Source organism: Schistocerca gregaria, chromosome X, assembly GCF_023897955.1.
Source record: "Schistocerca gregaria isolate iqSchGreg1 chromosome X, iqSchGreg1.2, whole genome shotgun sequence".
Classification (NCBI taxonomy): Eukaryota; Metazoa; Arthropoda; class Insecta; order Orthoptera; family Acrididae; genus Schistocerca; species Schistocerca gregaria.
This window is the reverse complement of record NC_064931.1, coordinates 419,631,462-419,703,550: the sequence shown is the minus strand read 5'-3', so window position 1 is coordinate 419,703,550 and position 72,089 is coordinate 419,631,462.

Below are 72,089 nucleotides of genomic sequence, written 5' to 3'. Positions count from 1 at the left end.
TCTTTTAAGCTGCAGGGGTCGTTTCACAAATTGGTGGCAGTCGTTTCCTTTATTTGGTGTATCAAATGGCAGCCATCTTTACTTTTGACACTTGTAGCCACCAAATCAATGTAGCCTAGGTGTTACGAGCTGATTTAGTGGTTAAATCTGGATAAAGTCTCCAAAACAGTAGCGGTACAAAGTGGAGGCGGGTGCCGCATCTTCTTCGCCGGACTAAGCTGAAGAACCCCTACCACTGCTGTCCCGTACCTCGCCCTCATGCCGTCGTGACCCTCCACGTCTGGCAACCTTTCGCCTGCTTCGGCCACAGAGGACTCACTCTCGCATCTCTGCCACCATTCTTGTCTCCACCAATACACGCTGTCATTGTATGTCTTTCACTCTACTTGTTCACGGTAACACTTCTGATCCTTGCGTGGTTCAGAATAGCACAAAAAGGTTATATTTGCTTACTTTGTATACAATAAAGAATTAAAATCTTATTTAGTAATGAATATACCAACGTCACAGTTTATCTAATAACATAAAGGTTTTCTCGAGAATGAGATTTTCACTCTGCAGCGGAGTGTGTGACAGGAAGTTTCATAAAGGTTTTCTGTTTGAACTTCCCTCCTAAATTTCCCGCCAGTGAGAGGCTTTTGGTCTGATCCCACTCGCCCTATTGTCTGTATTTGCTGCATAAAGGACTCGAAGGCACACACCTTTGTACCTTTCAAAAGGATTGCGCCATATTTGATGACTGTGAGGAAAAAAATATTATGTCAAAATATAGTACAACCGTTACAATCTGACATCTTTTATACCTAGTGTGAAGAAATCTATTGCCAAATAATCTTCATTCGTTCACACGAAAACGCCATGCAAAAGACTTGCACATTCAACAAGAAAATGTATGACCTCTTCGTTTATGAACTGTGTCACAACGGTTTGAGGGTATCTATAGAGACATGTAGCTGTTGTCTCTCTCCGTCAACAGTGTCACCTGACCTCAGTCCTATCGCGCAGAAGGAACGTGCCTTGGACCCACTTCGACCTATTTGCGTGAACAGGGGCGGCTATCAAGATACGAAGGATCAGCATAGCTTCCCGCTGCTATCTCCCCATTGCTCCCATCGTGGAACCCAGGCTATGACTCGGTGCTGCAATCAAGGCGAAAGTGACTGGTGTATTGTATTAGGTAGCTGTCTAATACAGTTACACATGAGGGTTTTGTGTAGGACCATCTGCAATAAATATTCTTTATTTTATAAGAGAATTTACTTTCTTTCAAAATACTCTTACAAAGGAAACGATATTCACTCCTTCGATTCTTCTTTCTCGAAATTTTGTCGAGAAAGAAATCAAATGAAGATCGCGTGTAATCGAACTGCTCCTATAAAAAAATTCTTTTAAATATTCCTGTAATGTTCTTGTCATTTGTTTACTATACGTATAAATCATCGCTCATTGTACTATATGGAGGTCTCAGAAGCCAATCAGTGTAAGTCGTCGTTTTTCTACAAGTGACTTATATGACATAACATATGCCTCGGTATTCAGTCTTTCAGATGCCGAGACGGATAAGTCACAATTTGACATTTCTTACGCTAGATGGCAGCACATGCACTGTAATGTTCCGAAGTCATTTTGTGTAAGTCAGTTTGAAACACCAGTTTCTTTCTATTGGCGTACTGTGAGACATAGCAATCTGCTACTGTTACACAATACGTGATTTTTATATCAGAACGCCCTCTCCACTCGTTAAAAATACGCCGCTTGCACATAGCGGTTCTGAATATGTACCAGACAATGATGATAATTTGTCCGATTCAGGTATGTACATTTGGACCTCTAAAATGTGTCGTAATTTCATGTAACCACTCAGAAAAGTCCTCTTTCCCAAAACTAGTGTATTGTTTATCCCTTTATTGACATTGTAACCTTCCAACCGGAACGTTACATTACAATCATTGCTGAACACGTGTTTTGGATCTTTTTTTTAAATTGTGTACTGTTTGATGAGTTACATCGGATGAGTTCCTAAATATTTTACTTATTTATAGATGTCACTGAAGAGATACTCGCAAGTTAGACAACCATTATAAAAGCACTGAAAACGAAAATATGTTGAAACTGAAAGAAATAAAACGGAAGAGGAAACAATATTCATGGAAAAGGCTAGTCAGTTGTGCCAAAAGAAGTTCTGGGAAAGCTTATGTGAACAGAAGTGGAAAAAATATTCCCGCAAAATACTTTAAAAATGTGAACTGTAAATGTTCAAGAAAGTGTTTTGATTTAGTAAATCCTGCAGAACGGCGATCATTGTTCGAATTCTTTTATAAATTGGGCGATAATGCAAAGCAGAACGTCTATCTTCGCAGACTGATCCACAACACGAAGGTAAAGCAAAGTCGTCCCAGAACCTCATCGAAGGCACCAAAATCGGAAACTCTGACAGATTATTTGACAACAGTGATGTCAGTTCGTGTGTATAAAAAGTTTATTATGGACACATTTCAAGTTAGTGATGCTCGTCTTTATAAAATATTGAGCAGTACAGGACCATCCGCGTGTACTGATAAAAGAGGCCGTAGGCGGCCAACAAAAAAAAATGGATGTGACAAAAGTGAAAGAACACATTGAATCGTTTCCCTCTTATAAAAGCAATTATACCCTCTCTGTGAAGCGCCAAATCGGAGATATTTGGAGTCTGATCTGAATATCAGAAAGACGTACAACCTTTTTCGTGAAGAAATGCGCAGTATGGTACCGAACGTGTCAAAGAAGAGATGTATTTCACGTGTTTTCTACTAATTTTAATTTACATTTTAAGCCCCCGTCCCAAGATACATGCCAGCAATGCGATGCCCTGCAGAAAATTCTTACTTTTGAGAATGATGATGCAAAAAAGGACGAGGCAAAAATGACAAAAGAACTTCATCTTCGGCTAGCACAACGAGCAAGAGATTCTTTGAATTCAGACAAGTTGCTTGCAGGAGAAGATGTTTGCGTTTTTACTTTTGATCTGGAAAAAGCTTTACCTTTCCCAAAACTTCCCACATCTATTGCCTATTACAAACCAAAATACGTATGTATATAATCTAAGAGTGCACAGTTTTAATGACTCTAAAGGACACATGTACATGTGGAATGAGACAGAAGGATCATGAGGATCACAGGAAATTGGAGCATGTCTTGTTGAACATCTTAAACAACATGCCTCATCTCATCGCCATGTTATCATGTATTCAGATTCTTACACAGGTCAAAACAAAAAATCACACTATGCTTATCGTTGCAAAAACTTTCCAAAATCCAGGGATGCAGGCTGATTACATTGATCACAGATATATGCTATCGGGACACAGTTACCTCCCAAATGATGCAGATTTTGGCGTTATCGAATCCAAATCAACAAAAGAAAGAATTTATATTTGGTCCAAGAGATTCGATTGATTTGGTAACAATTGCCAAACGCAAAAATCCATTTCTGCTAACAAAGATGAAGCGAGAAGAGTTTCTTTCAACCAAAAACTTGGAAGCTCCAGTTTTCAATGGGAAAACCAGTACTGAAGGAGGTAAAAATGGTTCAAATGGCTCTGAGCACTATGGGACTTCTGAGGTCATCAGTCCCCTATAACTTATAACTACTTAAACCTAACTAACCTAAGGACATCACACACATCCATGCCCGAGGCAGAATTCGAACCTGCGACCGTAGTGGTCGGGCGGTTCCAGACTGTAGTGCCTAGAACCGCTCGCCACTCCGGCCGGCCTGAACAAGGTAAAGTAAACGTTGAAAATGAAATGGCTAAGATACTGCAAAGACCAGGAAAATTCAATTTTCTACAGAGAAACATTTCTGAAAGATATTACATTTTATGAGATCACCATTACATCAAATTCAAAAGGAAGGCGTCCACTTTTGATCCATATTGTTCAAGGTCTCATGTATCCAGATCGTCGACCTGTTAAAGAACAGAAAAAAGCATATGTTGGAACTTTTGCAATATATTCCTCCACCTTACCACTCATTTTATCGATGTGTACCTTCAATAAACCAAAGCACACGTGCATCATCCTCAAAAACAAAAGGAATCAAAAACCCTGCAGAGTATGGCAGCGATAATGATGAATACATAGATTAAATTCATCAAAAAGTACAGTGGACAGTGACAAAAAGTCACAGTTTTTGGTGATAAATTATAGTTATGCTGTTATTTATTTAAGTTACGTTCTTCTGTATCCTCACAATAAGTGAGTCTTATTATTGTTCGGATCACCTGTATTGTTCAGTGTTAATTTGAGAAACATCTAATTATCTTCAGTTTCATTGTGGACTGACTTACACTGATTGGCATCTGAACCCTCCAAATGTCTTTTGATATTTAATTTTCCCTGCAATTGGTTACAATTTTGATGATGAAATCTTTAGACAGAAATCATTTATTAATTTGGATACAAGTGTATGTGTGGAGAGCTAGTATTCTCAACACGTCGCCATTGCTCATCGTACGAAACCAATGAACTGATTTGTGGCACCAAATTAATTATTCATTTCCCTAATCCGGTTCCTGTAAACAGGGTAGCGGCAACGTTCCATAATAATATGGGCTGGCCCTCTGTGTTCTAGAAGAGCTTCATATCAACAGGTATTCTTATAATTAGAAGGATTTCCTACGACGCGGATACGGCATTCCACATTCCCAAGTTGGGTTTTCGTCTCCAGTTAACTAGAAATGTTTCTTATCATGTTGACCGTTCTCTTCTCAAATCAGTAACTTGTATCTTGTCGTGTAACTTACAAATTTACTTATGAACTTATTAAAATAAGTGGGACACTTCTGTAGTATCATTGCATTTATTCCTGAACATGTGAGTGCTTTTTCTGGATGGCTATTGGAGCCCTAATATAAGATAAATACCAGTAAGACGTTTCAACATAATTTCACCGGTGCTGGTTGGGATGAAGGTATATGAACGTTCTTCGTCCTATTTTACGAGTAATTGGCTTATTCAGTTTATTTAAAAATTTTCTTGTCACAAGATTAATATGGTTTTTAATCCGCGGCTAGTCAAATTTCCTTGACAGTGGTGATCAGTAAATGATCTGTTGCTACAGCAACCCAGAAATCAATTGTTCATTGTTTCCAGCACAAGATTTCCTCCATACAAATACTGGACTTCATAAAACTGCGAAAGCAGGAGGAGACATTTCTAAACCTACATCCGTTGCGTGGGTCTTCGAGATGAATATTACTGCCTTTTACGTCTGTTTGAGATTTATTTCGAGATTTTAGTAGTAGTGCTGCTGAAATTCTGTGCTATACGCATGAGTGAACAGATGGACCACTGATTTCCGTGTAGGCAATCTGCAACGTACACCTGTGGGTTTTGCACTTAAAAAGTTTCTGATCGCTTGTATCTCGTTCTCCTCTTCCTCGTGTCGGCTTTCCCCAAAAATGTACTCAGGTGCCTTCCAAACTCTATTCGTCTCAACAACTCATGGAAGGCATTTAAGTGGTAATACTGCTGAAGGAATCGCTTCAGACTATGACATGACAGGGGAAGACAGCAGGAGAGGATGTGAGAAGCTGTTACCTATTCTTGAAAGCTACATAACTTAATCGTAAACTCCCGTGAAGAAGATTTTCAGGTTTTCTCGGACAACTGCATGACTCGAAATGCAATATGTTCACATTAGCTAAAACTTTTAAGTATCTACCACAATGAACACCACAAAATCGTAAAATTTTAATTAAAAGAAAACTGCATGGCGGAAAGATAGGAGAAGAAAAAACATTTATTTCGAAATATGATATCATTCCTTCTGTCTTTGTAAAGTTTTTGGAAAAAATCTCTGACACTTCCATTGTGCTTGCCCACAGAATCACAGACCCTGCAAGGCAAGAAGGAATCTTAGTTCTTGTACGTCCATCTTTTTAGAAGATGGTGGTTGGGACGTCGGTTGGTCAATTCGGTTTTAGTTTCGTTTCAGAATACTAACATCTGATGAGTATAATATGTCTTGTATTCGATTGACCAGCTTACATTTTTAGTACCGTAACTCAAATTATTTGTTACAACAGCCATCGGCATAGGTGTTGCCAGTCTTCCCCACTCATATTTGGTTAAAAATCGTTATGCTTTTAAACCGGTCTCAGCTAAAAGCATTTGATAGGGAAAAATCATTTCGTCAACATTAGATATGGGCAATGAGTGTTTGTGGCCACGAAGCTTCACATTCCGCTTTCAGTACAGGCGACCATTTTTTACGTACTTCGAATTTAAAAAAAGATCTGCGTCCTCTCCTCCAGCCCTTCCATACGCTAATCAAATTCGCTTTCTTTAGCGATGGCTTCTTCTGGCATAAAAACTAAATTTCTTCTTATTTCTGCCCCATAACTAAGTATTTGTTTTTTATATGTTCGTCAGTTTCCAGTATTGGCATAATATTACAGTCTGAACTTATAAGTATACGTGTAATATTACGTGAATTTTCCTGATGATAAGTTACTTACACGTATAAAAGAAAGAGAAGTACTACTTCTTTAAAAATATATATGTATTTAAAAATGCATATACATGTAAAAGAAAATGAATGGCTCCTTCAGTTACTTATTTTTTTAACTGTAAAATAACTTGAAGTGTCATTGATAAGTGACAACGCTATTTTTAGATTCTCATATTCTCTGTCACTCTGTTCTTAGACCGCTATATTTTTTCTTATCTGATGGACAGAACTTTCTGTTCTGGATTGCCCTTTTTATGCAGAATGAACAATTATTTATTTTGCAAAGTTTAATTGAGGTAATTTTTTTCATTTCTTTTCTATTGTTTCATACGCTAACTGACACCTCCTTTATTTCACTCCAAGAATTAAGTACGTTTTGGATCTGTTTACTCATATTCCTGTCGAGTTTCTGTCCGTTTAATTCCTTTGCTTCCTGTTATCCTCGTAGTTTAAGAGCGAAATAATTGCGATTTTGTGGTTACCAGCCACTACTGGCATAATTCCGTGTAAAGACTGCATGCCGGTCCGTAGTGTGTAGTGAGGTCTTTTTTTTAATTTTCTATGCGTGAAGTTTGAAGCAGAATGGATACGGCAGTACAGTACACAGTCGGAGGGCCACTCATGTCAGTTGTTTGTGGAGTATCAGTTGTGTTCTACGATAGTTGGTAGTAACATGGAACAAGGCACCCCAAGAGTCGAACGTTTACAACGGTGCTTCTACGCATCCGAGAAACTAGGAGCTTTGCAAATGCTGCGGTAGCGACTAGGCTTTTATTTTTTTAAATTTCTATTTACTCGCCGAGTTCCCTAGGACCAAATTGAGGAGCAAAACTCCAAGGTCATGGAACGTGTCAGTACATGAACTTACAACATAAAAGTAAGAACACGTAAAAATAAATGTTCATGAACCTGAAAAAAAGTATGTCCACAAGTTTAAGTAAACACTATCAGCAATACAATAAGAATTACCTTAATTTTTCAAGGAACTCCTCGACAGAATAGAAGGAGTGTCCCATGAGAAAACTCTTCAGTTTCGATTTGAAAGTGCGTGGCTTACTGCTAAGATTTTTGAATTGGAGTGGCAGTTTATTGAAAATGGATGTAGCAGTATACTGCACACTTTTTTGCACAAGAGTTAAGGAAGTCCGATTCAAATGGAGTTTTGATTTCTGTCGAGTATTAACAGAGTGAAAGCTGCTTATTCTTGGGAATAAACTAATATTGGTAACAAGAAACGACAATAAGGAATACACATATTGAGAGGCCAATGTCAAAATACCCAGACTCCTGAACAGAGGTCGACAAGAGGTTCGTGAACTCACATCACTTATTGCCCGAACCGCCTGTTTCTCAGAAAAAATACCCTTCTAGAATGGGAAGAGTTACCCCAAAACATAATACCATACGACATAAGTAAATGAAAACGAGCAAAGTAGACTAATTTACTTGTCGAAGTATCACTCACTTTTGATACCGTTCGAATAGTAAAAATGGCAGTATTAAGTCTTTGAACAAGATCCTGAACGTGGGCTTTCAACGACAGCTTACTATCTCTATGAACACCTAGAAATTTGAACTGTTCAGTTTCACTAATCATATGCCCGTTCTGTGAGATTAAAACGTCAGGTTTTGTTGAATTGTGTGTTAGAAACTGTAAAAACTGAGTCTTACTGTGATTTAACGTTAGTTTATTTTCTACAAACCATGAACTGAGGTCATCTACTGCACTATTTGAAACTGAGTCAACGTTGCACACAACATCCTTTACTACCAAGCTAGTGTCATCAGCAAACAGAAATATTTTAGAGTTACCCGTAATACTAGAGGGCATATCATTTATGTAAATAAGGCTGGGGCACCCCCCACTTGACAGTACCCCACTCAGATCCCACATCACAGCCGTTATCAACATTGTTAATAATGACCTTTTGCTGCCTGTTGCTAAAGTAAGAGGAGAACCAATTGTGAGCTACTCCCCTTATTCCGTAACGGTCCAGCTTCTGGAGCAATATTGTGAGATCAACACAGCTCAAATGCTTTAGTTAAATCAAAAAATACGTCAAGCGTTCGAAACTTTTTGTTTAGCCCATCCAGAACCTCAAATGGTTCAAATGGCTCTGAGCACTATGGGACTTAACATCTATGGTCATCAGTCCCCTAGAACTTAAAACTACTTAAACCTAACTAACCTAAGGACATCACACAACACCCAGTCATCACGAGGCAGTGAAAATCCCTGACCCCGCCGGAAATCGAACCCGGAAACCCGAGCGCGGGAAGCGAGAACGCTACCGCACGACCACGACCTGCCGACTCCAGTACCTCACAGAGAAAAGAGAATGTAGCATTTTCAGTTGTTTAATTACATCTAAAGACGAACTGTACATTTGATAGCAAATCGTGTCATATAAAATGATCAATTAACCTTATATACACAGCGTTTTCGATAACTTTTGCAGACACTGATGGCATAGAAATAAGTCTAAAATTATCTACTTATCCCTTTCTCCCTTTTTATAAAGCGGCTGTACTACTGAGTACTTTAATCGCTCGGGAAACTGCCTGTTCCTAAAGAAAAAATTAATAATATGGATAAGTACAGGGCTAACATGTGCAGCACAGTACTTTAATATTCTGCTAGACACTCCATCATAACCATGAGAGTCCTTAGAGTCTTCAGTGAATTAATTATTGACTCAATATCCCTCTTGTCTGTATCACAGAGGAGTACTTGAGACATCAATCTCGGAAAGTTATTTGCTATGAAATTTATATGATTTCCTGTAGAAACTAAATTCTTATTTAATTCAACAGCAATGCTCAGAAAATGATTATTAAATACTGTATATATATCTGATTTATCAGTAACATAAATATTATTACTGCGAACTGACTTCATATCATCGACCTTGTGCTGCTGAATAGACACTTCCTTCACAATTGAGCATATGGCTTAATTTTATCATGTGAATTAGCTATTCTATTTGCATACCACATACTCTTTGCCTTGCTAATAACATTTTAAGACCCTTAAAATACTGTTTGTAATGGGCTACTGTAGCTGGATTGTGACTACTTCTAACATTTTGATATAATTCCCGCTTTGTTCTACATGATATCCTTATCCCACCAGTCAGCCAACCGGGCAGTCCATTACTGCTAGTACCCCGTTTAGAATGTTCTAATGGAAAGAAACTCTCAAAGAGTATGTATGAACAATACCTGTCCTTGAAGAATGGGTTCTGCAAACAGTAAAACACTCTGACAAGGAGACTTTCAGCACAAATTCCTATAAAAGCCACAGCGATGTTTGGAGAATAATGCATCGCAATACAATGTACCAGTACCATCAGCCTCCGCGGCTAGCCGTTAGGTTTAACGCACTGCTTTCCGAGCGGCAAGGCGTGCCGGGCCCCGGCACGAATCCGCGCTTCAGATTAATGTCGAGGTCCGGTGTGCCGGCCAGCCTGTGGATGGTTTTTACGGCGGCTTTCCATCTGCCTCGCCGAATGCGCGCTGGTTCCCCTTATTCTGCCTCAGTTACACTATGTCTGCGATTGCTGGCCAAACACTGTCTCCACCTACGCGTACACCATAATTACCCTACCACGCAAACATTGTGGTTACACTTGTCTGGAATGAGACGTTCCCGGGGTTCCACTAGGGTCCGAACCGCACAATAACCCTAGGTTCGGTGTGGGGTGGCGGTGGGGTCAGTGGACTGCTGTAGCCTGTTGTGGGGTTATGTACCACTGAGGGCTACGGCGGGGACGAAGCCTCTCCGTCGTTTCTAGGTCCCCAGTTCAATACATACATACATACCAGTACCAGCTCCAACGAGTTGAGAGTCATGGTGAGGAGAAATCTGGTCCTAGACTATCGTTCTGTTGGTGGATGCAACAAGCAGCTATAGGCAACCCTGCGTTTGAAAATAACATCTATTTACAGATGAAGTAGGGTTTGCTCGTGATACTGTGTTTAATTATCACAGTTCTTAGTTTGGAGTTACCTACGCTCTGACACACGTGTATCAGTATTTACGTCCCCGACGTTTCTCATTGAATGTGTGGTTAGGGGTACTTGGCGTTCGTCTTATTGGATCGGACGTGATATCAACCAAACTCAGTGGACGGAATTACCTTCGTTTTCTGTGATCTCATTTTGCAGGATTACTTGAGGATGTTCCTCTAGAGACCGCCAGAGGACGTGCTACGTTCATAATGGAGCACCGTCACATTTTGCTGCTATGGCGAGACGACATCTAACTCGCCAGTATAACCAAAGAAAGTTCACCGTGTCTGAACACCATGGATTTCTGTGTACGGTGTGTGTAAGGTGTAGTGTACGCCACTCCGGTTAACACGGTTGAAGTATTGGAGCAGGAACTTGCAGCGCTTGTCACGAGTTTCGAAATGATCTAAGAGTGTTTGAAAGCATTCGAAACTCACTGCGGCGACACGTACAGGGCTATATCCGGATATAAGACACTTCGAAAACCTCCCTTAACTTCGAGTACAGGCATATAACTGTTGCAGTGTTCGTTCAGATCACCTCCACTTCTACCAAACTACCCATAAACTTTTCTTAACTCTGTATACTATTGTTACCTTTTCGTAACTAGGAATTAAATCAGTGGTGGCTGATAATCACGCTGTCGCAGCTATCTCGCAAAAGGTTCGTTTGCGGACCTATGTTTGATGTGGTGTCGTGTATTTTCAAATGTATGCATTTACGTCATTACTTATGATTCCCTGTATAACTGCACGCCATGGAATGTAGCCTAACCTAGTCCAAGACGTGACGCTGTATTCACTGGTGGGCTCAGGTTATGTGGTCGTGGCTGTTTCGGAATCACAGCTGTTAGATCATTCTGGAGCTATTTTATTTCCTCCCACAATTTACAAAAAAGTAAGACATCTCATCACCTTTTAACATACGACAATCGTATTTCTTCTTCGTTCTGGTGTTAAGCTAAAGTTGAGATTTTAACCTTGAAGTTATTATATCGTGAAATAAACCAGACTGTTCCAGACTTAATCACATTTGTGATTTGTTTTAGTAGAGTTACTAGCTGTGTCACATACCATATTGCAGCAAAGCATAAGTGTTGTCTGTGTCACATACCATATTGCAGCAAAGCATAAGTGTTGTCTATTTTTACCTATTCAAGGAATGAAAGGTTGCTGTCAGTATTTTCCTTCAGTTTCCTTCTCACAACTTCTAACTTCTTTCTCCAGTAACTCGCAGTCATTTTGGGGGTTATAGCACATGTCTGTGCCAAGTATGTATATTGTGGATCACTGTATAATGAAATTCATAACTGTTGGTTAATCCTACACTCTTCTTAAAACAAGAAACACTTTGTATTGTGGGTATTAACTTTAGCACCTAACGCTGTCTTGTACTTTTTGGTATTTTCATAACTTTTGTCAGATATTGGTGCTTTACTCCTATTCCAACAACATTTACGTAAGCTTTAAACGTACAATCTGCACCAAGGACTTTTCTGCTGCTAACAAAAGCGGAACCAGTGTTATCACGAATATCATTATGGATAAGAGGCATCCTTGTTTTACAATCGACTTAGGGTTGTTAAATCCGTCATTGGAACATGAATTACAATCCTTGAGCTTAAGTGACAGTATGTGCTTTTAATAACGGTTTTGACTTCTTGACTAAACTCTCTAAACTCTCTCGCGATCACTACGCTTTCAACAGGTCCACTGTAATTACGAATGCTCTCACTTTTCTTCTGTACCTTGCCCACAAGTAGTCTTTTTTCTTTATTGGTCTATCAGTCAATCAATTTTTCCCTTTCAGTCAGCGAAATGCGACAAAATGCGGTATGTAATCGATTCACAAACCGCTGTTCAGTACTGTTAAGGAGATTTAACGTTCGTCGTAAGTGAAGCAATCTAGTCTCCTCTGAAAACTTCGTTAGTAACAACGTTCACGTATTTCTCTAATTAGAAAACGCTCATTGTCCTTATTATAAGGTGTTTAAGAACAAAGTCCACAAGTCTGGACCAGGTCGATCGTTTCATCTGATAACACTGCATAAATACTGGTGTGTTGCTGTATCTGTAGAAATCATTAACTCAAACCGTGATAAACACCTAAGGGTGCGGTACTGCTAAACAACATGGCTATTGTCAACCGAAGACCGAGCTCATTCTCAAACTGAGTAGTATTTACAATATGGAAGATAGATGATACTCTTTGTCCTTGCCTTCCTCAAGCGAGCATTTGAAGCCAAATACTCAAATATATATAACACTATGAATACTTTGAACGCCGCAATTACGTTCTCCTCCAAAACTAATAATTAATAGTTTAGAACGAATAAAAGTTAGTAGAGATGGCAGGTTTAGAACCCCTCAACTGTAGGTTACAAGCTTGAAGCGTAAACTACTACTCCATCCGTCCATTTGTGTCCGGTGCTGCTGAAGAGCTGTAGGCTGCGTGGTACGTGGGGCAGCACACTTCACTAAAAACATGCGATAGCGGTAGCAACATGACCTGAATAAATAAATTTTACTTTTAACCTCGGAGAACGCTGTCTTTATTACTAAGTATGAAGAAAATACATTTCATCGTCATTTTAAATAATACTTTCGAGGAACTTATTTGCGAAATCTTTTCAAAGCATACAGTCAGCAATGAACTGGAATTCTGCGGCGAGGGAAGCGCTCTCCATCTTGTATGGCACTTCGCTTCCTCTTGTGGAGTCAGTACGTCCTTACTTACGTCAAGGCGATGTGTGACAGCTGAAGGAATTTGCTAAAAAATCATTCTCGCTCTTTATAAAGATGGATGCCGTATCAGCGCCATTAGGAGTGCTCGTGGATATATCAAATGTACGACTCTTCTCTGGTTGAAGAGGATAGATGATGAAGGCCACGTTAACCATCGTCCTCACTCTGGATGTCCACGGGCTACCTCTGAGAATCAAGACGTAAGTGTACTCCATTGCAGTGATGACCCTTTCAGGACCAGCGCAGAAATAAGGAACACTTCAGCCAAGCATGAACAGGTCGACAATGTGTCGTCTCAACCAGAAAGGGAGGTATGGATGGAAATCGGCCGCTAAGGAAATACTGACAGATAAACATAAGACTGCCAGATTAAACTTTGTATTAGCTTAAAGAAAGAAGTCGGTTGCGTTCTGGATCCAAGTGATATTTATGGGCGGGAATGTATTTTATACTGCTCCAAATGGTTTAGTCCATGAGTATCGTCCTAGTGGAGAGAGATTCGACGGAAAGTATGTCCAGCAGAGTCAAATGTGTGTCCCAACGTCTGTCATATTATGAGAATTAATATCAATAAACAGTTGCGGTGTCTTGTGGGAACTGCTCCGTGTGATTTCTAGCGATTACTACCGCTAAATACGTGAGAGCATAATGCTTTCTTCTGTTCTTCACAGATTTTGGGAGGTAGAATAGTCCTCCAACATCATCTTTTCCGTCAACACCGCGAAACGTGTAAAACAATGGTTTGCAATGAATGAGACGTGGATCTTGTAGACTGGCCTCCAAAAGGTGCTGAGCCAACTCTTATACGGCACGTATGGGCAAAGATGGAGAAAATTATTTATTAGTAGTGGAAGACATGCATCAACAACTGAGGGAGCACTGTCCGAAGCAGTCCATGATGCGCGGGATGAGATGTCACAGAGTAAGAGATTGATCTGGAAACTTGTTGTCTCTATTTTTCGGCGGATAAGTGCTGGAGGTGCACTGTTGGAAGGAATTCCGTATTACTAATTTGGTAAGCGCTCGCGGCAATGTTAACATAGCAGCTACTTTTGTAAGTAGGCTGTACAGGTTTTTTTATTGGTAACGCCGCCGCCACGTAGCGCTCTGTATAAAAATCACTGGCTGTGCCGTGTGCAGTCTGTGGCTGGTTTGCATTGTTGTCTGCCATTGTAGTGTTGGGCAGCGGCAGCTGGATGCTAACAGCGCGTAGCGTTGCGCAGTTGGAGGTGAGCCGCCAGCAGTGGTGGACGTGGGTAGAGAGATGGCGGAGTTTTGAAATTTGTAAGAATTGGTGTCATGAAGTGATATACATATGATGACTACTAAGGTAAATACATTGTTTGTTCTCTATTAAAATCTTTCATTTGCTAACTGTGCCTATCAGTAGTTAGTGACTTCCTTAGTTTGAATCTTTTAGTTAGCTGGCAGTAGTGGCGCTCGCTGTATTGCAGTAGTTCGAGTAACGAAGATTTTTGTGAGGTAAGTGATTTGTGAAACATATAGGTTAACGTTAGTCAGGGCCATTCTTTTGTAGGGATTATTGGAAGTCAGATTGCGTTGCGCTAAAAACTATTGTGTGTCAGTTTAAGCACAGTCTTGTATAATTTTTCAAAGGGGACGTTTCATATAGACCATTCGTGTATAAATTTTTCTAAGGGGACGTTTCATATGGCGACCACATTTCTAGTATGCTTTGTCACACTGTTAACATGCAACAATGTTTTGAAGTTAACTATCCAGTCTAGAACTTATTTAGACAGTATTTACGAGTGCATTGTTATAGTGAACAAACGTCACAGTGTTATTGTGTGTGTACATTCTTGCTTGTTAGTTGCACGATTACGTAACGACTATAAGGCTTACATACTTAGAACATTTACCAGTACTGCTAATGAGATTTTAATGCAACATTTTGGTTTACTTGAAAATACATTCTGGATTTAAAGTACTTTCTGTGAGATACCAGATGATACAGTGGTTAGTTTATGTGACAGCTACACGATTTTATCACGACGCTACTAATGAGTGACAATTTACAATGTTGCTTTTGCAGTTTATCTGTTTTATATCTGCACAGTTTTTCTGTATTATTCTGGAAAGTAAAACATGTTTTAGTAGTAACGTTTGTGGTATAGCTACAATGAGACAGCCTTTTCTGTAGCACAACAATATGTACAGTACAGTACTTACTTCATCACGGCAATAAGCGTAATAACTAAGATATCTATACCCAAAGTATTTCACTTTTGTTTATCATGATGTCAGTACATTGACTTCTGCAGAACTTAGCTATCGGAGGACGATAACTACGACACTTCCACAGAGATTATCTTACAACATGACGCACAGTTTAGCGCTACAGTACACGTGTTTGAGTGATTAATTTTGTACTTAAAACATTTATTTTTAAATATATTTGAAATACAATGATACAAAGGTTTTCTGTCATACATTTCATTCCATTGCTGTAACCTGTAACATCTGAGGATATAATTACATTAATCCAAGGAGCCCTAGCTAATATGGTATTTGCTTATACAACTTTACACATCGGTAGCGTATTTCTCTAACACATTAATTACACAGCTATCTGATAATTACCTGGGAGAGACAAACTTTCATTTTACTACAACAGTGACACATGTTTACGTAATTACACTGTTGGATAACTTCACACTTACGAAATTGTATTTTGTCTGTACTTTGTGAACTGTTCACATTTTTTCGGAACCATTCTGATACTATGAGAGCTTTGAATGACATATTTGGTATGGGATCATGATTTTTAAAGTACGTTTGAGGTAGATGACACTTTTGACATGAGCAGAGAATTTTTTTAGGTTTTGAAATTATTGGAGAAAGCTACGACGATTTTGAGAATTTGACTGAGGTGTTATGATGTCATTATTACGATGACTATGTGTATTATGCTGTTGCGGTATGTTTATGATCAATAAGCTGATGCTATATGAGTTATTTGATTATGCTACGTATCTGTTATGATGAAATATTGAAGAAGTGTCGACGAATAAAGTAAGGAATAATGAGTAGTGGTTAGGGACTCTGGTTTGTGAAAAAGGTGGTTGGAAACCAAGAATCGTACTTTAAGAGTTATGAAATGTATGTAAATGCGTGAATGTATTACAATGCCGACAGAACTTTTTTGGACACTGTTATATCAATAGGATTTTGTTTCTACAGATTTGTAGCGCAAGTTCTTGATCTGTGAAATTTTTTATATGAGACTGCCACTGTAGCGGAAACTGGTGTTGTAAATATTTTGGTAAGAAAGTTAAGTGACCACCTGCATGTAATGCGTCGTGGGCACCCAGCTGCGCGACAGCCACCTGGAAACAAGCCATTTGTGTGTGTCTTTCAGAGGCACATGTGAAAAAAAAGAGGCCATTATCCTCGCTATTGACATTCCTTTGTAGAAAGCACCGCAAATACGACACGCTCATTACTTGGAAACATTCTTACATCTGCACACCTGATAATGACAAGCGTCTTTCTACGAGAGTTGAGAGAATTCTACTAACTTATGAAATGTCACATGACTATTGAATTTATTTTTATGCTTTGTCCATAGTTGCTTATTTCATTTGATATCTGTTTTCCAGCTGTGTTGCAGCATTGGTTTTATAAAATTAAATGCATTTGCTAATGTGAACACTTTCTGTCGACAGATCTATTAAATAATTATTTTATGATCCACATTCTGCGAAAAAGGAGCTCTTGGAATGGAAAGAGCAATAAGAAGCGACTAATAACAGTAACTGTATATATAATTTTCTTTTCAAGTACTTGGTAATTTGTTGTAGCATTAGTTTTTGTGGTGCACCACTTTAATTGCATAGACATTAAGATGTGAATAGACATTGTCCTTATCTGCATTGTTGTCTTTAGTGTAACATTTTTTCTGATTGAGCTTTGTCATGTTTAGGTATAAGTTATAGCATTTTCTGCGGCTGTTTGCCATTCATAGTGCTACTGAATGTCACTTTGTATTACTAGGTTAAGCCAATTTTATTACTGATTTATTTTTCTTGTTTGCTGCGCATTGCCTTATATTAGTTGTAATATTGCTGCCTTTTTTTGCCAATTTCCATTTTTTAACATTGCTGTTTGTGTAAATTGTTTTCTGCTGCTGCATTGCCTCATCCCTTAGTTAAGCATCTGAGCTCAGTAGATTTAAGTTAGCTTAAGAGGGGGTAGACTATATAAGAAACTAACTATGATGAATTGGAAGAAAAGCATTGAGAAGCTATATGAAAATGATTTGGCCAAAAAAGTAGTGTACAGTGGAGAAAAACTATTTTTGAAAGAGGATGTGAGCAAAATACAGAAAGCATGCTTGGATAGGATATTTTTGGTGGAAACAAATGTTGAGATATGACGAAAGATCTACAGAATGAAGTTTTGGGTTATATTGCAGTACCAAACGTTACACTGAAAACAAACCCTGTCCTTTCCTTTTGTGTTATCCCACTATGTGTTTGTGTACCCTTGTGTATTTATGTTCTTCCTGTCTTTATATGTTAATCTGATAAGACTTATGTTGTAGAATTTTCTAATATTCAGCTACATTCACTATGATGAGGAATACTGTTATCCTCAAATATAATTTGCATTAATAATATGTCGTTTTCTTTGTAAATATGTTTAGAAATTATTTATTCTGTTCTGTTTTAATGCTCATGTGAGAAGTTGATGTTTCAAAAGTTATTCTGATCTTTTATGTATGTACTTATGTCGTAATTTTGTAACACTGGTGTATTTGCTATTTCGATTCTTTTGTAAAGCCTGTACTACTGCTAATGTTATCTGTATTGTTATGTTCTTTAATGATGTATTTTGTACCTTTGTTATTGTATTCTTATGTTATAAAATTGTAATTGACACCAGTTCATCAAATTAAGTAACTTATAAATTACATTTCACTGCACACATTTTTGTTGTTCATAGTATATGGACAATATGTGTAAGTAGGGACTGATAGTGTTTGCACGTGTGTTAATAATTCAGTAAGGGACTGGATAACAGCATTGCTGGTTCTAAGGACATTTCAAAAACAATTTTTCTGAGTGCACAATTGGTTGTTATGGACTTGTTATATTATCCGCAAGACTCTTCAATGGTGATTGTGCGCCTGCACAGTCAAACAGATGGCTGCTGGCCATCTCTACAAGGACTACAGTGGGTCTACACCTTTGATGATCCACCAATACCATTATTTCTACAAGGACTGCAGTGGGTCTGCACCTCTGGTGGCCCACCAATAGTAATCTCTACCAGGACTACAGTAGGTCTGCTCTGCGATGACCTACCTACCGATAGTCTTCAACGTCGACTGACTCTGCTGTGGCCTATTACCTGTCTGCATGTCAAGAGTCAGCACTGTCTTTCGTTGGAAGGACAACACTACTTCTTCAAGACTGCATGGAAATCCACTACTTCTGTGTGCATTTTCTTTTACTACTCAGACTTTGAGAAAAACACTGCAATTTTACTTTGATGAATGATCAGGACTGTCTTTATGGACTGTGACAAAATTTTAGCTTTTGACCAACATTGTATCGATAAGTGTGTGCATTTCATTTCTTTGTTATTGTAATTATGAAAAAAATTTTCAAATCTGTATTGGCCACTGCCCAAAACAATTTGTAAATTTTTTTTGTGGGGAGCATGGGGGCTATGTAAGTAGGCTGTTTAGGTTTTTTTATTGGTAACGCCGCCGCCACGTAGCGCTCTGTATAAAAATCACTGGCTGTGCCGTGTGCAGTCTGTGGCTGGTTTGCATTGTTGTCTGCCATTGTAGTGTTGGGCAGCGGCAGCTGGATGCTAACAGCGCGTAGCGTTGCGCAGTTGGAGGTGAGCCGCCAGCAGTGGTGGACGTGGGTAGAGAGATGGCGGAGTTTTGAAATTTGTAAGAATTGGTGTCATGAAGTGATATACATATTATGACTACTAAGGTAAATACATTGTTTGTTCTCTATTAAAATCTTTCATTTGCTAACTGTGCCTATCAGTAGTTAGTGACTTCCTTAGTTTGAATCTTTTAGTTAGCTGGCAGTAGTGGCGCTCGCTGTATTGCAGTAGTTCGAGTAACGAAGATTTTTGTGAGGTAAGTGATTTGTGAAACATATAGGTTAACGTTAGTCAGGGCCATTCTTTTGTAGGGATTATTGGAAGTCAGATTGCGTTGCGCTAAAAACTATTGTGTGTCAGTTTAAGCACAGTCTTGTATAATTTTTCAAAGGGGACGTTTCATATAGACCAGTCGTGTATATATTTTTCTAAAGGGATGTTTCACTTTTTGCTACTGCGAAGAAAACTGGCTGGATTCCGTGAGTGGATAAATAATTTACGAACTGTACAAAAAATCAGAGAATGAAAAGTACTGAAAATGTAATTGAACACGAGTGTAAAATCGGGAAAGAAGTATAGCAAGGACGTTCTTCCCTCCATAATTGTTTAATACATACATTGCAGAAGCCACAAAAGCCATGAAGGAGACAATCGAAAAGAATTAAATTCGTTTGTAAACGGGTAAGTGAATCATATTTTCTGATGAAATATCTCAATTCACAGTTGCACAAAAAGGAAATGAATAAATTGTTATTAATTTGCTAATGGATTCAAGGAGGAGCTCAGAAACATAAAAGAAGAGAATTAAATATTGGCAATCAAAATGGGTAATTTTAGCACTAAATATAAACAAATAAGCAACCTGACTATCTTGACAGTACAATTACGGAAGGTAATAACTATTTAATAGAAGCGTGTTGATGAATGGCTTTAGCGACGAAATTTTGTTATACTTTGTTGATTGAGTATATGAACCTTTTTCCAATTACGTTACTGCACTAGTATTGCTATAGAATTTTCCGTCAGGGTGATTTATTGATTAAATTTTTAAGTCAAGAAAGTTTAAAATTTCTTAGACTTGAGGGTCAAAGTAAAGAAGTAGATTGTAGGTTAAGAGTATAAGTAAGATTTGTCCAGGTTCTGACGGGTATAAAGCAGTAAAACTGGTCAGTAATAAGCAGAAGAAGAGGCAGCCTGTGAGTAGCGTCAGTGTCGTCAGCAGCGGAATTGCATCGGCTTCAGCAGCGACATCGGCTTCGGTTATGGCTCCGGCAACTCACCGAGCGACATAAAATGCAGAGGAGGTGATACACATCAAAAACTTTAAGTACAGTAAATACAAAATTTTCTATTGTGTATCGGTAACGTTGGTGCTTTTTGTTCAATGTTGCGTTGACCATAATGTATTCACTGTGGTAGATTGGATTGATAGGGAAAATGTGTAATAGTGATTGGGGTGTAACAGTCTTGTTCTGTCCGCAGCAATTTATTTGTGGAGTAAACTGAAATGGAAGAACATATAGGAACACTTCGTTAAAGTTTATAGTATCTAGCAAAATAGAGGGAGAAGTGACAGATTTAATCACTAAGTTTATGGAGAGTAATAATGATAGAGAGGAGGCTAAGAAAGATAGAGAGAAAACCGACAAAATTTTAAAAGAAGATAGAGACAAGATCAGAGACACCCAGGATAAGCCATTTCAATAATGAGCGAGGTACATAAAAGGTATCATGAAGATAGCGGTAAACTAACAGAAGTTGGCAGTAACGTGACAGCACTAGGGGGAGCGTTAGATGAAATTAAGGAATCACATCAGTTCTCACTGAATTTGTTACCACAAGATAATAATGATACGATGGAAGTCGGTAGTGAGCAGCTTGTAAAACAATTTAGAGGTATGACCAAAGTAGTGGATTACAAATTTAAAATGTCACAACAGTCAATAGATACTAAAGTAGAGAAGACACAAAAATGGGGTCTGAAAAATGTTAAACAAGCAGATACTAGGATGTCAGAAGTTCGTGCTTTTACGAATAAACCAAGGACTGAAAGCGAAACGAGAAAAGCTCAGGGGGATAAGACTACCTCCATCTCATGTAGTAAAGACATAATTAGTTCACATGGCATCAGTAGTCCTGGTCCTTCTACGCAATAATCCTAATAATGATCACAAATGCAAAGCTAGTCATGGTACATGTGACGTAACTGAGAATTAAGGCTAGATAAAAAAAGAACTGAAGTAGTCATTTTCCAAAGTTTAAGGCACGGGGATCAGTTCATCCCATCAATTTTCTGAAATCATTTCAGTGGACTTGGTCAATCTGAAGGGATGAAGTAGATGTGCAAGATTCATATTAAGTCACTCGAAGGAAGACGCCTCGCAGTTGCCAATGCTTAATCTGAATAAATTTATTATTGCTGAAGATTTCATTAGTGCTTTTAAAGGTAAATATTTTTCTGCAAATACACAAACAAAGTCGAAGCTACAACTGTTCTGTCCTCGAAGATATAACGAGAGTTGGAGTGGATAAAGAAATTTTGTAGAGTACCATGTCAACTAGGTTTTGTATCTAGATGAACCAGTAAATGAGCAACATTTAATCCAAGAACCAGTTAGACGAAAGTTAACACAGCCGCAACCGTTACTCGAGTTACTAGAACAGCTGGGCTATCTAAATGAATCTAAAGGCAGAACAGACACTAGGAAGTCCAACTGCGTAGAAGAAAAACGTAATTTTAGAAATAATGGTAAGAAGACGAATCTTTTTCGGAAGGATCAAAGAAATATATACAGTTGTGGCAATGGAAACAGTAATTACTATAATGGTTTCAGACCAAGAGGTAAAGGTAGTAAGCAGATGGAAAAGAAATGATACTACGGATAACAAACCTAGAAATTATGGCCACCAGTCAGACGATAGTGGCGGTTACAATGGTCATTCAGAGAAAGGAACGTAGAAAGTAAGGTCACCAAGGCTACGAAGGTGTGACCTACTCAGGCAAACAATACATTGCTTATAGAAGATGTAACAGATAGTTATTAGGCTAACCCAGTTGCGAGTCCCTCGCGAAATCATAGAGATATGAGAAATTAATTTTTAAGATATAGAGACCAACAACTCTTGAACGTGGAATTTCTTTTAGAACGAGGAGAGAACTGTGTCCAAAAGGTGTCCACATTAGTAGAACAAGTTTTAGTGAACACTCAGAAGATTTACGCTTGATACTGGCAGCCAGGTCAGCTTGTCATGCAAAGAGCTATCAAGCAGAAGTAAGAGTAGATAACAGTGTCCATCCTTCCCCTTGAATAACGTGCATGTTGTAGGTTTAACTAAAAAAAAACGGAGAAACGTGGAAGAAGAAGTGTTTTCAACTTCTAGTGTTTCAAGTATAGTGCTACAACAATCGATGTTGGTGGTAGCGGATACTAGTTTACCAGTGTTGTTAGGAATGGATTGGTTGAGTGATTAAGGTTTACAGAAATAAAGAATGTGTATAGACGTAAACAGTGAGTACAAATGTGTCCTTTTAACTAAAACTGTTGATTAAGAGTGGGGAAAGACGAATCTTAGTACCAGAAGAGTCAAACGGACAAAAGTATTGTAGCCGAGTGTTTAGATCCCTTTATTGTTGAGGTTTTAAAACGCACTACTGGGTTAGTAGCGTAACATTTATGGTTATGTACCAAGGTCAAGAATCTCAGTCGATGACTGATAATAGCCAGGAATCAGAATTTGCTAGTGTATACATTGAAAGAATACAACCGTTATTGCCCGCAATTGTGTGACTGCAAATAGTGCGGATACCTTAGCGGAACAAATAAACACAAAAACCGACGATATTCAGTTGCTTGTTAAGGTGACAAGTAACATTTCAAACAGGGACTGTTAGTGAGAACACGTGATCAACGCCTGAAGAGGCTGAATAGTGCCTAATAATTTAATATAATTTAGGGTACAGCTGGTGGTGGCACGTACGTTTCTTGTTTTCAGTGTTTTGCTTTTCCTATTTCCGTTTCGTGTGGGATTAGTTTTGACACTTGTTCACGATAAAATTTCATACTGCTACTGAGTTAGTAGCGTAACATACACTCCTGGAAATGGAAAAAAGAACACATTGACACCGGTGTGTCAGACCCACCATACTTGCACCGGACACTGCGAGAGGGCTGTACAAGCAATGATCACACGCACGGCACAGCGGACACGCCAGGAACCGCGGTGTTGGCCGTCGAATGGCGCTAGCTGCGCAGCATTTGTGCACCTCCGCCGTCAGTGTCAGCCAGTTTGCCGTGGCATACGGAGCTCCATCGCAGTCTTTAACACTGGTAGCATGCCGCGACAGAGTGGACGTGAACCGTATGTGCAGTTGGACGGACTTTGAACCAGGGCGTATAGTGGGCATGCGGGAGGCCGGGTGGACGTACCGCCGAATTGCTCAACACGTGGGGCGTGAGGTCTCCACAGTACATCGATGTTGTCGCCAGTGGTCGGCGGAAGGTGCACGTGCCCGTAGACCTGGGACCAGACCGCAGCCACGCACGGATGCACGCCAAGACCGTAGGATCCTACGCAGTGCCACAGGGGACCGCACCGCCACTTCCCAGAAAATTAGGGACACTGTTGCTCCTGGGGTATCGGCGAGGACCATTCGCAACCGTCTCCATGAAGCTTGGCTACGGTCCCGCACACCGTTAGGCCGTCTTCCGCTCACGCCCCAACATCGTGCAGCCCGTCTCCAGTGGTGTCGCGACAGGCGTGAATGGAGGGACGAATGGAGACGTGTCGTCTTCAGCGATGAGAGTCGCTTCTGCCTTGGTGCCAATGATGGTCGTATGCGTGTTTGGCGCCGTGCAGGTGAGCGCCACAATCAGGACTGCATATGACCGAGGCACACAGAGCCAACACCCGGCATCATAGTGTGGGGAGCGATCTCCTACACTGGCCGTACACCTCTGGTGATCGTCGAGGGGACACTGAATAGTGCACGGTACATCCAAACCGTCATCGAACCCATCGTTCTACCATTCCTAGACCGGCAAGGGAACTTGCTGTTCCAACAGGACAATGCACGTCCGCATGTATCCTGTGCCACCCAACGTGCTCTAGAAGGTGTAAGTCAACTACCCTGGCCATCAAGATCTCCGGATCTGTCCCCCATTGAGCATGTTTGGGACTGGATGAAGCGTCGTCTCACGCGGTGTGCACGTCCAACACGAACGCTGGTCCAACTGAGGCGCCAGGTGGAAATGGCATGGCAAGCCGTTCCACAGGACTACATCCAGCATCTCTACGATCGTCTCCATGGGAGAATAGCAGCCTGCATTGCTGTGAAAGGTGGATATACACTGTACTAGTGCCGACATTGTGCATGCTCTGTTGCCTGTGTCTATGGGCCTGTGGTTCTGTCAGTGTGATCATGTGATGTATCTGACCCCAGGAATGTGTCAATAAAGTTTCCCCTTCCTGGGACAATGAATTCACGGTGTTCTTATTTCAATTTCCAGGAGTGTATATAGTTATGTACCGAGGTCAAGAATCTCAGTCGATGACTGATAATAGACAGGAATCAGAATTTGCTAGTGTATACATTGAAAGAATACAACCGTTATTGCCCGCAATTGTGTGACTATTAGTTTAATAAGTCACAGCTGCAAAATACTAACGCGAATTATTTACAGACGAATGGAAAAACTGGTAGATGCGGATCTCGGGGAGGATCAGTTTGGATTCCGTAGAAATGTTGGAACACGTGAGGCAATACTGACCTTACGACTTATCTTAGAAGAAAGATTAAGGAAAGGCAGACCTACGTTTCTAGCATTTGTAGACTTAGAGAAAGCTTTTGACAATGTTGACTGGAATACTCTCTTTCAAATTGTAAAGGTGGCAGGAGTAAAATACAGGGAGCGAAACGCTATTTACAATTTGTACAGAAACCAGATGGCAGTTACAAGAGTCGAGGGGCATGAAAGGGAAGCAGTGGTTGGGAAAGGAGTGAGACAGGGTTGTAGCCTCTCCCCGGTGTTATTCAATCTGTATATTAAGCAAGCAGTAAAGGAAACAAAAGAAAAATTTGGAGTAGGTATTAAAATTCATGGAGAAGAAGTAAAAACTTTGAGGTTCGCCGATGACATTGTAATTCTGTCAGAGACGGCAAAGGACTTGGAAGAGCAGTTGAACGGAATGGACAGTGTCTTGAAAGGAAGATATAAGATGAACATCAACAAAGCAAAACGAGGATAATGGAATGTAGTCAAATTAAATCGGGTGATGCTGAGGGAATTAGATTAGGAAATGAGACACTTAAAGTAGTAAAGGAGTTTTGCTATTTAGCAAGTAAAATAACTGATGATGGTCGAAGTAGAGAGGATATAAAATGTAGACTGGCAATGGCAAGGGAAGCGTTTCTGAAGAAGAGAAATTTTTTAACATCGAATATAGATTTATGTATCAGAAAGTCGTTTCTGAAAGTATTTGTTTGGAGTGTAGCCATATATGGAAGTGAAACATGGACGATAACTAGTTTGGACAAGAAGAGAATAGAAGCTTTCGAAATGTGGTGCTACAGAAGAATACTGAAGATAAGGTGGATAGATCACGTAATTAATGAGGAGGTATTGAATAGGATTGGGGAGAAGAGAAGTTTGTGGCACAACTTGACTAGAAGAAGGGATCGGTTGGTAGGACATGTTTTGAGGCATCAAGGGATCACAAATTTAGCATTGGAGGGCAGCGTGGAGGGTAAAAATCGTAGAGGGAGACCGAGAGATGCGTACACTAAGCAGATTCAGAAGGATGTAGGTTGCAGTAGATACTGGGAGATGAAGAAGCTTGCAAAGGATAGAGTAGCATGGAGAGCTGCATCAAACCAGTCTCAGGACTGAAGACAACAACAACAACTCAATATATTGAACTAAATGTAAGTAAAAAAGAAGAAAAATAAAATCTGCTTTACGAACATTCATTTAGTGGAAAGGATATAACTCCCACTGTAACTATTTACGCAAGTAGTTTTGAAAGGAAAAGATATCATTTTTATTTGCAAGGCACTCAAAACTGACAATCGCAAAAGCTAAATACTTTTCCATTGTCAGAGATAACGAAACAAGGAAAGTTATTTGTCGTAATTATATTCAATTACAGAAAAAATTTATAACATATGAAAAAGGGTTTAATAAGAATTTCAGCCGAGTGATAGAAGGAAAATAATGACTTCCCTAAGGAAAAGTTTTTTTCAATGGCTTAAAGAAATAAAGACAATAAACTTAAAAATATAAAAGAGATCAGAGATCATAGGAGTGAGTATTATCTCATAGGTAGCTCACGCTGTATCGCTTGTCCATAGTACAATTACAACTCTGACTGCATCGATAGAAATTCACTTAATAAAATACTAGTTTTGATATTAACGTCTGTGAATTCTATTTAAACATTAGTAACCCTAAGTAATATTAGAAGTAACTACGATTGATATTTATAAAGTGTGCCAAAATTAATGAAGTAATTCGACGCGCTTCGTTGTAGAATATCTCACCGATCGACAGCATTTATTTGTGATAAAAGAGTAGCGGTAGCCGAAGTTATCTCGCACAGGTAAGTTAAGAAATGTCTTAAAGTACTGGAAATTTCAGTTGTCCTATTTCTTAGTGTCATTGTTTGCATAATATTGGTTGTAAATAATTCCAATACGATTTGTTGACACGATTACCATAGCAACACCCTGTGTGACAAAATTAGAGTTCGTGATTTAGACATATTTAACAACTGCCAGGGGTACAAGGTTCATTTAAATAATCGAAACATCAACCCAAACACCAAAGAAGCAATGATGGAAATAAAAGTAAGGTCCAAGAGTAAAATTAAAATTCAAGGTTAAAGGATATAAGTGATAAAATTCGCTGATGACATTGCTGTTCTCAGTTAAAGTGCAAAAGAATTACAGGGTCTGTTGCACAGAATGAACAGTCTAATCACAGAATGAAGATTGAAAGTAAATTGAAGAAAGACGGAAGTAATGAGAAGTAGTAGGAATGAGAACAGCGAGAAACTTAACATCAGAATCGTTGATCTCGAAGTAGACCAATGTTATTCTGCTGCCTACTCAGCAAAACAGCCCATCACGGACGGAGCAAGGTGGTCGTAAAAAGTAGACTGGCACTGGCAAAAAGGGCATTCCTGGCCAAGAGAAGTCTACTAATGTGAAACATAGGCTTTAACTTGAGGAAGAAATATCTGAGAACGTATGTTTGGAGCACAGCATTGTATGGTAGTGAGACATGGACTGTAGGAAAACCGGAAAAGAAGAGAATCGAAGCATTTGAAGTGTGGTGTTACAGAATGATGTTGAAAGTTAGATGGACTGTTAAGGTAAGAAATGAGGAGATTCTCTGGAGACTCGACGAGTAAAGGAATATGTGGAAAAGACTGACAAAAAGAAGGGTCAGGACGGTAGGACAACTGTCAAGACATCAAGGAAGAACTTCAGTGGTACTAGAGGGAGGTGTACAGGGTAAAAACTGTAGAGGAGGAGAAAGATTGGAACACAGCCAGCAAATAACCGAGGACTTTGGTTGCAAGTGCTACTCTGACATGAAAAGGTAGTCACGGGAGCGGAAGTCATCGCCATCGTTTCTGTGTTCGCACGTGTAATTTAAAATGACCTCTTTAAGTATGTATTCTAAGTCAGCTGATGGGTTCAAATTAGGGACTTGATCTTTGGACCGTAGGACACCGTTGAAAACTCCCGCTAAAACGATGTTATCATAATATATTCCGAATAGTGAGACAATCTCACATTTAAAAATCTATGCTCTGTAGTGTCGTTTACTGCTAATACATGGAGCATATATATTGACGATCCTGTTGTTGTAGATAGTACAAGCGCACCCTCTACTATTTGTGAGTTTTTCAACGTGATTGGCTATCCTAATCTCCTTCGAGAGTGTCTCTGTTCCCAGCTCACTATCAGTCCCAGCATTAATTACAGTGTTACACTCAAATATATCGTGTAGCGCGAAGTCCGTTACTTCTTGAAGTAGACTAATAAATGTGCAACTGGGGCCTCCCGTCGGGTAGACCGTTTGCCGTGTGCAAGTCTTTCGATCTGATGCCACTTCGGCGATTTGCGAAGGGGATGAAATGATGATGATTAAGACAACACAACGCCCAGTTCCTGATCGAAGAAAATCTCCGACCCAGCCGGGAATCGAACCCGGACCCTTAGGATTAACATTCTGTCACGTTGACCACTCAGCTACCGGAGTCAGAGTGAAGAAAACTGATATTAATGTATGCTGCGCATAGGAAGTCTTTCAAGCTGTTTAATTTCAGTGAACTGCGTATGCTGTTAATGTTCGAAGTTGCAACTTTGTAGGCTTGAAACGGGATCATATTGTACAAGGGCTAAATTTTAAACGTTCAACTTTTTCATCAAATGCAGTCAGTAAGAAAGCTGTCAATAAGTATCAGATACATATCCGCTTCCTACTAAGTCTTCTGGCGCAGACAACCACTCATTAGAGGAGCCTGGCAGTGCCTCTCTGATGGTTAAAGGAGTTTCTCGCATTCCTCCTCTTCTCAAAAGACGATTTAAACGTATCTTTCGCGGTTGTTCGTGAGGTTTCTGCAGCACCTTTGTATTGAGCTCCACTTCTTTCTTGTTTTGCTCCCACAGGGATGGGTGCATTAGCGCCGGCTCGTATGTGAAATGGTGTAGGCTGAGTACGACTGGAAAATTCCTCTGAACTTCCACTTAATTTCTGGGCTACTTGTTTGACCTTATCGCTCATTACTGGAACAATACGATCAGCAGTTTGATGTGAAATCCTCCGTTACATATGTTTTTCGGGGGAGCGGCATTTCGGTGAGCTTGTAGGATTTTCTGTTGCAGTATCCTGTTCAGGTTCAGTGATGTTCTCGTCAGCGGACGGTGCATCCGATTTCAGAATACTTTCCGGAACTGGCTTGTTTAGGGCTTCCCTGGAATCTCCAGTCTGTTGCGGTGATACCAGAATTACCTCCGCTACTTTAGTGACTATCAGTGGAATACCGTTATAATTAGCATTATCAGTTTGAGGAATGACCAGAACAGGGGCGGCGGGTGGGAGTCCAGTGAGAGCCGCCACGTACTTTGTCGGCATAGAGCACACAGCAGGTCTAACAGCTTCGCTAGCCGCAGCTGGGCCCCGCGCCTTTGTATGTACTGGACACACACGTGACTCTAAGTCACGCCCTGCTCACGTTCAAGCTTGTCCTTCATATTTGACAATAGCTCGGTAGCCACGAACATTAATACAAGACGGGAGACGTTGCTGTAGTTCTACTTAAGATTGTTTGTTACCATTCAGCAGTGGAAACTGATGTGAGTACGACCAATTTCCTGGAATATTACTTAGCACTATCCCATAAGACGGTACGACTACATTAATTTGCTCGCCTGGGACTTTAAATGTTAATTCAAAATTCCCTACTGTTTCTATACCGAAACCGGCATGGGTAATACTAATTTCAGTGATGTTTCCGTCAGAGTGCTTGAATCTAAAGATTCCTTCACCAGATACAACAATTTTATCACTAAGGTCAGTATTTATGAGTTTGACATACGCAACATTATTCACGATCGAGAGATATATAACTATTACATCACCACAACCTATCTTCACAATTTCTTCAAGAAAAGAAGCTGCAATAAGCGTCAGACGAGCCACCAAGCTGGCCGCAACTCGCAACAGAGGCGTGCACACCACCGCCACCGAAGGCAGACCGCCACGGCTATTCAGACATGCTTTGTTCTAGCACAGCACGTCATGCAACCGATAGTGAGCAAGACGATATTGTAACAAACGGAATTCATATGTCAAGAAATTTTGGCGAAATGATTTGCTTTATTATTGAAATTACTACGGCGAAAATGAGTACTTTTGATTAATTTTGCATGATATGTACCGTAAGATGAAATTGAAAAAGGAAAATAAGTACACAGAGCGGGATATGGAAAGAAATAAATAATTCAACGGTTTTGGCCAACTGCGGCCGGCCGGTGTGGCCGTGCGGTTCTAGGCGCTTCAGTCTGGAACCGCATGATCGCTACGGTCGCAGGTTCGAATTCTGCCTCGGGCATGGATGTGTGTGATGTCCTTAGGTTAGTTATGTTTAAGTAGTTCTAAGTTCTAGGGGACTGATGACTACAGATGTTAAGTCCCATAGTGCTCAGAGCCATTTTTGAACTAGCTTCTGCCAGGAAGTTTCATATTAGCGCACACTCCGCTGCAGAGTGAAAATCTCATTCTTGAAACATCCTCTAGGCTGTGGCTAAGCCATGTCTCCGCAATGTCCTTTCTTCTAGGAGTGCTAGTTCTGCAACGTTCACAGAAGAACTTCTGTGAAGTTGGAAGGTAGGAGACGAGGTACTGGCAGAAGTGAAGCTGTGAGTCGTACTTGTGTACCTCAGATGGTAGAGCACTTGCTCGCGAAAAGCGAAGGTCCCGAGTCTCAGCCTGGCACACAGTTTTAATCTGCCAGGAAGTTTCATATCAGAGCACACTCCGTCGGAGAGTGAAAATCTCATTTTGGACGTGTTTACTTGTATTTGGAATAGCGTAGTGTTAATTTACATCTGGATTTATTACCATAAAGAATAGTGTTCTCTGCAGGTCTCTTGTGGTATCCATTTTGTATAATCAAACGACTGTACCCCAAAGAGATTAGAGCACCTGCAAGGCAGCTACGTTGTGTGAGCTGCATGCATATAAAGTGCAACGCAGTTCAGGTGGTTCGCAAAGTTTTGAGCGTTATAGTACATCCAGTCTCCCAGTCAACACGTAATCCACGAGTCCCGACGGGCCCGTTCTCACTTAATCACCACCATACACGATGACAAGGGCACACTCTGCAGAAGGCAGGCAGATCTCAAAGCTTTCATTACAGAGCAATACACCGCCTTCTCTTCTAAAGGAAACGCGGAGCTCATACAAATTGTGACAGGGCTAAGAGCACCACATCAGTTCACAATAATCACCGACGAACAAAACAGAACCTTAACCGTAAATTTTACAAACGAATAATTTCAATCAGTTTAAAAGCGGCAGCACGTTGCAAATGTCAGGACAAGAGGGTCTTTTCGGTAGAGACACTGTAGAATAATACTTGTTCCACTGTTGATTGTGAAATATTTAAGGAATGCCGTTAGTCGATTGATTTATAGAATATGCTGTAATACAGATGGTGTTGTAATAAGAACGCTGAAATAACATAAATAATTACCTAATTATTATCCACCACGTTTCATTTTAGGAGCATAAACTTGCTATGAAATTTCATCAGTGACTTTTACCAAGAAAATGGATGAATATTTGATGTTAGGAAGAGTGTAACTAGATCATTCCTATTACTTTTTTTCAAAATTCACTCAAAGAGTCGCTCATATAACGTTGTCAGATTTCTAGAATATGAGCATATTACATGCAAGTGCTGGGAGTGACATAAGGAAAAAAGGATATGTTTAAATATCCAATTTTAGGGTACCGTATCTCAATCCTTAAAAACGGAACCCTTACAAGATCACTTTGCTGTTTTGCCTGTCCGTCTCTTAAGATCTCTTTTCCTCAGGAACAGGTAGAGTAACAAGATGAAATTTATGTCAAATACACTGCCAACTGTCCGTTGGCGGAGGTAATAAATTTTAAGCTTCTAAGTCAATGCGGTCAAAGTATAAGGCCGTTTTGTCACATTTTGGTACTCTCTAACTCACTAATCAAATCCTATAGGGTACTTTCCGTTGACCTGGAATCATGAAATTAGGCAAGATGAGTTGTTTCACAGTACAAGTAAAGGAAAATTACCGAAAATGTTAATTTGTAATTATATCATATTCAAAAAAAAAATTGCCGTTTGTTATCCGTCTCTCTGTCCGTCTGTTAAGATAGCTTTTTCTCAGCAAAGGATAGCGGCCTTAAGTTCAAATTTATATCAAATTGTAACGTCAACGGTTCTCTGGCGGTGTAAAAAATTTTATGTTCTATGTCGATGCAATTACGAGATACGGCCATTAATGTCACATATTTTAATACCCTTAAACTCACTCGTTATAACCTATAGATTATTTTCTTATTCCATGTAAGTAAAGATCCAAAGAGATTAAACCTAAGGCTTTCCTTTGAGCCATCTATAGTTTTTGTTTCCGTTGATGAATAAGCAGTTGGTCCTCAAATTATTTTAGCAGCCACAGAAGCAATGCTGATGGTGGACCGAAGTTGATAAAGAATGAAAAATACCTGCAATAAATGGAAAAGGAGAAATGTAGGTTCAGGGTAACTGCAAAGCTATAAATGTTATTTAAAATGCAGGGATGAAAGTAAATCGTATAGACTAAAACAACATTGAACACTATTTTCCGTCTACTGTTCAAATATAAGTAGCTTACGAAAATAATAGCGATATTAAAAGAAATTCTCGTGCGGCTGAATCATCGATATGACCCACAAATCAATGAGATAACTGATACAGCAGGCAGCAGGAGACATTATGCGATCTTTTTAAAAAGGGTTAAAAATACGGTAACGCGTCTCGCTACGCCGGGAACCCCGCCTGCGGGGAACCTAGCGTCTTGGCGCAAGTGCGCAAGTCTTTTCAGCTGACCCCACTTCGTCGACTTGCGTGACATGAATATCAAATAATGATGAAGACAACACCACACCTATCAACACCTAATTCCCAAGGGGAGAGAGACATCCGACCCGGCTGTGAATCGGACCCGTGCCCCATGCGTGGCATTCCGATGTGCTTACCATTCAGCTATGGAGGCGGACTATCGTTCTACAAAGACTGCATATATGTCGATGTGTCTCTTCCTGTCAATATACGCTGAAGACTAAAAACGATTAATTAACAAGTGGAAATATTTTTTGTGGGAGAAGGAGGTAGAAATTCAGCATAACAAAACAGCATTTTATATGTACTGAAAATATTTTTTGTACCTTGCTTAGGAAAATAACAAAATTTGTACATTTAAGGAAGATTTTAAAAATATTGACAGCTAAAAATTTCTATAGCGGTTTATCAGAAAAGATTAAAGTTTGTATTCTTGACGATCAGCAACGCGATATAAGTCTTGCAGAGAAATTATAAGCAGGGAAATCCAAATCGCTGGTATGTTTGAAGTATCTAGTGCTTTATTGGTTTGCGACAGGTCCAGTTCAGCTACAGTGTCCTTTTCTAGCTGTATGCGAAAATACATGAATTCGTTAACGTTTGGTTCTAATGTCAAGTATAATTATTGACAATAGTGGGTGGTTATACAATAATACTTACGTCTAGCTGTTTTTGACGTCTATAAAACTGGCTAACGATTTCGTTGTTATGTCTTACAAGTGGCGTGATTATATGATTGTGCAAATATACTGCCGTATTCTATCGTTAATGTTGTTATAGATGATATGTTTTTGTTGGCTTGTTCTGTCTACAAGTTTTTGTACTTTTGACAAGTTTGTTTGACAGAACATCTGTGACGTTATGTGCTTACAATTTTGTTCTGGTTAATTAATCCATGAGTTTCAGTGTATCCGTTGTTTGACCTTTACTGTAAATTTTATCTTTGGCTGTAAATGTAATTGCCTGTGTATATTTATGAGCTATCTATATTTAAGATGTCAACAAAATTTGGTATGTGATGTATGTTTTTAAAATCAGTTTGTTCGTTTAATATGCTCTGTGGGTAGCTGTATGTGTGGACAAAAATTTCTCTTTCTTGAAGATGTTTATTATTATTCGATTGGGCACAAGGTGTAACATTTGCATTGCTCTTCCTATTTGGTCTACCTCGTGGTTTTCTGTTTTGAGGTGACTGAATGCCGAGATCGGTCCTTTGAAAAAGGCACTGATGGTTTCTTTCTCTATTCTGCTTGATCCACCTTTTGTCCTATCGACTTACTCGTCGATAGGACAATAAATCCTAATTATTTCACCATTTACCGTTTTGCTAGAAACCTGATATAACGAAAAAGAAGATTTATATTTTTCACTTCAGTAATTTTGACATTACTACCTTTCCAAGAGGTAAGGTGGAAAAAGAATTCTAATTGCAGAGCGGGGTAGCCGTGAAGTATTAGGCGTCTTGTCAGGGTTCGCGCAGCTCCTCCCGTCCCCCGTCGGAGGTTCGAGCCCTCCTCCGGGCATGGATGTGTGTGTGTTGTACTTAGCATAAGTTAGTTTAAGTTAGGTTAAGTAGTGCTTAAGCCTTGGGACCGATGACACAGCAGTTTAGTCCCATAGCCCTTGCCACAAATTGCCATTTCTAATTCTTCAATTTTTTTTATACTGTTGAGCAGTAGCTATTTATACATTTTCGAGCTGCTGAAAAGAATCAGAACTATACAATAGTGTGTATTCTGCAGATTAAAATTAAAAAAAAATTACGTTAGTAATGTGTCTCATAATTTTCACTCACTTGAAGGTTAGAAGCTTGTGAAGCAAATTTAGATCAGCTAGAAAATGTGTTAGTCTCAAAGTATTACACTATCATTCATACTACTGCCATTCTTGCTGCTAACTGGAAGAAGCATAATAAACTCCCACATCCGATCACAGTTGTAGTCCCTAACACAATTCTGAGCAGTAAAAAATCTTAACCCTAACAATACTTGACTTATATTAACAACATTCTTTTAAAGAGATACTAATATAGGACACAGAATCTGAAAATATCTTTTAGCACACTCTTAGTGGTATCAATTCACTTTCTATAATGTGCGCTACCAAGTGTGCGGTAATTTATGACAAGTTCAAAATAATTATTTTAATATGCAGTCTTCGTTAATTGTTGTTAACTTTTACTTACTAAATACTTTTTAAAGAAATATTAATGTATAATTAAGTTTCAGAAAAGGAAAATATTGATGATGATAATCTTTGGGGAAAGTGACATCTACGACTAAGATTTAAACTTTGGATTAAGATTACCTGAAAAATGTTGGACATTAGGAATCAGGTAGGAGAATTCATTAAACAATTTTATTTTCAAATTTTATAAAATGCAAAGCAACGGACCAGTTTACGGTACTTGCAAAAGGTGCCTCTCCCCCGCCCCCTCTCTCGCCCATCCCCGCCGCCCTTTGTATTACTAGAGTTAATTTAACTGAGTATTACAGTCTGACAATATACATCATGAAGCCTTAACGATAGTGTTATAGTGTTTAAATCCATATTGCATTAATATGGTTATATTAATGGCCATTGCCTCACCTGTAATGTTAAGATGATTACTGTTCGACTCTAGCAGTAGTCTCAAATTATCAATTATTTATTGTAAATCAATTACCATTCGCAGCACCTCAAATTTAAGTCGCTCTGAAGGTGAAATGCGTTTCCAGACATAATGACGTTACATGCAATTAATCTTGTTCCACTACTCCAGTTCAGAATACGGTAACAACGAATCACAGAGACAAGTTACGCCCTCAAAATACAGGGAAAAACATTAAAAGTACGTGGGTCGAAAAATTGCATCAGACGCAACAGAAAATAATAGAGAAAAATGTATGATATCTGGAGACCGAGTCTTTGCTTATTACTTCAATTAGGGACCGATTCTCTTGTAAGAAATTACATGACGACCATATTTTTTGCTGTTATCGGTAGTAGCTACAAATACATACGACCTCACGGTATTTATTTTCCATCTGAAACTCACTACTCCTCATACATAATGGCCACTATATACACTCAATCTGTATGTAACACACACATTAAGAAATAGAATAAATTAATCTTATACTAAACAGGTGAATAAGACACTAGCTAACATTGAATGTGAAACAGAATAGAAACCCTGTCAGGATGCCAGAAGATACTCGAAATGCACCGACAATTATGACCGTAGGTGAAAGCTCTATTACAAGATTTACGTTCCGACAATTATGATCGTGGCTGAACGCTCTCCTACAATATTAGCGTGCTGGCGGACTGCTGACCACTATCTTTCTCCTGTGACTACTGAAGTTACGATAAGCTGTCTAAATTTTTCTCTTTAAATATCTGTTGATAAGTTAAAAGTCAAAAGAACGAAATTTTTCCATAACCTTCTTAAACAGCGATAAATGCAGATGAATTTTATTTCTTTCAAAGTCAACTGTGCCACGTTTGGTGTTTTGTAGCCATCAATAAGATTGTAGACTACATATTACCAAGTAAAAAGTTAATCTGGATTTTCCGTGGATCCTGTGAACTCTTGAATGACGTATCACAAATAAGTTACCCACCTCTCTATGATAAGACGAATCAGATAGATCTGAGATATTTGGTGATCTGTGTATCGTTCTTCGGAGGATTTGAATGATTTGACTACATAAATCATGGTTATCGTAAGTTACGTCGAGAGGAAGTAACAGTATTTATTCATGAAATATATACTTCTAAATTTGATGAGAAAAATGGGAGGACACTGATTCCACTAGCCACTGCACTTCATTCAAATCATCATAGCGGCAGTACACCTAACGAACAACAGAAAATTTAAGTTTTAGATGAAATTTCAATCCACCATTTCTTGCTACGGCTATACATCCGCAATATGGTTAACGTAACAAAACAGACCTCACTATGCAGAGCAACTGGAATGATTAGTATGACTAATTATTGCCAAAAGTGAGAAGTACATAGCAATTTACTCTACTCCCAAGTACAGCATATTTTCTGGACTGAACAGTGTATATTTAACTTGTTACGGAACATTCTTATCCTAATTTGGCATACACAAATATTAACCAAAGCCACCACTTATTGACAAAATTACTGAATTTACCTTCTGTCGCATTAAATTTTCTCTAGCTACCAAACGTGTATGGTTACAAATGGAATTTGCTTCGAACGCAACGCTCTGAACTGCGCGCTGTACGGCGCGCCAAGGGTACTCACTGCAAAACTGACGGAAGCACCGCACTCGCTGCCCATCGAGAAACGACTGGCGCTGCGTTTCGCCGTGATTGCCCCGCCAAGCCTGCTCACCGTCGCCATGGCAACACAAGTGTTCAAGTAGAGCAACAACCGCACATTTTGCAGGAAATAAACTAGATATTGATCGTGATATCGGCGATAAACATGCTTTGCAGAACACGTAACTCTGAAACAGCCAGAAAATGTTTTTTAATTAAGTCAAAAGTTGGTATGGTACCAGAATGTCACTGAAAACCGTGAAAGGACGTGTTGTTTGGTTCAGTGTAACGATAAATTCTCACATTTATATTCGTGTGATTTTTGCATGTTTGTATCACATAGTAATTTCTGAAGTTATCCATATTTGCACTGAATGAAGCATGAAGTATGTAATACATTTCACAGCTGAAAAAAGAACTGTTATTTATGTCCTGCACTCAGTAGACGAAACAATAATCAGGCAACTAGATTACCCATAATGGCGAAAAACTGTTGAATTACTGCAATAAAGTAGGAGGGCATGCTGAAGAGCAATGCCTCCAAATCTTTATGAGAAATCTATTTAAAATTTTTAAACGAAACAAACGTTATGAACATTCCACGTCTTTATTGTTCATACATACATACTATTTTGTCAACATAGTTACCCTGGTGAAAGATACAGTTCTCCCAACAAGTGCCTGGTTTTTTGATACTGTCACTGTCGAATGTTTGATTTTGTTTAAGGAACAACAACCTCGCCTCTGTTTACACCGCTTCATCGCCATTAAAGTGAAGTCCTGGAAGGTGTTCTTTAACTTTCGGGTACAGATAAAAATGGGTAGGGCAATGTAAGGACCGTATGGATGATGATCGATGACAACGAACCGAGGGCATCGGATTGTTGCAAGGGTCGTAGAGCTCGCCTGCTGTCTGGCATTTTCATGCTGAATGAGGAGGTTGTCAGATGTGTGCAAGAACTCTTCGAGTTCGAAACTATATTACATCACGATGCTTCTCATGCACCAACATAGTTATGTTACACACAGCCAAATTACGCGATACAATTCGGAGCCTTCTAGTGGCAGGGTGCTAAAAATATACAGACATGAAGAATAAAGAGTTTGATTGTTAATAATATTTGTTTTATCTAAAATAGTCTAAACAGTTTTCACTTAAACATTCGAAGGTATTTCTTTTACGACTTCGTATTACATGTTCATGATTCATGTGAACAACTAACGACAAACTAAAATCTTGACATCCTGAGTACATTAATAAGAAGAACTGCGGTAAAAATATAGGTGTGATACACACAAATAACAGACGAGAATTAATAAGTCAACAGATTCGCCGAGGTATACAAAAATTTAAGGCATATACACCGTGGAAATTGGTATTTTCGCGACAGTTTTACAGAGTGAGTGAAATCTAATTAACATATATTGAACAAATGTTTAAACATAAATTTAAAAAAACAGCTTCAAACATATAAATCAATAACAATCTGGAAAACAAGAATATTCGAGATCGAAAATGTAATACACAGCCTTTTTAAAAATGAAACACTAATCTCAAATATAGTTTATGTAGAAAGAATAAGTAAACACGAGCAGTTAAGACGTACAAATTAAAATGATTACATTAGGAGAGCAAGGTGAAAGAATTATGGAGAAGTAGGACACATCAGTTGAAGATGAGACATTAATCTGTTACGTGATATACGTCGGAGTAAAGAAGGTTAAAATGGTTTCAGCGTTTACAGTGAGTATGAAAACTTCGTAGTTGAGCAGCCAGCGAGAACAATACGATTTCTACCTCTGTTTCATAACGGAAATGTGGGATTGATGTCATAACATAATTCCATTCTGACTTTCAGTTAATGCGTCTAGAGGATCTGTACCTTCCGCTTATTGGCATTTCGAAAGTTTAACTGTCATATAAGAAAGCATAGTATCACTTGTATTTTCTATGAATCAAAAATGTTACTTTTTTCAAAATCCCCGAGGGGATGTATGTGACTGTGGAAGTACCACATACTTCTCACTAACAAAGCTGAACATCTCTCATCCATTTCAGATCATGCAGTCAGAGATACCTGTAACAAATATCTTCTCATGATAAGTTAGGTATACCTGGGCTCAGACTTACCGCAAGCGAACGAGATGGCCGCAGCTCGCAGCGGAGGTCCGCACACGACCGCATTCGCACACGACCGCCACCGAATGAAGACTGCCTTGGCTATTCTGACACGGTCTGTTCTAGCATAGCACGGGATGCCAGCGATTGGGAGCAAGGCGATTCTGCAACAAACGAAATACACATTTTAAGACATTTCCATGTACTGGTGGATTTATTAATGAAATTATAGTAGCAAAAATTAGTAATTCTCAATAATTTAGTATTATATTCACTATTTAATGATAGTCCGTACCATGAAAATGAAAAAAAAAAGGTTTTCACACTGACGCTTTGAACCCATACCACTAGCGCGGCATCCGTGATAATTAACCACTGCTCTACGCTCGCATACTCTGAACTTGAGTAACATTCGAAGTACAGGAGATACCCATAAAAATTCAACATCGATTGTCTGGTAAACTATAGGCTGTCACAGTAAAAGGCACTAATCATGTACTCATGATAATTCCGTGATTAACATGTGTCACGGTCCCCTTGTCAGTGTAAGATCACTGCCTCGGATGTCAGGTTTCCAACTGTGCAGTACTTTTCTGCACTATATCTGTATGAGTGGTGTCTGTTCTGTCTCACATACTGTAGATATAAATGCGCCGTGGAGGTTATTACGATCCTGCAGTTCCTAGACATCGTGCGGGCTTGGCGTGATCCGACGAGCAAAGACAAGAAAAAGGCCTAGGGGACGCTATTTTGGTAGAGTGCGCCAAATGGGAATTGGCATTGAGGTGGGAGGCGTTGTTAGGTACCCAGTGTAGATGTGTCTAAGTTCTGCGATGAGGTGGGAGGCGTTGTTAGGTACCCAGTGTAGATGTGTCTAAGTTCTGCGATGAGGTGGGAGGCGTTGTTAGGTACCCAGTGTAGATGTGTCTAAGTTCTGCGATGAGGTGGGAGGCGTTGTTAGGTACCCAGTGTAGATGTGTCTAAGTTCTGCGATAAGGTGGCTGTATCTGCCTAGTAAGCAGGAGACCCGCCTTCCATTCTGCATTGGGACGAATATTCGTTTGACGCAAATGATTTCTTTCATTGCCCGAATGCGACAGAGATTGGGATTTCTTTTTTCTGAACATATTTTTTTCTATATTTCTGAAGTAGATATTAAATGTAAACTAATTCTACGAAAATGTGAACTAGAACTACGTAAAATGCTAAAATTAAAACGTATTGCAACGAAAACAGCTGACGTTCTTGAATATTTTATTCCTTGTAATACTTGAAATAGGTGATATCAACCAGTTCATCTGGAAAGAATGACCGTGACGGTAAATGGAAGACATTAACATCCTATAGCTTTTGCACTGGCGTTTACAAGCAGTTTTAGCGTTCTTCAAGAGTCTCTGCAAAGTGCAAGTAAAAACTAAGTAATGCAACCCAAATTTCTGTTGTCAAGTAATATCCTTACAAATTTATTTACTTGAAATATGGTCAACGAGTAACTAGAAATGCCAGACATTAACTTGAACATTATTTCGTAGACATGGAAATAACAAAGTAATGTAACACTTTCTGGACAGTTTCTTCTAAAAATGACCAAAAAGCTTAAAATGCTTCGCTCAAGCACATCTATAGTAACATTGAATGAAAAAATAATACCAGTAATGACAGTAATAATCGAATTATCTGGTAACATCGTAATCAACAGTGGTATTTCTCGAACTAACAAATTTGTTGAAATAATGGACATTTCTAAATGGCTTCGACTTGATGACAAGAAGCTTCTTCGCATTCTGCTGCGATGAGGCTAGCATAAGTTCCGTGCCAGATGATTGCTTATACTATATAGTTAGTAGAGTGTCAGTGTGTAATTAATGTTACTGTCAGAAAATTAAAAAGGTTCGTATGGCGGTGCGGGCTGGGAGTCTCCACCTGGTGAAATTAGGACGCCGAGTTGCACGTCTTTTTGATTGATGTTACATTGGGCAACTTCTGTTTCGCTAATCCTGAAATAATAATGAAGACAATACAACACCTAGTCTCCATGGGGAGAAAAATCCCAACCGGTCGTGGAATCGAACCCAGTCCTGCTCCATGGCTGTCAGACGCATTGACCTCTCAGCTGAGGAGGGTGTCAGAAATTGCCGGTCATAGATCAGCAATTGAAAGCTGATGGTTGTGGTGACATTCCAGTCATCGGATGTTCTCACTGAGTAGCTGATTGCAGCGAGTGAATGACGATGTACTCGAGTAAAATCACAACAAAAACAGAAAATGAATGTACTGAACAGAATGTAACCCACTTCCCGGAAGTCCAGGTCAGACCTCACCGTTAGAACATAGGGATATGGTTTAAGAATCTTGGATAAAATGCTCTGATGGATAGATAGTAATTAGTATGTGTAAGGCCTGGCTTCGGTTACCACTTGTAGCGTTCCTTTTTAATAAGCACAAACATATCGCCTCACATCTGACATCGCCAGGTAAAGACCGTAAGGTTCCTCCGTAATTCAGAATCATCATTGAACATGATATCCCTTCACTACCTTCGGCGACAGAGGCGATTTAGGTTTTTTGATGAAATAGGTGGAGGATGCCACAAAAAGGAATTCTGCCACCAGCAAGTTTTCTTACGGAAGGAATTTTATTTATTCTCATTTTATTTCAACTTGAGACATTGCATACTTTGGTTCTGGACTGGGACTCAAATTCGGATGTCCTCTGTCATATTATTGACCCTCACCGAACGATACAGTTCGAGAATTTCATTGTATTTTACGATTGCAAACTCCTCTAGGTCTTCACTGAAGACACGTATTTGGGTTCGAATCCTGGTCCAGCATTAAAATATTCATAACTTCATTTCAACCCTTAGCATGTGCAACTAAGTAGTATATGAATACTCTAACAATAATAGTTGGTGCCAATTGCAATTTTCCGGATAGTGTCGTCCAACATCTGCCAGTTGAGCAGTGCCCTGTCTGCAGTGAGGTAACAGAAGAGTGTGGTGTGGGACATGAGCATTTGGCACAGAAAATTAGTCTTAACCATAGCACTAACAACGCGTTTTCCATAACACGCAGTTCCATGAGGGGTGGGGTTTTTTGTGCCCACAAAAAAGCCCTTAATCGTTTTTTACTTACAATAACAACATACTTTTTAAAGAGATACTGATGTGAGCGCTGAATTCACAATCCTAAAATATCTCTTGGCACACTCTTAGCAACATCAATGCACTTTCAATACTGTGTACAACCAAGTGTGGGGTACATGATGAAAATCACAAAAAAATCATTCAAAAATGCAATTTTCGTTAACAGCTATAAATTTTTACACACAAAATACTTTTTAAATAAATATTTATGTGTAAGTAAGACCTTGAACATGAATATATTGAATATTATATTTACTAGGGAAAGTGATATTTTCTACTAAGACTTAAGCCTTGGGTTAAGATTAACTGAAAAATGCTGCACATTTATGGAATCAGGTAGGAGAATTCATTAAATACAATACTTTTTTAGAATTTTAAAATACAGAGTAACAGAGCAGATTACACTACTTTCCGAAAGTGTCCTCCCCCACACTCCCCCTCCTCTCCTTCCAAGCAAACCCTTCGTATTGCGAGGATTAATGACTACATCACTCATGAAAAATTTTACTGAGAAATACAGACAGATTATAGATCACGAAGACTTAAGGACAATATTTAAATTCATCTTTCATAATATGGTTATACTAATGGTCATTGCTAAACCTGTAATATTGTTTATTCTTCACCTGTAGGAACAGTCTCATATTATCAAATATTTTCTTTTAAATTAATTACTATTTGTAGCACTCCAAATTTAAGTCGCTCTGAAAATGAACTGCGTGCTTCAGGCATAATTACATTACTCCCGTTTCGTATTGTTCTACTACAGCAGTTCAGAGTGCAATTAAAGCAAAAAATGGGGACAGTTACTAACCCCTTAAATACAGGGAAACAACGTTAAAAGTATATCGACAGACAAATTGTATCAGGCGCAAGAGAAAAATTTTATGATATCTGGAAACTGAATCTTTGCTCACTATTTCCTCAATTGGTGATTAATTACTCTTGTAATTTTTTTCATTATGACCATTTTTTTATCAGTTACAGGCAATAGTTCCAAATACGTAGCATCTCGCGTTGTTTATTTTCCATACGAAGCCAGCTACTCCTCTTATGCATAATGGCCACTATATTACCCTCGTCCAATACGTAACACACACATTAAGAAATAGGGAAAAGAAATCTTCTATAAAACAGACGAATAAGACGCAAGCTAACATTGACTGTAAGACATAGTAAACCCCCTATCAGGGGTGCCAGAAGATATTCGAAATGCACCGAAAATTATAAGAGTGTGTGAACGCTCACCTACAAGATTTGCGTTCTTGGGGATTGCTCACCACCATGTCTCTCCTGTGACTGTCTAAGTTACGACAAGCTGTCCAAACTTTTCACTTTAAATATTTGTTGATTTGTTAAATAGCCTAAAGAATTAGATGTTTCCTTGACATTCATAGATATCTATAAAAACGCATTAGTTTTTTTTATTAAGTGTTAAATATGCCAAGATGGTATGTTGTTATCATCAATAAGACAAATTGTAGACCAAATACCTCGAAGAAAAAAAATCACTTTAAATTTGGATTTACCTTGCAGCTTGCATTTTGGTGAATGACGTACCACAAGAAAATCACACAACCCTCAGTGATAAAACGAATGAGACAGACAGGAGACACTCGATTATTTGATTATGCACTTCGGTGTATTTCAATGATTTGCCTACATAAATCATGGTTAACGTAACTTACGTAGAAATGAATTAATGATACATTTTCATAAAATACATACACTGAAATTTGATGAGAAAATGAGAAGACACTGTTTTCACTACAACTCAATATCATTCAAATCATAAAAACGGATAGCTAAATTTCGTTAAAACGTATTGTTCAACCTACCCAACGAACAACAGAAAATTTCAGTTTTAGATGAAATTTCTATCCACTATTTTCTGCTACGGGTATAGAGCCGCAATACGCTTAACGTAACAAAATAGACCTCACTATGTATTGCAGCTTGAATCATAAGTGTGAGTAGTTATTGCCGAAAGTGAGGAGTACATAGCAATGTATTCCACATACAGATGGAGAATGTTGTCATAACTGAACAGTATATATTTAACTTGTTATTAAATATTCTCATTGTTATTTGGCACATACATATATGAAACAAAGTTTTACCTATTGACAACATTCTGAATTTAAAGGAATTAGCTTCGGTCACAACGCCCTGAAACGAGACCCTCTTCGCGCGCGAGCGGTGCTAGCCGGGAAGCTGACGGAGGAACCTCCATCTATGCCCATCAAGGAACGAGTGGGCTGCAATTGGCCGTGATCGCCCCACTCCCCCCCTCTCACTCCCTCCTCACCGTCACCATGGCGACAAAAGCGTGTCTTAAGGCAACAACTGCACATTTTGTATCAGGAGATAAACGAGATATTGATCGAGATCCCGACGAGAAACCTTCGTTGGTGAACAAATAACTCTGAAAGCACCAGAAAATATTTCTAATAGAGGGAAGAGAGAGTACTGTATCAGAACATTACTGAAAGCCTTTAAAGGACGTATTTTCCCGTGCAGTGTAAAGATAAAGTCTTAACTTTATCGTCGGATGTTATTTGTATGTTTAAATGTCACAGAGATTGCTTATGGAGGATGATCGATGACAATGATCACAAGACCTCTGATTTTGCAGATATCGTAGCTCTCGTCTACGGTCTGGCATTTTCACGTCGAAGGAGAAAGGTGCTCTATGTGTGGACGACCACTTGGAACTCGAAACTCGATTACAACACGCTGTTTCTCACACACCGATATAGTCACGTTACATACCATCATGTTACATGTTGTTACTCGGAGCTCTCTTGCGGCAGTCGGCTGCAAATATGTAGAGATGAGAAAAAAGTCGATGAGTGTTAATAAAATTTGTTTTTTAAAAAGATTTAACAGTTTTCACATAAAAAAGTCGGAGGCATTTCGTTTTAGCACTCCCTTGTACAACACGTTTATGACACACATGCACAGCTAACGATGAATTATAATCTTTACATTCTGCAAACAGTAAAGAGACGAAGTGCAATAAAAATAAGGGTGTGATACATAAAAAGTACAGGTGAAAATTACGAAGTAAGGAAGCTTCCAAGGTATAATGGAAGCATAGACCTGCATAGAAAGTGTAGGTTAGTATTTTCTCGGTATTTCAAAGGCTGGGTGAGGACTGATTAAGTTCAGTTGCAGGAACTGTTTAAACGGAAATAAAATTAGCGTCAATAACAGAAATCAGTAAGAATATGGAAAGCAGTAATATTTGAGATGGATTATGTAATACATAGTCATTTTTAAAATGCAACACTAAATTTGAATGATTCTTATGTAGAAAGAATAAGTAAACACGAGCAGTGTGGACGGACAAAACAAAAGGATTACATTAGGAGAAGAAGATGACAATAATGGTAAAGTAGGAAACATCAGTTAAAGATGAGGTATTAGTCTGGGACGTGAAATTCAACACCCAAAATGGAGTTCACATGGTTTTAGTGTTCACAGTGAATATGAAAATATTCCTAGTGGAGCATTCTGAGAAAACTATACGATTTGTCACTCTTTTTAATAACGGAAAAATGGTATTGATGTCAGTAGCATAATTTCATTCTGACCTTCAGTTAATGCCTCTAGAGGATCTATACTTTCTGCTTATTGGCATCGTCGAAAGTTAAACTATTTTGATTAGAAAGCACTGCATCACTTATACCCTTCTGAGAATCAAGCATATTACTTTTTCGCAACACCTGATAGGATCTACGTGCATGCAGCAATACCACACACTTTTCATCAAACCAGTTGTGCATCTCAATCTATTTCAGATCATGCAGTCACAAGTACCTGTAACGTACATCTTCTCATGAAAAATCAGACATTGCTGGGCTCGGACGAACCGCAAGCGAGCGAGACTGCAGCAGCTAGCGAGACTGCAGCAGCTGGCGGAGGAGATCCGTATACGGCAGCCGCCGACGGCAGACTGCCTCGATCCCGGCGGAGGTTCGAGTCCTCCCTCGGGCATGAGTGTGTGTGTTTGTCCTTAGTATAATTTAGGTTAAGTAGTGTGTAAGCTTAGGGACTGATGACCTTAGCAGTTTAGTCCCATATGATTTCACACACATTTCATAATTATTGAACAGACTGCCTCGGCTATACGGAGTTGCACAGTTTTAGCACAGCTAGTGACGTATGTGATAGCGAGGAAGACGTTTCAGTAACAATAAGAATACACATTTCAGGAACTTTTTGTGCAATGTTTGTTTTATTAATGAAATTACCAAGACAAAAATGGTAAGTTTGGAATAACTTTGCATGAAAAGTAATATTTAATGATAGACTGTACCACGAAAATGAAAAAAAAGGTATGCAGGGAAGAAAATCGATAATCTTTGAAACTAGCAGCTGTGTCATGAAGAGGCGCTAGCCATGTACTCATGACAGCTACGTAGCAGTCATCGAACTCCGTGATTAACGTGTCTGATAGTACCACTGTAGGTCTGTGATAGCTGACTCAGATGAGAGGTTTCCAGCTGTCCAGTATTTTTCAACATTCTGGTAGCGCTTATGAAATTTAAACTAGTAATGTGAACTATAACTTCCTAGAATGCAAAATTCGACTATATTGCAACGAAAACGGTAACGTATTGCAGTTTTTTATTGTTTGTACTACTTGGAACAGGTAACGGCAACCAACTCATCTGAAAAGAATGACCGTGACAGTTAACGGAAGATATTAACATACTCTAATTTTTTCACTATCAAATAACGTCCTCATCAATTAATTTAGTTGTAATGTAAACAAAATAATGGGATATGTGCAAAATTAGCTTGAAAAATATTCCCTGCATATGGAAAGAACCAAGTAATTTAACTGAATTTGCACAACTACTTCTGAAGATGACCAAAGCGTTAAATGCTGCCTTTTAGCACACCTGTAAGAAAAGCTGAATGAATAAAATAATAGCAGAAATGACGATAATAACAGAATTATCTGGTAACATCATAATCAACAGCGGTATTTCTCGAACTAATAAATTAGTTGAAATAGTGAATGTTTCTAAATGGCTTCGAATCGAGGCTATGATGACAAGAAGTTTAATCGTATCCTTCTGACATGAGGCAAACGCTATTTCCGTATCAGAGACTTGCTGATATTTAAATAATTAAGAGAGAGCCGGTGTCTAATTTGTAAGCTGTTTCTTTTAATGTTAGCGTCAGAAAAAATGAAACTTTCATATGACATTGCGGGCCTGGAATCCAATCCTGGTGTAGTTCGGCCACCGAGTTGCACGTCTTTTTAACTGACGCCTCATTGAGTGACTTCTTTGTAGCTGAAGATGAAATGATGATAAAAACAACACAACACCCAGTCTACGAGAAGAGAAAATCTCCGACCCGCGTGGGAATCGAACCTGCTTCTGCTCCACGGCAGTCAGAAGCGTCGCACATTCAGATAAGAAGGTGGACGTTAGTGTCAAAAATTATACTAACATACAAGCAGTTGAAACCACCTATAATGTGGGATTTGTGGAGGTTCTGAGCATATCGAATATCCTCACAGAGTAGCTGACTAAAGCTGGTGAACGTCGATGCAGTCGAATAAAATGACAATAAAAGCAGCAAAAGAAAGTACTGAAGAGGATGTAATCCACTTCCCCGGAGTCTACGGCTAGACCTCTTCTACACTACCACACTTCTCCCGTTAGAACATAGGAAACTGGTTGAACAATCTTGGATGCAATGGTCTGGTGGATTGATTGTAGTTTGAGATGTGTGAGGACTGGCTTGCACTCCCACTTGAAGTCTCCCTTTTAAATAAGCACAAACACATCAGCCCACATCTGGTAACGCCAAGTGATGACCGTAAGTTTGCTCCGTACTTGAAATTCCTGGTTAAATATAATATCCCCTCAATACGAACGGCAGCAGAAGCGATTTAGGCTGGGCGATAACACAAGCGGAATAAGCCACAACGGAAGCTCTGTCTAAAGCAACTTTTATTAAACAAGATATTTTATTGATTCTTTTGGGTGTATAGATCCTGAAGAATCAGTACCCAGAACAACCACCTCTGGCCGTAATAACGGCCTTGATACGTCTGGGCATGAGTCATACAGAGCTTGGATGGCGTGTACAGGTACAGCTGCCCATGCAGCTTCAATACCATACCACAGATTAGATTAGATTAATACTTGTTCCATAGATCATGAATACGACACTTCGTAATGATGTGGAACGTGTCAGGTTAATAAAAGATGTCTGTACAAGAAATTACATTACACAAAATATTGCATGACACTAATGATTAAGTTTTTTTTTTTTTTTTTTTTTTTTTACTTACTTTATATCTAAAAATTCAGCCAATGAGTAGAAGGAGTTGTCATCTAGAAATTCTTTTAATTTATTTTTAAATGTTAGTTGGCTATCTGTCAGGCTTTTGATGCTGTTTGGTAGGTGCCCAAAGACTTTTGTGGCAGCATAATTTACCCCTTTCTGTGCCAAAGTCAGATTTAACCCTGCATAGTGAAGATCATCCTTTCTCCTGGTGTTATAGGTATGCACACTGCTATTACTTTTGAATTGGGTTGGATTATTATCAACAAATTTCATAAGGGAATATATATACTGTGAGGTTACTGTGAGGATCCCTAGATCCTTAAATAGATGTCTGCAGGATGACCGTGGGTGGGCTCCAGCAATTATTCTGATTACACGTTTTTGTGCAATGAATACTTTTCTACTCAACGATGAATTACCCCAGAATATGATGCCATACGAAAGCAGTGAATGAAAGTAGGCATAGTAAGCTAATTTACTGAGATTCTTATCACCAAAATTTGCAATAACCCTAATAGCATACGTAGCTGAACTCAGACGTTTCAGCAGACCATCAATGTGTTGCTTCCAGTTTAACCTCTCATCAATGGACACACCTAAAAATTTTGAAAATTCTACCTTAGCTACAGACTTCTGTTCAAATTCTATATTTATTACTGGAGTTTTGCCATTTACTGTACGGAACTGTATATACTGTGTTTTATCAAAATTTAAAGAGAGTCCGTTTGCTGAGAACCACTTAATAATTTTGTGAAAAACATCATTTACAATTACATCACTTAGTTCTTGGTTTTTGGATGTTATTACTATACTTGTATCATCAGCAAAAAGAACTAACTTTGCATCTTCATCAATGTGGAATGGTAAGTCATTAATGTATATCAAGAACAGTAAAGGACCTAAGACCGAACCCTGTGGGACCCCGTGCTTGATAGCACCCCAGTTTGAGGAATCAGCTGTTTTAACATTACACGAACCACTTATTTCAACTTTCTGCATTCTTCCAGTTAAGTATGAATTAAACCATTTGTGCACTGCCCCACTCAAACCATAATGATTTAGCTTATCTAAAAGAATTCCATGATTTACACAATCAAAGGCCTTTGAGAGATCACAAAAAATACCAATGGGTGATGTCCGGTTATTCAGAGCATTTAATATTTGATCAGTGAAAGCATATATAGCATTTTCTGTTGAAAAGCCTTTCTGAAAACCAAACTGACATTTTGTTAGTACTTTATTTTTACAAATATGGGAGGCTACTCTTGAATACATTACTTTCTCAAAAATTTTTGATAGAGCTGTCAGAAGAGAGATTGGGCGGTAGTTGTTGACATCCGACATATCCCCCTTTTTATGCAATGGTTTTACAATGGCATATTTCAGTCTATCAGGGAAAACACCCTGCTCCAAACAGCTATTACATACGTGGCTGAGAATTCTACTTATCTGTGGGGAACAAGCTTTAAGTACTTTGCTGGAAATGCCATCAATTCCGTAAGAGCTTTTACTTTTCAGTGAGTTTATTATTTTACTGATTTCAGAGGGAGAGGTTGGTGGAATTACAGCTGTTTCAAACTGTGCAGGTATGGCCTCTTCTATTAATAGCCTTGCCACTTCTAGTGAAGATCTAGATCCTATTTTCTCCACAACATTTAAAAAATGATTATTCAAAATATTTTCAATTTCTGATTGTTTGTTAGTGCACTTGTCACTCAATTTTATTGCACTAAAGTCTTCCTGTGCTCTTGGTTGCCCTGTTTCCCTTTCAATAATATTCCAAATTGCTTTAATTTTATTATCAGAGTTACTGATCTCAGACATGATACACATGCTTCTGGACTTTTTAATAACTTTTCTTAGTACCGCACAATAGTTTTTATAATATTGAACAATTTCGGGGTCAGTACTCCATCTTGCTGTTAGATCCAGTTCTCTTTTGCGGTTGCAAGATATTCTTATTCCTTTAGTTAGCCAAGGTTTTTTATATGTTTTCTTGGAATTATGTTTAACTATTTTCTTGGGAAAACAATTTTCAAATACCCTTAAAAATGTATTGTGAAATAAGTTATATTTCAAGTTTGCATCGGGTTCCTTATACACTTCATCCCAGTCTAGCTGCTGTAGGCTTTCCCTAAAGTTTGCAATATTTATATTGTTAATTGAACGCACTGCTTTGAAAGTCTGATTTATTATACTGCATGGAGCTATGTCATGTACTGTAACAAGCTGTGCACTATGATCTGAAAGACCATTCTCAACAGGATAAGCATTTATGTCCTTAAACTTATCTTGGTCTATAAAAAAGTTATCTATCAATGTACTGCTGTTCTTTGTTATCCGAGTAGGAAAATCAATGACGGAGCTCAAATTGAAAGAACTGAGTAATACTAAAAGGTCATTCTTCCTATTACACTCTTTCAGGGAATCAACATTGAAATCCCCACAAATGATAATTTGCTTCCCCCTGTCTGACAGATAGCACAACAAAGCATCCAAGTTTTCCAGAAATAGCTGGAAATTCCCTGAGGGGGACCTATACACTGTTACAATTATGAAAGTGCCATCCTTTAGTTTAAGTTCAGTGGCACATGCTTCCATATGTTGCTCTACACAAAATTTTTTAGTTTCTAAATTTTTTGCACTGTGGAAGCTTTTGACATATATGGCAACTCCTCCTCTCATCATATTATCTCTACTTACATGTGCAGCTAATTTGTACCCATTGATGCTAACCTTTTGCATATCAGTGACAATGTGATGCTCAGACAGGCATAGTACATCTATTACATTCTCAGTTTCTATATCTTCTAAACAAAGCAGAAGCTCATCAATTTTATTGTTCAATCCCCCAATATTTTGATGAAATATACTAACATTTTTCATTTTACTTTTGCAACTATCTTGAACTTTTTTGACATCTTTAGTACTTGCATGGCTGAGTTTCCCACTGGACACTGATCTTACACTAAAAAAGAGTTTCCACCATGAGATGTAGTTCCTCCCCCCTTTAAATTTCCTGCTATCAGCCCAGCCAGTTTACCCTTCCCTTTCCTGTTGAGGTGTAGGCCATGTCTAGTATAGTCCCACCTACAGAGTGAATCATAAAGAGTAGTGACTGACGTATTGTGACGAGCCAGTTGCTAGGCCACCATTGACCAGACGATTTTAATTGGTGAGAGATCTCGAGAATGTGCTGGCTACGGCGGCAGTCGAACATTTTAGGTATCCAGAAACTCTCGTACAGGACTTGCAACATGCGGTTGTGCATTACCCTGCTAAAATGTAGGGTTTCGCAGGGATCGAATGAAGAGTAGAGCCATGGTTCATAACACATCTGAAATGTAACGTCCACTGTTCAAAGTGCCGTTAATGCGAAGAAGAGGTGACCGAGACGTTTAACCAGTGGCACCCCATACCATCACGCCGGGTGATACGCCAGTATGGCGATGACGAATACACGCTTCCAATGTGAGTTCACCGAGATGCCACAACGACCCTCAGAGGTAAGACGGATCAGACAGACAGGAGACACTCGATTATTTGTATATTGCATTTCGGTGGATTTCAATGATCTGCCTACTTAAATCATGGTTATCGTTAGTAACGTGAAATGAACTAACAGTATTTACTCATAAACTATATACATTGAAATTTAATGAGAGAAATGAGAAGACGCTGATTATACTACACACCACACATCATTCAAATCATCAGAACGGCGGGGGCACGTCGTTCAACCTACTTAATGATGAACAGAAAATTTAAGTCTTACATGAAATTTCTATCTACCATTTCCTGCATGGCTGTACAGCCGCAACACGCTTGAGGTAACAAAATAGGTCTCACTATGTATTGCAGCTAGAATCGTAAGTATGACTAATAGCCAAAAGTGAGAAGTATTCTATACCCAGATACGGGGTGTTGTCATTCATTACTGAACAGTATACATTTAATTGTTACGAAACGTTCCCATTATTATTTGTCATGCAGAAATATCCTACCTATTGACAACATCACGGAATTTAGAGGAATTAGCTTCCATAACAACTCCATGTAACGTGCCCTGCACCGCGCGCGAGCGGTACTGATCGGGGAGCTGCCGGAGGAACCTCGCTCTTCAGCCATCAAGGAACGACTGGCGCTGCGATTGGCCGTGACTGCTCATCCCCACACCCCCACCTCTGCTCACAGTCTCCATGGCAACACAAAGTATGTCTTAAGGCAACAACTGCACATTTTGTATCAGGAGATAAATGAGATGTTGATCGAGATCCCGACGAGAAACTTTCGATGGCGAACAAATGACTCTGAAAGCACCAGAAAATATTTTTAATAGAGGGAAGAGAGAGTACTGTATCAGAACATTACTGAAAGCCGTTAAAGGACGTATTTTCCCGTGCAGTGTAAAGATAAAGTCTTAACTTTACCGTCGGATGTTATTTGTATGTTTAAATGTCACAATGACTGCTTATGGAGGATGATCGATGACAGTGAACACAAAGCCTCTGATTTTGCAGATGTCTTAGCGCTCGTCTGCGGTCTGGTATTTTCATGGCGAAGGAGAAAGGTGCTCCATGTGTGGACGAACTCTTGGAACTCGAAAGTCGATTACAGCACGCTGTTTCTCACACACCGATATAATCATGTTACATACCATCATGTTACATGTTTTACTCGGAGCTCTCTTGCGGCAGTCGGCTGTTGACATGTATAGATGAAGAATCAAAGCGTCGAATATTACTGACATTAGTATAAAAAACTCTGAGGGATTTCTTTTCAGCACACCATCATACAACACGTTTATGATAATGTGAAGATCTATCGATGAATTGTAATCTGTACACCTGACGGACATAAAAAAGATGAAATACAATAAAAATAAAGGTGTGATACATACAAATTGTAGGTGAAAATTTTCTAAGAAAAAAAGATAATATTAGAGTTGCGTGCAAAGGGGATTTTAGTATCTTCTCGGTAGCTTCACATACTGGGTGAGGACTGTTTAACATATATTGCAGCAACTCTTCAAAAGTAAATAAAGTTAACTTCATTCACAGAAATCAGTAACAATCTGGAAAGCAATAATATTCGAGATAGAATATATAATAATGTGTCACTTATTAAAAATAAAACACAACATTTAAATGATACGCGGAAAGAATAAGTATACACGAGAGCTAAGAGAACTAAACAGTTTAACTGGTTTTGGGCAGCTGCTATGAAATGACCGAAATGCGTTAAATACTGGCTACAGGCACACTTGTGGCAACAACTGAATGAAGAAAATAATAGCAGAAATGACAGTATAAATGGTTCAAATGGCTCTGAGCACTATGGGATTTAACTTCTGAGGTCATCAGTCCCCTAGAACTTAGAACTACTTAAACCTGACGACCCAAGGACATCACACATATCCATGACCGAGGCAAGATTCGAACCTGCGACCGTAGCGGACGCGCCGTTCTGAACTGTAGCGCCTAGAACCGCTCGCTCACACCAGCCGGCAATGACAGTATAATCGATTATCTGGTAACACAATAATCGACCGTGATATTTCTCTAACTAATGAATTTATTGAAATAATGAATATTTCTAAATGGCTTAGAATCGAGGCTGTGATGACGAGAAGCTTCTTCGTATCCTACTTGCCTAAGGCTAGCATAATTTCCGTGTCAGCGGCTTGTTGATATTTATCCAGTTACTGGAGAGAAGGTGTCTAACTTGAAACCTCTTTTTAACTTTAGTGTCAGAAAAAATTGAAGATTCGTAACGAATTGCGGCCCTTGAGTACCCACCTGGTTAATTTCGGCCGCTGAGTTGAACGTCTTTTTAACTTACGCCTCATTGGCCGACTTCTGTGTCGTTATGATAAAATGGTGATAAGGAGAACACAACACCTAGACTTCGAGAGGTGAAAAGCTCCGACACGACCGGGTATCGAAAGCGGCCGTGCTCCATGTAAGTCAGACGCGCAGATCATTAGCCTAAAGATGTGGATGTTAGTGTCACAAATTAATCATATGAGTTCATCAATTAAAACCACCTATAAACTGGTTGAGGTGGCGTTTCAGTTGTTGATTTGTGTAGTTTTTGGAACCACTGAGCATAACCAATGCTCCCTCCATGTAGATGATTGTAGGGGGTAAATGCCTATGCAGTCGAATAATATTACTACAAAAGCAGAAAATGAATGTACTGAACAGAATGTAATCCACTTCTGGGAGTCTCGGGCCAGACGTCTCATACACTGCCACACTTCTCCCGCTCTAAAAAAAATGAATCTGGTGGAGGAATTTGGGATGGAATGGTGTGGATTAAGTGGAGTTCGATATGTGTGAGGTCTCGCTTGAAACGTCCCTTTCTAAAGAGCACGAACAGATCCCCTCACCTCTGGTAAAGCCAAATGAAGATCGTAAGGTTGCTTCGTAGATCAGAATCTGCATTAAATATGATATACCTTCACTAGCAACAGCGGCAGAGGTGGTTTAGGCTGGGCGATGACAAAGGCAGAAGACCTCACAAACGGAAACTCTGTCACCAGCAAGTTTCTTAAATAATAAGTTTTTTTTTTTTCATCTTCAGTCATTGAATACTTTGGTTCCGATCTCTGATTCTAATTCAGATCTCTTCTTTCGCAGTATCTGACCTCACGGAATGATTCAGTTCGATCATTTCATTGTATTTTCCTAACTGTAAACGCCTTTAGGTCTTCACGAACGGCACGCATCTGGGTTCACATTTCGGTCAAGCACAAATATATTCATAACTTCATTACGAGCCGTACCATGTGCACACAGAACCACTAGTGACGGTAATTTTATTTTTTGGTGTCTCTTCGTGTGTTGTCAACCGTAGCGATGTTGTTGTTGATGTATTGAGTCAAAATACTAGTTTGATGCAGCTCTCCACAATACTCTATCCTGTGCAAGCCTCTTCATCTCCCAGTACTTACTGCAACCTACATCATTCTGAATCGGTTTGCTGTATTCATATCTTTGTGTCCCTCTACAAGTTTTACCCTTCGCGCTTGCCTCCAATACTAAATTTGTGATTCCTTGTTGCCTCAGAATGTGTCCTAGTAACCGATCCTTTCTTCTAGTCAGGTTCTCCCACAAATTTCTCTTCTCCATAATTTTATTCAGGACCTCCTCGTTAGTTACGTATCTACCCCTATAATTCTGAGAATTCTTCTGTTGCACCACATTTCAAAAGGTTCTATTCTCAACTTGTCTGAACAGTATTTCGTTCAAGTTTCACTTCCACACATGACTGCACACCATACAAATACTTTCAGAAAGGACTTCCTGACACTTAAATCTATACTCGACGTTAACAAATCTCTCTTCTTCAGAAAAGCTTTCCTTGTCATTGGCAATCTACATTTTATATCCTCCCTACTGCGACCATCACCAGTTATTTTGCTTCTCAAATAGCAAAACTCATCTACTACCTTAAGAGTCTCGTTTCCTAATCTAATTCTCTCAGCATGACCTGATTTAATTCGACTACATTACATTATCCTCGTTTTGCTTTGTTGATGTTCATCTTATATCTTCCTTTCAAGACACTGTCCATTCCGTTCAACTGCTCTTCCAAGTCCTTTGCCGTCTCTGACAGAATTACAATGTCATCGGCGAACCTCAAAGTTTTTACTTCTTCTCCATGAATTTTAATACCTACTCCAAATTTTTCTTTTGTTTCCTTTACTGCTTGCTCAATATACAGATTGAATAACACCGGGGAGAGGCTACAATCCTGTCTCACTCCTTTCCCAACCACTGCTTCGTCTTATATCCTCTTTTCAAGGCACTACCCATTCCGTTCAACTGCTCTTCCAACTGTTCCAGCCGGCCGCGGTGGTCTCGCGGTTAAGGCGCTCAGTCCGGGCCCGCGTGACTGCTACGGTCGCAGGTTCGAATCCTGCCTCGGGCATGGATGTGTGTGATGTCCGTAGGTTAGTTAGGTTTAAGTAGTTCTAAGTTCTAGGGGACTGATGACCACAGATGGTAAGTCCCATAGCGCTCAGAGCCATTTGAGCCAACTGTTCCAATCTCTGACAGATTTGTAATGCCATCGGAAAACGTCAAAATTTTTATTCTTCTCCCTGGATTTTCATTTCTTCTCCAAATTCCTCTTCTGTTTCCTGCACTGCTTGCTCCGTATACACGTTGAATAACATCAGGGATTGGCTACAACCCTGTCTCAATCCCTTCTCAACCACTGCTTCCCTTTCTGCCCATAGACTCATAGCCGACAATGGTTTCTGTGCAAATTGTAAATAGCCTTTCGCTCCCTGTATTTTACGCCTGGCACCTTTACAATTTGAAAGAGAGTATCCAGTCAACATTTTCAACAGCTTTCTGTAAGTCTACAAATGCTATAAATGTAGGTTTTCCTTTCCTTAACCTAGTTTCTACGAGAAGTCGTAGGGCCAGTATTGCCTCACGTATTCCTACACTTCCCCTGAATCCAAACTGAGTTTCCCCGATGTCGGCTTCTGCCAGTTTTTCCATTCTTCCGTTAAGGATTCGTGTTAGTGCTATGCAGCCGTACCTTATTAAACTGATAAATTTTCACACTTCTCATCACCTGCGTTCTTTAGAACTGGAATTATTATATTCTTCTTGAAGGCTGAGGGTATTTCGCCTGTCTCATACATCTTGCTCACCATATGGAAGAGTTTTGTCATGGCTGGCTCTCTCAAGACTAGCAGTAGTTCTAACAGAATGTTGTCTACTCCTGGGGCCTTGTTTTGACATAAGTCTTTCAATGATTTATCAAATTCTTCACGCAGTATCATATCCCCAGTCTCATGTTCATCTACGTCCTCTTCCATTTCCATAATACTTTACTCAGGTGCACCTCCCCTGTATAGACCCTCTATATACTCCTTCCACCTTTGTGCTTTCCCTTATTTACTTAGGACTGCTTTTCCATCTGAACTCTTGATATTCATACAGTTATTTCTCTTTTCTTCAAAGGTCTCATTAATTTTCCTGTAGGCAGCATCTATCTTAAGCCTAGTAATACGAGGGTTGGAACTTTAATAGTGGATACTATTTATTTACAGCTCAAACAAAACAGATACATGCTTCAGAGTTTTACTGACCTCCAAAGTAGTCACCAGCATTGTGTATAATCCGTTGCCAGCGATGTGGAAATCGTAAGATACTCTTGGCAGTGCCAGTTGTGTTGACAGTTCGAGTGGCGCTGTCTGCTGCCCGGCGAATTTGTAGCAGCTCTGAAGCGAATGCCGTGAAGTGTTTCCTTCAGTTTAGAAATCGAGTTGAGCTCACGAGGGCTTAAGTCAGCGGAGTGCAGTAGGTGTTGTAGCACTTAGCAGCCCCATCAGTCAAACAAATCAGTAACAGCTTGCACTCTACGTGATTGAGCATTATCCTGCCAAATGACGGTCACATTCTGCAGAAAGTGTCGTCATTTCTGTCTCTGTGCTGTTCATTTTTGGAACACAACCTACGACCAGCTTAGAGACAGAAGTGATGACACTTTCTGCATGACCTGACCATCATTTTGCAGAACAATGCTCAAGCACGTACAGTGCAAGCTGTTACTGCTTTGCTTGGGGGACTATTTTATCTCCAGAATATTTAACCCAATAGGATGCTATCATCATTTAACCATGCTGTATAACCTTGGGAAAAATTATTGCTGTAATTTCCCCTTGTTTTCAGCCGTTCGCTGTACTAACACAACAATGGAGTTTTGGCTGATGTTACAAGGCCAGATCAGTCAGTCATCCAGACCGTTGCCCCTGTAACTACTGTAAAGGCTGCTGCCTCTCTTCAAGAACCACACATTTGTATGGTCTCTCAACAGATACCCCACCCTTGTGGTTGCACCTACACTGCGGCTATCTGTATCGCAGAGACACGCAGGCCTCCCCACCAACGGCAAGGTCCATGGTTCATGGGCGAGGACCATAGCTACAGATACCTACATTTGTAATCAAAATTGTGCGCATTTACTAGCGGTGAACAAACAGTTGATACTTAAATGTGTTTGTGGAAAGAAAACAGTAGTCTTTGGTGCTCTGTTCGCATACTGGTCTGGAAAAAATAATCGTATCATCATTTCAGATTCAAACATCTCGGTAATGGAAAAAAAATTCAAGAGTTATCATGACATTTTCGTTAGATAAAAATTCTGTTACGAGCCGTGATCGAATACCCGTGACAAAATGTTACATTATGGCTTTGCTATTTTAAATATGTGCACGCTTTTTTACTTGTAGTTACATTAAATGTGTATAGTAGCTTGTTAAAAAAGGCATTACGGCTATTGCTAGGATTTCCAGTTCTGTACAAAAATATCCGCATTTCATTTCAAGTTCTCACTTTCTAACTGATCCTGGTGTGACCTATATTTCACGTCTCTGTATGCCGAGTTAGCAATGACGACCGTTGTCGTGACAATTTCGGTCAGGCGGCAATGATTACCTTAGTTAACAGAGGGTATGGTTGATGAGCTTGATCCAGTTCCAGAACAACAGATTTCGTCATTTCATTTTAAATTCAAACACGTACACAAACAACAGTTCATGAATTATGAGTACAGGGAAATTACTGGTGATACGCTGTTAATTTTGAGGTTTCGGAGAACGCTTTTTCTACAGAACCTGTATGTGCAACACTACTCGTCACAGGAACGACGTTTAGCAGGTGATGATAAAGCAAACACGACTCGAATCGTCATAGAACTTCAGGGCTACGTATACTGACTCAAAATCTCTTGTTTATAAAAATATTTAATTTTTTGCCTGAGGATTTTTCTATGATTTATGTCACAGTGATAGTTGTATGAAATTCTAAAGTGTGTGGTAATGCCTTTGAAATGTAACTTATTGTGATAAAGTAGGGTTTAGAAGCGTTAAAGGCTGCTTCATTTCTAATAACGAGAATCCTAGTATATGCAATATCGTGATGTTATTTTACACTTGGATTGATGAGTTAACAACAGTGTTCACTACAGGTCTCTTGCGGTATCTATTTTATGTAGTCCTTCGACTGTGCCGCAAAGAGATTGGAGGATCTACAAGAGAGCTACGTTACGTCGGCAGTAGGCAAATTAGGAGGAACGTAATTCAGGTCGTTCTGATACTTTTGAGCATTATAGTTCGTCAGCTTTCTCAGCCAACATGTAATTCAAGAGCCGCGACAAGCCCGCCCTCACTTAATCACCACTATACGTGATGTCACGGATACACAATACAGCAGGCAGCATGATATCAAAGCTTTCATAACAGACTAATACACAACCTCCTGTTCTAAAAGAAACACGGAGACTACATACATCGAGACACGGCTAGGAAGTGGCCGTGCAGTTCTAGGCGCTACAGTCTGGAACCGAGCAACCGCTACGGTCACAGGTTCGAATCCTGCCTCGGGCATGGATGTGTGTGATGTCCTTAGGTTAGTTAAGTTTAATTAGTTCTAAGTTCTGGGGGACCGATAACCTCAGAAGTTAAGTCACATAGTGCTCAGAGCCATTTGAACGGCTAGGATCATCATATCAATTCACAAATATCAATGACGAACAAAAAAAAACTTTAACCACAAGTTTTGCAACAGAAGAACTGCACAAATATCTATGACGAACAAAAGAGAACTTTAACCACAAGTTTTGCTACAGAGGAACTGCCCCCGGCTTAAAAACGGTACCACGGCGAAAGTTCCGTGGTGTGGCCGCCCTTCCGATAGAGCTTTATCTGCGCTACTGTCATCTCTACGGCGACTTTTTTACAGAAGTGTTAAATGAACTGCTTCAGGGGCGACCATACCAGCTTATTTTCAAAATGAATCACAGTACTCATTCCCAAGGCTTCAAAAACCGTAAGCATCCAAGCGCAAGACATTAAAATTCTGAACCGGAGGGCTGTTCAACCACCATGACTGCTTTTTGTTGCTGATCTCTACAGGTTGTGAACTTGCAGTTTATTTGCATGTTCCCACTGTAACTCATTTCAGATCATTTGCTGACCTATGAAGGTAACGTGTCATAATGTTTACTTCTGTATCAACAGTTTTTTTTATAATTCTAATATTTTTATAAATGTGTCTGCAAATTTTCATAAATTACAGAATACTGCCATCCAGAAATGTCAGTTTGTGGAAATTGCACCAAGTTTTAAAACAGCTTCTACATAGGAGGACTTGCGCAAGTGAACGAAATAATAACTTTTAGCTTCTGTTATGATACTATTTCACAATAATATTTAAAAGTGTGTTTACGAATCCTTTATTGATAAGTAACAAAAATCGTGCTGTAATTAAACTACGTAATTAAATTTAAGTGAGAAGTACATGAATGCACTAGTGACACCAGTCGGTGCCAACTTTCAACTTTGCTGCCAGTACCGTCCACCATCTGCCAGTCGGGCGGTGCACTGTCTGCAATGAAGTATACAGTAGTGTCATGATATTACTGATGATACGCTGTTAATGCTGAAGTTTCCAAAAGTGCTTGCCAGAGTTAATCGCTTTTTTAAAATTTTTTGTTTATCTCATTTCTTAGCAGGTGATGGAAAAGCAAAAATAATTCGCATCGTCCTGGAACTATAGGACTCCATATACTGACCCAAAATTTCTTGTTCATAAAAATGTTTAATCCTTGCCTAAGGACTATTCTATTATTTAAGCCACAGAGTTAGTTTTCTCGCATTCTAATGAGTGTGGTAATGCCTTTTAAATGTCCCTCACAGTAATAAAGATGGGTTTAAGACCGTTAAGGCATGTCTCATCTCTAATTACGACTTCCCACATATTTGCAGTATTGTGGTGTTAATTTACACCTGGATCGATCGCCATTAAGAATAGTGTTCACTGCACGTCTATAGTGGTATCCCATATGTGTAGTCTATCGACGGTACTGCAAAGAGACTGGAGGACCTGCAAGAGATCTACTTTAGGTAGGCTGAATCAAAACCAGTCTGAACGCAGTTCAGGTCGTTGTGATACTTGTCTTCATTATAGTACCTCAGCTCTCCCAATCAAAACGTAATTCAGGTGTCGCGACAAGGCCGTTCTCACTTAATCACCGCTCGTGGGTACACAGTACAGCAGGCAGCCTGATATCAAAGCTTTCATTGCAGAGAAATACACCATCTTCCGTTCTAAAAGAAACACGGAGCTCACACACATCAAGACACGCCTAGAAACGTCACTTTAATTCACAAATATGAGCCACTAACAAAATAGAACGTTAATCGCAAGTTTTACAACAGAAGAACTGCACTCGACTTAAACTGCACTCGACTTCACACAAGGCTGGCGCCGGTGGCGACACCTACAACGTGCTGACATGAGGAAAGTTTCCAACCGATTTCTCATAAACAAACAGCAGTTGACCAGCGTTTCCTGGTGAAACGTTGCTGTGATGCCTCGTGTAAGGAGGAGAAAAGCGTACCATCACGACTTGGATAAAGGTCGGATTGTAGCCTATCGCGATTGCGGTTTATCGTATCGCGACATTGCTGCTCGTGTTGGTCGAGATCCAATGACTGTTAGCAGAATATGGGATCGGTGGGTTCAGGAGGGTAATACAGAATGCTGTGCTGGGTCCCAATGGCCTCGTATCACTAGCAGTCAAGATGACAGGCATCTTATACGCGTCTCTATCCCTGAGTCAACAGATGGGGTCGTTTGCAAGACAACAACCATCTGCACGAACAGTTCGACGACGTTTGCAGTAGCATCGACTATCAGCTCGGAAACCATGGCTGCCCTGACACTGCATCACAGACAGAAGCGCTGCGATGGTGTACTCAATGACGAACCTGGGTGCACGAATGGTAAAACGTCATTTTTTCGGATGAATCCAGGTTCTGTTTACAACATCATGATGGTCGCATCCGTGTTTGGCGACATCGTGGTGAACTCACATTGGAAGCGTGTATTCGTCGTCGCCATACTGGCGTATCATCTGGCGTGATGGTGTGGAGTGCCATTGGTTACACGTCTCGGTCACCTCTTGTTCGCAATGACGGCACTTGGAACAGTGGACGTTACATTTCAGATGTGTTACGACCCGTGACTCTACCCTTCATTCGATCGCTGCGAAACCCTACATTTCAGCAGGATAATGCATGTCTTCATGTTCCAGGTCCTGTACGGGCCTTTCTGGATATAGAAAATGTTCGACTGCTGCCCTAGCCAGCACAGTCTCCAGATCTCTCACCAACTGAAAACGTCTGATCAATGGTGGCCGAGCAACTGGCTCGTCACAATACGCCAGTCACTACTCTTTATGAACTGTGGTATTGTATTGAAGCTGCATGGGCAGCTGTACCTGTACACTCCATCCAAGCTCTGTTTGACTCAATGCCCAGGCGCATCAATACCGTTATTACGGCCAGAGGTGGTTGTTCTGTTTACTGATTTCTCAGGATCTATGCACCCAAATTGCGTGAAAATGCAATCACATGTCAGTTCTAGTATAATATATTTGTCCAATGTATACCCGTTTATCTTCCGTATTTCTTCCTGGTGTAGCAATTTTAATGGTCAGTAGTGTAGTACACGAATACACTACCGACACCCCAGGGGCCAATTATCTACTCTCCGGCCAGTATCGTCCATTACCTGCCAGTCGAGCGGTGCCTTATCTGCAGTGGAGTACACAGTAGTGTGTAGTGCGGGCCACGAGCTGTTAACACAGCAATTTAATCTTAACCCTTGCAACAACATTTTCCATAACGTGTATTTCCGTGAAGGGTGGGGTTGCTTCGTGCCCACAAAAAAATCCTTATTTGCTGTTGACATATTGACAACATACTTTTTAAATAGATACTCATGTGTAAGTTAGATTCAATATCATAAAATATCTTTTAGCACATACTCAGCAATACCAATGCACATTTAGTAACGTGTATAACCGAGTGTGCGGTTCTTAGCGTCGTGCGGTAGCGTTCTCGCTTCCCATGCCCGGGTTCCCCGGTTCGATTCCCGGCGCGGTCAGGGATTTTCTCTTCCTTGTGATGGCTGGGTGTTGTGTGATATCCTTAGGTTAGTTAGGTTTAAGTAGTTCTAAGTTCTAGGGGACTGATGACCATAGATGTTAAGTCCCATAGTGCTCAGAGCCATTTTTGAAAAATACAAAAAAACACTTAAAAATTCAATTTTCGTTAACAGTTGTAATCTTTTACTCGCAAAATACCTTTTAAGGAAATGTTGATATCTAAGTAAGGTTCTAACATGAAAATATTGAATATGATATGTACTGGGTTGGGTTATTTGGAGGAGGTCATCGGTCTCATTGGATTAGGGAAGGACGGGGCAGGAAGTCGGCCGTGCCATTTCAAAGGAACCATCCCGGCATTTGCCTGGAGCGATTTAGGGAAATCACGGAAAACCTAAATCAGGATGGCCGGACGCAGAATTGAACCGTCGTCCTCCCGAATGCGAGTCCAGTGTGCTAACCACTGCGCCACCTCACTCGGTAATATGTACTGGGGAAAATGAAATTTACTATTAAGACTTAAACTTTACCTGCTAATTAACTGAAAAATATTGCACATTTATGGAAGCAGGTAGAAGAATTCATTAAACACAATAACTTTTTTCAGAATTTTAAAATACAATTACACTACTATCGAAAAGTGCCACTTCCCCCTTCTCGCCCACCCTTGGTATAGCGAGGGACAGTTACTACAGCACTATGATAAATTTCACTGAGCATTACAGACTGAGAATATACATAATGAAATCTTAACAGAAATGTTTAAAATATGTTGCATACATGTTGTTATAATATCGGCAATTGCTATACCTGTAACGTTAATATGATTAGCGTTCAGCTCTAACAGTAGTCGCACATTATCAAGAACTTTACTTACATCAATTACTATCTGCTGCACCCCAAATTTAAATCGCTCTGATGGTGAATTGCTTGCTCCATATATAATGACGTTACATGCGTTTGGTCGTGTTCCACTACTGCAGTTCAGAGTAGTAAACAACGAAAAAATGGGCAGAAGCTACACCCTAGAAATACAGGGAAGCAACATTAAAAGTATGTCGATAGGCAAACTGTATCAGACGCAAGAGAAAATAATGGGGAAAAACTGTATGATATCTAGAGACAGAGTCTTTGCTTATTACTTTGTCGATTAGTGAACAATTACTCTTGTAATCTTTTACATTATTACCATGTTTTTAGCATACTGGTATACTTTGCGACAGCGTTGATGTCCTCTCGGCCGACGATGCGCAGTGGACAACTGCGCAGCTGGCCAATGAGCGCTAATTCGGTTTCCACGCCTCGTGCTGTCTGAAGTTCCGTCATATTTCAGAGTTCTACCGCGCTTTACGTGCGGAAAAGTGCGGTTAGCCGATTTCTGTTATATACTGGGTCTTCTCTGAGTTTTGTCGTAATGGCTGTGTTGTGCACGTAGTTCCGCGTAGTCAGCCCGTACACAATTTTCCCACTAGAGCGCGCCCCGCTAAGCACAACAGCGCAGGCGCAGCGCTCGTCCGTCTCCGCACTACGAGATGGCACTGTCTTAGAGACGGACCAAATTCTGCTTCCGCCGATCAGCGTATTAATATGTAACGCAGCCAATGAGACTGCTGCTAACGTAGAACCTTTTCTCCTCGCGGATCACACTCGCGCAGTGATACCTGAACGCTCGAGGTATTATAACGAGTGTACAGACCTCCGATTAGTCAGTCTGCATTAGTCTGTACCAGTCTTTAGCCAAGTTTCAGTCTGCGCCTAATAAGATTACCATATTCCTGTACATAGCCATGAAGATAAATGAATAGACACTTTGTCAAGTATCAGAGATATGTGAGAATAAGATTAATGTACCAAGATCAATGGAACTTCAGATTGGCAATTGTAAACAGCATCCAGAATCAAGTTAAGTAATTTCTATGCTTTTTATTATTTTAATAAATGTGTGTGAAAATTAATCAAGTTCTGTTTAAAGTTGGTCACCGTCACTCTGCTACTCTAAGCGCTCAAGTGGCATTTCTATCGTCTGACCTAACGGCAGAAGATAAACACGCCACGATAAGACCACGAGACATATTGCTGACACTCGCCTACTTCGTTAGAGCGACAGGTCAAATAATCTGATGGTGTGTGTACCGAAGGTCTTACAGTACGCACACTACAGGCTGAAACGCCTAAACGTCGCCAAGTGTTTCACAAACAGGCAAGAGCACAGGTAGTCCCAGTCTTCAAGAAGGGTCGTCGAGCAGATGCGCAAAACTGTAGACCTATATCTCTGACGTCGATCTGTTGTAGAATTTTAGAACAAGTTTTTTGCTCGCGTATCATGTCGTTTTTGGAAACCCAGAATCTACTCGGTAGGAATCAACATGGGTTCCGGAAACAGCGATCGTGTGAGACCCAACTCGCTTTATTTGTTCATGAGACCCAGAAAATATTAGATACAGGCTCCCAGGTAGATGCTATTTTTCTTGACACCTTTGTAGTGTGGCCCCATGGCGACGACAAATTGCAGGACTTCTTAAACCATCTGAATTCCATCCATGGACAAATTCAGTTTACAATGGAAGTGGAAAAGGAGGAATGTCTTCCATTTTTGGATGTCTTGGTTCGGCGCAAAGAAGATGGCACTTTGGGTCATGCAGTATATCGGAAACCGACCCATACGGACTTATATTTACATGCAAATAGCTGTCACCATCCTTCGCAGACGAGTAGTGTTCTAAGAACTTTGGTACACCGAGCGCACGTAAAATCTGATGAAAGTAGTTTAAAAGACGAACTTTTACATCTGAAGAGAGTTTTTGAGGACAACGGATATTCTCCACAACAGATACGTAAGGCACTACAAATAAAACCTAAGGTGTCCGTAAGGAATGCAGAAGATGACGAGGAAACGTTTAAATCCATGGCTTTCCTGCCGTATGTGGGAAGCCTTTCATCCAAAATAGGACGGATCCTCACTAAACATAAAGTAAAAGTGATTTTTCGTCCACCGGTGAAGACGGCTGCACTCCTGGGTTCCGTTAAAGATGACTTACTACTCCGCAAGCCTGGAATTTACAAGATACCATGTGAATGTGGCCTTTCATATATCGGACAAACGAATCGTACAGTCCAAGAGAGGTGTACGGAACATCGCAGGTACACTCTGTTCTTACAACCCAGTAAATCGGCTGTGGCAGAGCATTGTATTGATTCTGGTCACCCTATGGTATATGAAAATGTAGAAATTCTAACTTCTGTTTCATCTTTCTGGGACTCCGCAGTAAAAGAGGCCATTGAAATCCGCTTGACGAAGAATTTAATTAATAGAGACAGCAGTTTCACATTAGATAAATCATCGAATCCGGCACTTTCAATATTGAACTTACAAAGACGTCGCTGCAGTTCAGCTCCCAGTAATACATCGACCTCCCAGCATGGATCGAATGCGCTGCCACAGACGTAACTCATGCATATTGTACGTCTTTGCCGCCGATCAACATCACTGGCGCCTTGTTTATCTGTGGCCGCATGCGCAGTGGCGCGGTCCGCCAGTTTAAAAGGATGGAGCGAGCGCTGGAGCGTCAGTCGTACGGCTCTCTCTGAAGATGGCTGAAAGGTATACAGCCGAAATATTAGAAGAAGAAGCAGAATTCATGCGGCTGCATTCCCGAAACTTAATGGAGCTATCACTCTGTTGTTCTCAACAGGCCTACCACTACAGGTACAAGGAAAAGTGCTAGTGTTTATTGGTTGTGAAATAATAATGTAACGCACAGTGAAACACAAACAAGAACAGAGCTTTTAGAACTGGTGAAGATGTCACAAACCAGCGTTAAAAACTACGAAATTGAGTCCATAGATAAGCAGCATGGACAAAGAGTGATACTAGTACCTCCTTATCACTGCCATTATAATCCCATTGAACTGGTGTGAGCACAGGTGAAGAAATTCGTGGCAGACAAAACTACTACATTTACAATAGCCGACACTGAAAAACTCAGCCATGAAGCAATAGAGAAAATCACCGTTGATGATTGGGTAACTTGCGTGCGTCACACTGACAAATTGCAAGAAGATTATCAGAAAGAATTTGTCAGAGACGAAATAATGGATTCGATAATCGTCACTCTAGCTCACATCCAGCGATTCCGGTTCCGAAGGCAGCGACAATGAAAGCTTTGAGTAAACAGGTATGTGAATGGAATGTAAACTTACTCTGTAATTATCATGAACATTTACTTCGTCAATTCGCCCAGCGCCGAGTTGACAACGCAGTATTCCTTGGAAGCTGCGCGGGGCGGCGACAGGTCATTAACGCTGTCGCGGACTATAGTAGATCCAAATACGTAGCACCTTGTGATGTTTATTTCCCGTCTTTCGTAGTTAGCTAACAGCCAGATAAAAGCTTGATAGTAATCCCAGTTCAGTACAGAAATATCCGTCTTTTATTATCAAGTTCGGTTTTCCTAATAGATACTGGTGAAAAACTCAATATTTCACGTCTCTTTACGCCTAGTCAACAATGATGATCGTTACCATGTTTAAATATTTTTAATCCAGTTACAGGACAAAAGATTTTCGTCATTTCATTTAAAGTTCAAATACGTACACAAATAACAGTTCGTTTATTATGAGTACAGTAATATTACTGGCAATTTACAGTTAATTTTGATGCCTAGATAGAGCGTTTGCCGTTATTAATAGTTTACTTTTTTATTTAGTTTTTCCTTATTGGTTACATCAACAACCAACTTGTGCAGTACCACTCACCACAGGAACGGCGTTTAGTAGGTATTGAAAAAGCTTTAAGTGATCAAAAATAATTAGAATTTTCATAGAGTTTTAGGACTATTAATACTAGATCAAAATCGATTGTTCATAAAACAATAAATTTTTGGCTAATGATTACCGTATACTTTATGTCAGAGAGTTAGTTGTCTCAGATTTTTTTGAAATGGAGCTTACTGTAATGAAGTTGGATTTCAAAGTGTTTAAGGCCTGTCTCATCTCTACTAACGAGTTTTCTAGTATTTTCAATATCGTGGTGTTAATTTACATCTGGATTGATAGCCTTAAGGAACAATGATCTCTACAGGTCTCTCGTGGTATCCGTTTTGTATACCCAAACGACTATACCGTAAAGAGATTAGAGGACGTGCAAGACAGCTACGTTATGTGGCCTGCATGCAAATCAAACGTAAAGCAACTCAGGTAATTCTGAGACTTTTGAGCATTATATCACATCTGTTCTCTCATCTACTACGTAATTCAGGAGTCGCGAAGGGCCCGGTCTCACTTAAGCACCACTATAAGCAGTACGTGGACACTCAATACAGCAGACAGGCTGATCTCAAAACTTACATTAAAGAGCAATACTCAACATTTTATTCTAAAGCAACCTCAGAGTGCACACAAATCGAGACATGACTAGGAGCATCAAATCAATTCACAATCATCAATGATGGACAACTCAGAACGTTAACCGCAAGTTTTACAACAGAGGAACTGAACTCGGCTTAGAAACGGCAGCACGGGGCAATTGTCCGTGCGCGGACGGCCTTCCCGAAGAGTTTTATGTGCGTTGCTGGCATCTCTTCGGTGACTCCTCCACAGAAATAATTAATGATCTGCTTCGGGGTGCGACTATTCCAGCGAAATTTAGTAAAGAGATCGCAGTACTCATTCCCAAAATGTCTACATCCTTGACTATCGAAGCTCTGCGGCTGAGTACGCCATTTACCTCTGACTTCAGATTACTGACACGCGCTCTTAACAACAGACTGAAACATCTTTACTTGTGTATCCTGGGATGGCCCCAACACAACGCCATTGAGGGCCGGTCAGTGATGTACATTCTATTCCATTGTAGAGATCACATATACAGTGTGTCCCCCAAAAAAAACGAAGAACTTTAGGGACAGGTTCCTTACAGCAAAACAAGAAAAAAATGTCTCGTAAACAAGGCTCTGCAGCGCATGCCTTATGATATATGAGCAGTTGTTCATCTGCGAGACTATGAAACACATTTTCTCTACTTCAAGCTCTCCGATTTTCATATCTTGGGAAGAGGCAGGATGGACGAAAACAGCGAAAAAATTTCTTGTTGACATGGACTCTAAAATGTATACCTTAAGAGCTATGAGCGGTTGTTCAGTAGGAGAGATGTACTTCATACAAGTGAATATAAACAAGTGCTCAAAGTTCTTAAGATGTGCGTTTTAGATCACTTATTTACTAGACACTTTTACCTTATTTCTATACAAGGAACCTGTCCCTACGTTTTGTCGGTATTTCTTCCGGACGCCCTGTATATGAAGTAGCAAGCGAACATATGAACTGCCATCGCACTTTTAGCCCTAGAAATAGTGTATGACCGCGTAGATTATGGTGGCCTATTGCACAGTGTCTCTGCCCTCGGTTTCCGCTCCACCTGCGCTGACCTCATCACCTCATTTATCAGCGGGACTTCCTCGTGATTAAATATACATGAAATGCTCTCGAAACTCATTCTCCGCAAAAAGGACTTCGGCAGTGAAGCCCTCCATCAGCTACTTTGTTTGTGGTCACCATGAAGAACATGCTACAACGTCTCCACCACACTATATCGGGCGTCAGCTTTTATGGACTCAAAACAGTCGTTCGAGTCTTCGAAGATGATGTCAGTTTCATACTCCAACATGACACAGACACATAGCTTGTCCAACAAATTCTAGACAAATACGAACAGTACAGTTGTGCACTCTTCAAAATACACAAATGAGAAATCTTACCCATACGTCGGTGTCCGCAAGAATAACAGCACTATTGGCTGCCACGCGCAGACATCCAGAAACATCTGAGGATGTTCTTTACTGAATGTCCAAACAATATGATAATGATCAACTTGTGAATTATGGTCGAAAACATAAAACCCGTCATACTCAAGCAAACCATGAGATACCTCGCCCGCCTCCTAAATGTTTTCTTCGTCAACCAACTCATTCTTGTGTGACTGCAGCATGTGCAGTACTGCTCATGTCTAATGCTACTGCACCGCAAGTCCTGCTGTCAACATCCTGGTACGACTGGCAATAAAATAGGACCTATCAAAATCATCTCCACAAGCAGCAAATCGGGTGGGCATTGACTTAGAAATCCAGAAATCCAATGAAGGTGGTTCCTCTCAAAAGGGCACACAAAATAATCAGTAATAATGACAGCGTAGCTAAATACAGCTATACCTCTTTCCACCAGGAAAACGATCCATCGCTGCCTCCAGATGTCGTTGCTGATGTTGTATCAGAATATGTTGCCATCTACGAGCAGGCCCTGAAGCACTGGGCGAGTGAGTCCTTCACAGTTTCACGTCATTCATCCACAATATCTTTTAACCGTCTTCCACCGCATCCACCTAGCCACCAAATGACGTCACTTGTGCTGGACTGCTGTTGAAATTGCTCGTCAATATTTTATGAAGTTTTAGTCTTGAGTTACTTATTTTAAAGTTTATTTGTGTTAATATTTACTGTAAAAGTAACTTATTTCATTAATCTCAATCTTTCTTCCTGTGTTATTGACTCGAGTGGTCTGTTACTCGTGAGTGTGCTTACGACGTTCGTCCAAGCATCGCGCCTCAGTAGTGTGTTTACATTTTGCGGCGTGCAATTGCAGCTGTAGCTGTTACAAGCTAAGTACTGACAAAGTTACTTGTGCACTACTACACAGTTATTCAATTTAATAGTTTTCAGCGGTGTTTCGTGCTATTTGCGGCGAAATAACGATTTAATCAACTTTTGGAAACGTTCGCTCGCTCTGTTTTTTAGAGTACGTTGAAGTGGTTTAGTAAACTTAGTGCTTCAGTTTTTAGGTGAAGTTTCTTATTGTTTCTAGTGAAATATTTCAGTAAAATTTTCATTCTGTGTTTTAAATTCGTTCAGTTTACAGTGGCCGCTTGAATTTTTGGCTTAAGCTAATAATTTTGTGAAGTTTTGTCGGTATTGGTATTAGCTGTGGTGTAGTAGTATTAATACAAATAGTTGCTTTCTTAGTAGACAGAGGATTTCGAGACCACTGTTGTTAGTTCTATAAATAGTTCTACTGGTGTAACTAAACTTAGATAACATAGACGTACATTTTTTTCAGTAACTGTAAACTTTTACCATGAGTGAGAATTGTGGGCTCTGTCGTAGGTTTGTGAGTAGTGGGTTACAATGTGGGATTTGTTCAAAGTATTTTTATTGGGAGGAATGCAGTGGGAAAGCCATTGGGCAGTCTATCGAGATCCTCTCCTGGGAATGCAGAATCTGTAGTAGAAATAAGTTGATAGAGGAGCAAGAGCTTAAGATATGTGCCCTTTAGGTGCTGTTACATCGCGCAAAGGAGGAACTAGATAGGCTGAAAAGGGTGAAGGGTAGTGGGGAATGGGAAATGGCAGTTGGCAAAAAGGCAGCTAGGAGGAGGAGGTATTCAGACAGTTACACTTTGTGTATACGTAATAGATTTGACCAACTGTCAGAGTTGAGTG